Source organism: Aplidium turbinatum, chromosome 1 (genome assembly GCF_918807975.1).
Source record: "Aplidium turbinatum chromosome 1, kaAplTurb1.1, whole genome shotgun sequence".
In the NCBI taxonomy this organism is placed as follows: Eukaryota; Metazoa; Chordata; class Ascidiacea; order Aplousobranchia; family Polyclinidae; genus Aplidium; species Aplidium turbinatum.
In genome coordinates this window covers 8,477,455-8,537,830 of record NC_137472.1, presented here as the reverse complement: position 1 = coordinate 8,537,830, position 60,376 = coordinate 8,477,455, and the positions used below count along the sequence as shown (strand labels likewise).

At 38.0% G+C, this 60,376-nt stretch overlaps 2 protein-coding genes across 2 annotated transcripts; one reads left to right on the top strand and one right to left on the bottom strand.

Annotated features, from left to right (window-relative positions):
• Positions 1 to 243: 243 nt before the first annotated feature.
• On the top strand, positions 244 to 33,148 carry LOC145770469 (beta-1,4-galactosyltransferase 2-like). The gene is made up of 8 exons (XM_082582133.1): positions 244 to 342; positions 1,743 to 1,886; positions 18,048 to 18,170; positions 18,896 to 19,012; positions 24,942 to 25,152; positions 28,727 to 28,877; positions 29,174 to 29,294; positions 32,122 to 33,148. Exons 1-8 carry the CDS (start codon positions 256 to 258, stop codon positions 32,206 to 32,208), a joined length of 1,041 nt encoding a protein of 346 aa, XP_082438259.1. The 5' UTR covers positions 244 to 255; the 3' UTR covers positions 32,209 to 33,148.
• Positions 33,149 to 34,597: 1,449 nt separating this feature from the next.
• LOC145771962 (beta-1,4-galactosyltransferase 1-like) lies at positions 34,598 to 48,535 on the bottom strand. Its single transcript, XM_082583780.1, has 7 exons — positions 48,482 to 48,535; positions 48,092 to 48,214; positions 42,365 to 42,481; positions 40,978 to 41,188; positions 39,099 to 39,249; positions 36,098 to 36,218; positions 34,598 to 34,721 (listed from the first exon to the last, which is right to left on the bottom strand). Exons 1-7 carry the CDS (start codon positions 48,533 to 48,535, stop codon positions 34,656 to 34,658), a joined length of 843 nt encoding a protein of 280 aa, XP_082439906.1. The 3' UTR covers positions 34,598 to 34,655.
• Positions 48,536 to 60,376: the final 11,841 nt, after the last annotated feature.

The following is a 60,376-nucleotide window of genomic DNA, read 5'->3' as shown; positions in this document are numbered from 1 at the left end:
ATATAAACACAATATTACCGGTATTATAAATAAAATTTCGATTTTGAATCTAATTGTTGCTTGCAAAGCAGTAGATTGACCTTCTTCAACAAACTCTTGTTTTTAGGTAAAAAGAGTATTGTAACCACATTGCAGTAAATAAGAAACTTAGGCCTATCACATTTCTCACTGGAAAAAATAATTAAGCATTTGACTTCACAAAATGTAAAAAATTATTGCGATCAGAACTAAACGGAAAAAAATCATCTGCAGAAAATGCTAAATTCTTTAAAGAAACACTATAAATTCCTGATTTTAATGTTTGTTTTGGCTCATTGTGGAATACAATTCTACTTAATTCAGGTAAATATTGCAACAAATATAATGTGGGTAATAAAGTGATACGGATGTCTTTCCGTTTTGACTTCTTAATGTTAAAAGAGTTGCAGATCTAAATTGTATTGGGATCCATGTAAAATCAGTAAGTAAAAACAATCAGGTTTGGTAACTAAAAATTTGTGTAGAGTTTTTTCCGCTGTGAAAGCGATTTCATTTACTGTATACTCATATTCTAATAAAAATCTTCTTCATCAGTATTCTTATTCAAGTAGAAACATCTTCTTCAAATAGCAGCATTTTGTACTAAACAATTTGGTCAAAATTTTGTACTCTATTCAAATGGAAACAAATGATTTTTTTAAATAAGGCGGTACTGATGAAGCCACCTTTACGACAGCAAAAACTCTACAAATATATTTTATTTAGTTGCTAAATCTGACTGCTCTATTCACTGACTGTAATATGACTTTGATTTTTTGTATAAGAAAATGGAGCTAAGAAAAAGATGTAAATATACTAGTACATATACCATTTCTCATAGAGGTATTTTTATTTTGTTTGTTAAACAATTGGATTCAAATTAGTGTTGTTTAAATTACTAAAACAAAATCAAATACAAAAGAAGTTATTTTCACATGAGTCAGCTCAATCATAAATAGGTAAAAATCGATTTCGTCAGACACCTGTCAGAAGATATTTTATTTTCTTGAACTATTTTTTTTTTGCTTGCTCAATGCTCATGTTACATCCCAAACAATTTCAAAATCATTTCATCTACTCATTTTTCTGGCGCTTATAATCTATTGTCCAACTGCTTGTAAAATTTCAAACTATATACTTTTGAAATTATTTTGGATCTCAATAGCCATTTCGGTCCAGGTACAAATCAATCTTGGAATTTTGTTTGGTGTCAAAGGTATTAATGTAACACACAATTCAGCGCGAAACAGTTAGATGAATACTCTTTCCTTCGATTCAATAAACAAATTCAACAGGTACAGTAGTTCTGAATTTCAGAAACGAAAGTGTGTTATAGGCGTTGTATGGGCATTTTAATGCTTGCTTGACATGTTGGGAAATGAGGTAGCCTACTCTGCTGCATATCAGAGCATTGTGAAGGAGCAAACAGCCCAACACATCATCTTTGGTTGCCCAATGTATTTCCTTCGCAACGGCATAGCAGGCCTCCGAAAGCTTGATAAGCTGACGAAAAATTGACCCCATGTCCTTTTGTTCGACCGATCATAAGCTTTCTGCTTCCTACGAACGACGAAGACGAACAGATAGTAACGTATTTCAATAAATTCATTGGAATGGTCAGTCTGATGCAGTATGCTGCAGCAGTAGAGCTTATTCAGACAAATTTACAAAATAACTGCTGAAATAACATTGTAATCAAGGTGATAGTTATTTTGTATTTTCAGACGAAGATGTATTTAAACTTTTTTATTTCCGATGAATCCTTATTCAACCTTATTTACGTTTCACCCGCTCCACCACCATCATCATCATCATTATCATCGCCATTATTAGCATCTTTGTGTCCTGAAATCCCACCTAACCTTGTGGTGAGTTGTCTAACACAGACGAACTTCTTTTTGATTTCTTACAAGTTTTTGTCGCTTAGAGTATCTTTTTTTCTATTTTGAAATTATTTAGTCAATTAGCGACTGATTTTCATTTGTTTAAATTGCTTATAAAAAAGCTAATTGTCAGTATTTCAATAAATTTTCAGGTTGACAGAAAACTAGCCGCAGTAATTATAGTTTGCATAAAAGTAGAACTAAATTAAACGTGTAGGTTTTTCGTTTTTTTTTTTTCGATACAAGTTTGACAACATATTTAACCCTTGAATGCACAACCAGGGTTAGATTGACCCTGCATGCTCGATTTTTGTTTCTATTTGTTTAAAGAATAAATTCATTGGCTGAATTTTTTGACATATTCGGCAATGCTGTTTTACAATGCTTATCAATATTTTTGTTTGTATTGTTTCTGAAAGGACGTTTTGTATCACAACCTAGAGAATGCACAACCAGAGTCAAAATGACCCTAATGCATTTAAAATGATACAATACTTTTTGAGCGTTTTAAAATAAAAGCTTTGCCTCTTACGTGATTTTTCTGCGATCTGTTTCCTTGTGAGACAATAATACTTCTTTGTGGAGCAATTACTAAGATGTTTGATTGTTTCAACACCACTAGACGGCTTTTTACAAAAGATATCAGAAGGTGAAGAGATAGCTAGGGTTACATTATTGATTCTATACTACAGTACGCTTATAGAAGATAAATTAGACCAAGTTTATTTTGGGTATTTTGTTGGTTAGAAAAAGGTTAGGCAGACAAGTAGGATACAATAATCACAACTTGAAACTCTGTGTTAGACAAACGTTAACCCTTTGAAGGTTGGGGGGGGGCTGTCAATTCAACTTTTTTGTATCAACATTTGTATCTCTAAAACTACTGAGGCTGCGACTATGAGACTTCTTGACTTTTCCTAACTTTTATTCACCTCTATTGAGCTGAAATTTTGAGCGAATAAAGGTTATAAATTGAGAGATATAAGGCATTTCTCAGCACATCCTCTGAAATATTTCATATTCTATTGATCAAAATTTTCCCACCAACTGGATGAAAGTAATTAATTTGGCCTCGTTAATCAAATGATTCGTTAATCAAATGATTCAAATTGAGATTATGTAAAAAAAAATTAATCACAACATTGCAATGCATGTTTTTCATTACTCTATCAAAAAATACCAAATAACCCAAACGTCATAAGTCACCTCAACATTTCAACGTATATGAGCAGTTCTAAAACTCACATAGTTTTAATTTTCGGATATGCTCAGCGTGAATAATTTTACAAGGTGAATTCCAAGTTTTGAAACCGTGCCTTAAAAAATAACAGAGATATCACTCCTAAAGCATAAGAAGAATCGACAGCCCCCCCCCAAACTGAGCAAGACTCCAGAAAGCCCAACCTTCTAAGGGTTAAATCAGCCTACTAATCTAGCCTAGTCAAATCCAAAAATTAAATGCACAACCTTTTCCAGTACTGCATATTACCCGAATGGGCAGAGCTAGTGTTTTGTTGCCTGTTTGAGGCGTAACTGGCTGATCAAACACTTCTTATAGTTATTGAAGACTTGAGAAAATACTTAAGTTAGCTTTTTTCAGGTGGCTTGTGGGTCTATGCTTATTGCTAAAATATTACAAAATGGCTAAAACTATCAAGGGTACAGTGATATCATTCGCGATTAAACTGTAGCTACAGTACAGCTTGTGTAAGATGAATTGTGGGAGCCGATAACCATAGCCTATGTACCGGGAAGCATATGCAAAACAACAAAAAGTGCTATGCTGCTCCTCTTAGTGTCATAAAGCAGTTTGCACTGAGCATAGTGTCACACTGGCGACTTGTTTCAAAAGTGGAAGAAATGTAGAATACATAAGCCAACTTATGTCTTTGAAATCTCTTGTTTTGTTGAACTTAAATAAACCAACCAACATGACAAACCCAGTTTTATCATTTTGTATTGTGATACTAGAAAATTGACGAATACAGCTGCCAAGTCTAATTAAAAATGCAATAGGATCAATTTGACTTTGATCGTGATAACTAGGAAAGCGAAACAGTTGTGCGTCCTAAGGTTAACTTTTGACAACGCGAGAATGTGTTAACCGTCGGATTACCTATCACAGCCCAGCTTTATCAGTCAGATCAGTCACTTTGTATTCATCGAGGTTGAAGTGCCTGGTTTGAAAATATGACAAGCTGAATTTTGTTTCTTCTCTTTAAAGTTAAATGGTTCTTGTTATATATCTGCGCAATAAACGATTTAGGGCCGAATGCAGAAAGGTAGCTCAAAACTAGTTTTAAGCAAGCCGGGCTTAAATAGTGGCTTGAGCCGAGTTTTGCGCTGCAGAAACTATTCTTACTTTAAGCTTAGCTTAAAACTCGTTTCATTTCAGGTTTTGAGCCACCAATATAAGTCGCCAAAAATGGCGACTTAACAGCGGCAGATCTTGACTTAAGCATTTTTGCAAACTGGATTTCAAAGGATTCCGGTGAAGTTGTGTGTTCGGTAGAAGTTCCTGGCCATGATGCGAAAATATTTGTAATGCGTAATTCTGCATCAACAATGCACTGGGTATTTATTGAGAAATAGCCTTTCCTGTTCCAGAAAATTTCAGCGTTTTCACCAATTGCATCTATCACACAAGGAAAATAGGCAATACCATAAAACTTCTGTTTGGTATTTAGAATTTCTGCTGGCGATGATGGAAACTTTATGTATGTGTTTTTCCTTGCAACAATGTAGGCTGAAACTTTTTTTACTGTACGCAGGGCCGTAGCCAGACTGCAGAGCAAGGGGGGCCCAAATTTTTTTAGGGGGGGGCGAAAAAATTTAAATGGGCAAAGTCATTATATCTGTAGCTGTTGCTCGAGAATGTTTGGATTTTGCCAGGGGAACAAGGCCCCCATGGCCCCCGGCTGGCTACGGGCCTGACTGTACGGCATACAGTCGTTTGGTGACATTGAATCAAGTCACCATCACTCAGTTTAAAATGACCAGTTGCATAGAATCTTAAGGTAACAAGCAACTGTAGCATTGGTGAGAGGGATTGACTTCGCTCTGTGAAACTATCGGATAGTTGCTGGCACAGTTCTACTACAACAGCTTTGCTAAATCTGTAGCGTGCATGAAGCTGGTCATCATCGTAATAATCAAATGGATTTTGTGCATCCCTAATCATCCTGCGTGATAAGTTAACCGTTGGTTCTTCATCTTCAATGAATCTTTCAAGCAAGTCTAATGTACCGTATCCATAAAGTACCGTATGTTATTACTAAAAAGTAAACCATTTTCTGGTAAAAAATAAACAAACGTTTGTTATCCTCCTCTTGCTAGCAAACAAAATATTGGATGCATGATTAACCAATGCTTATCACTTCGGCAATTTTATGTTTTTGTTGTAAAAACTATTTCCGAAGTATACCTGCAGAGGCTGTAGTACAGCATGCAGGTAAGCTATTTTATGGCTATACATTCAGTAAGATGAGGCTCTGCCTTTCTACAACCATTTTTTATCAACGAAGTTCTGTAGATATAAAAGAAAAAACTCTACAGTACTTGTACAAGTTGCTGTTTGTTCATACTTGCTAGTTGATTTTTTGGCTCTCATAAAGAATCATCTCTCTCTCGCCATTTTGTAGACTTCAATAATACTTTTAATTTTTATTAATAGCCTACCCCTCCCTATTTAGCCCCTTGACAAACCTCCAGATAGTTTTGGTTCACTGCTATTTTTCAGTTACAATGTTGTTAAAAAACAACTGCTACTTGTAGCCTACAAATTGTTGTCTACCACTACATGCTTGCTAGTTGCTGTCAACATGCTTTGTCAAAAATCACCATGGCAAGTCGAGTGACGTCACACTTTGCGTCAAAAACGTGGCTTAAAACCAGTTTTATTATGAAGCGCAGCTCAAAGAGTGGCTTGGCCAAGCGACCTTGCAAATTAGTTTCTGCATCGCGCTCAAGTTTTAAACCGAGCTTGACTAAAACTCCGCTTGCCTGAGAAGAGCTTGGCGTTAAGCTAGGCTTATTTTGAGCTACCTTTCTGCATTCGACCCTTAAAGGTTTGTTTGTTTATCTTTATCTTGCATTGCGGGAAAGCGGATTGTGTTACACTCAGAATAAGTACTATTTTTGGAAGTCTCCTACAAGTCAGCAGTTGTGAACTGCACAAGCGACAACTGAGCAAGTGACAACTGAGCTAGCAACATTTATGCAAGTGGCTGAAGTTGGTAAATGATGTAACAACTGAGCAAGCCATAACGTGGCATGTCATAAGTCAGCGAAATGAGTTTGACAAGCGATGACCAAGCAAGTTTGACGTGAGCAAGTAAATCTCGTTTGCTGACTTGCAGTAGCTGAAATGTAATTGCTGAGTTAAAGCACTTGCTAAGTTGTCGCATGCCGACTGCCGAGTGATCCGAGGACCTATTTTTGAAATAAACTATACTATACTTAGGGTCGAATGCAGAAAGGTAGCTCAAAATAAACCTAACTTAACGCCAAGCTCTTCTCAGGCAAGCGGAGTTTTAGTCAAGCTCGGTTTAAAACTTGAGCGCGCTGCAGAAACTAACTTGCAAGGTCGCTTGGCCAAGCCACCCTTTGAGCTGCGCTTCATAATAAAACTGGTTTTAAGCCACGTTTTTGACGCAAAGTGTGACGTCACTCGACTTGCAAGGTGATTTTTGAAACCTACCTGACAAACAAAGTAATTGTAAGTTTAGAAAGTTGTTCGTGTAATTAGGGTGCTTTATTAATGACATCATAATACCTTTTGTTACATCACAATTGAATTTGAAACGCAGTTTCCAGTAGCAAGTATGAACAAACAGCAACTTGTACAAGTAGCCTACTGTAGAGTTTTTTCTTTTATATCTATAGAACTGCGTTGATAAAAAAATGGTTGTAGAAAGGCAGAGCCTCATCTTACTGAATGTATAGCCATAAAATAGCTTACCTGCATGCTGTAGCCTACTACAGCCTCTGCAGGTATACTTCGGAAATAGTTTTTACAACAAAAACATAAAATTGCCGAAGTGATAATAGGGATATTGGACTTAGGGGATCCGAAGCTTATCCGTTTTTTCATTTATTCCGTCCAACTGAAGGGCATGCCTAAATCGTGGTGTGCTCGTTTTTAGTTTGTTTTAAGCTGTGAGGTTATGAATATGGAAGACAAAGTTGTGACTAGTGTCAGTCTGTCAGATAGGCTAGACCGAGCAGATTTTTAATTTTCAAAATTCTGTTGATTGGATGAAGTGTCAATCTGCTATTGCCTGGAGTGGTCATTTTCTAGGCCTTAGGGTACCAGTACGGTATGTTGGAGGGAAATAGTTAATTTCATTATAAACTGACGGTCCAAGTTTATTCATAATAAAAACATACTTGAGTTTAGTACTAATCAGCTGGAAGCAGCGAATGACCAACGAGATTAGTACGCTAACACTGGGGGAGCAAGTCTTTTAGGCGCAGACAGTTAGGCGCCGGTCAAATAGACGCGCACACTGTGGCGTCTGGATATTTAGGTGCGGAGCACTGTGGCGCCCGTTTATTTAGGTGCTATTCCTAATAAAGTCTGCAGATTGTATCAGCTTGGCAGGTAGGGCAGTGGCGCCGCCAGACCTTCAACATTGGGGGGGCAAAATATTGACAGTGCAAGACAGTAGCATAGTCCAAAATTTTGGCGAAGCCCGATGGCGTGTTCGCCGAAGGCGACACTCAGCGGCGGGGGGTCTGGGGGGCCTCCCCCAGAAAATTTTGAAAAACTACTTTCCGTTTGGTGCATTCTGAGAGCATTTTCAACAAAATTGTGGGTATGAATATTTCTGTAAAATGGTGCTGTCAGGTGGCATAGCAAAGGGATAAGATCATGTTTTCTTCGGCATTTTTCGGAAATAAAGCTAAGTCTCTATGTTTTCTTGTTGCTAATTCCAGACTGAGATATTTGAATGTTTGGTATTGGCAAAACTCGCTCTTTTAATACAGTTTGGTTTAAAATTAGGCAAACTTTGTTTTAGAGACATAGATTGATTGCTTTTTTTTGCGAGATTATTACAGTTTTATTATTTATCAATCTTCTCCTTGGTTGATTCAAAAAACGATCTTATTCCGGTAAGTCACTAACTTTTATGCTCTGAAGTCAACCCAAAGTTTAGAAAATGTAACGTCATAGAGATCATACATCTTGATGAGTGTCAAACAAAAAGCTTTGAGACAATGAAGTTACTTTAGGTTATTTCTGATATATTCAAGTTTTGTATAACGAATAGCTGTTTAGATGTTAATCTAGATCGAACAAGCAATTTCAGCAGTTGCAGATGGCTTGCATCCTTGCACAGTTTGACGAGAAATTACATCATAGGCTAAAACTTTTCTTGTAAACAATGTATTAACATCCGTAAATTCAATTTGAAAGGTTAAACCTCCGAACCCCCCTCCCTTGGCTACGCCACTGGTGCAAGACAGTGGTATATTATTTAATTTCTCTTGTTTTCGACCAGGGCTGGAAAAAATGTTTAGCTTCCTGGGAATCTGTTTTTTAGAGAAAAACCGCGGCTTACAATCACGATAATGAGAACCTTATATTTTACTGATCTACGGAGCTGACGTAAACCTTAAAAGTCATGTCGACATATTCTTGATGCCCCCCTTATCGATAATTGTTCTTTGTAGTACCGCTTTGAAGATGAATTACGACTATGAACAAAAGAATAAATGTTTAAGTTATTTTGGCAGCCGATTGTAGCATCGAATAGACAGCGATAGACACGTGTTTCGCCCATGAGGCTGGGCTCATCAGTATCGCACCGTATTCTTGCCACTTGAGTAATCGACCGCCGCTTTACCAGTCAGTTAAGAGGTCTCAATGGCTGGCGTGGAAGCTACACCGTTCTGGTTAGCGAAGCGTCACTGCAGCTCGCTGTGCTAGTGAGTAATCAGCCTTGTGCTGATAGCCGGGAAGAACGCCTTTCTTCACAAAAGAATAAATGTTAAACTTCATATTTGTATTGAAAATACATGACGTAATGTCTCCAACCTTATCACATTTTTTTCATTACGTAATATTTACCACCACCAAACCACTTTTGACGATCGAATTTGTTAATTTATTAATCGGTAAAATGTTTAGATGATGTTACGTCATTACGCCGATTTGAGATATAATTTCATTCATGACGTCGTATGGATGAAAAACTTTTACAAGTTTTATACTCTGCTGAGATTAAAGAAGAAACAAAAATGATAAATATTGGAGAAATTGAGTCTCCTTTACAACTTAAGAATCGAACAACTCAAAACTGCTGAAACAAAACGTTTTGTTTGAGTGAAAGAATCACGGCAAGCAACCAATGCTAAAATGCGCGCTGAAGAAGTCATGGGAGTGTGAGGTATCAAAAATTTAACAGGTTGTTATTTTTCTACATCAATGTGACGTTAGTTAAAACTTTAAAAAGTCTATATCTTTGCTTCTGTAGAAAATCTTTTTATCTACTGTACAATTTAGTCATCAAGGTTTTCCATACTTTCTTTTAAGAGAGAGATTTAACCTCCTCCCCTCCCCCCCCCCCCCCCCCCCCCTTGCAACTTCAGTTGACTTACTTGAGGTTGGGATCCAAATATTAAAAAAATAATATTAATATGTATTAATAAAAAAATAAAAAAAAAGATGATGCCCAAAACATTGGGGGGGCAGCTGCCCCGCCTTCCCCCCCCCTGCCGGCGCCACTGAGGTAGGGCAATGCTTTTCACAGAAAATGTTATATTGAACAAAAAAATACCGTATGTCATGGCTTCCGTGATTGAAGCTGCTTATGCCGGCATTGCTTTTCCCACAAAATGTTATATTGAACAGAAAAATATATTGTATTTTAATGCGTGTGTTCGGCATTTATTTGTTGTTAGTCCAGGTTTGCGTCGGCGAACGTTTTATCAATAAATTATTCAAGTTTTCGAACATTACTGAGTTCACTTTTAGTTAAGTCAAATAATAACTACATTAAACATCAGTAAAAAATATACCGTAGCCTATATTCAAGCGGGTGGTAGGCTTGAGTGAAGAGTAACTTAGTTTTCTGTCAAAACCCTGACTAGGTTTAATAACGAGCAAAGTCGCACCATTATGCCTGCAACTTGTAACCAGGGTTCACATGCCCTATAGAAGTGTATTCATGTAGTAGAGCGTTGTCTCATACGTACTTGCAACACGACCAATCCATCCGAGTAGAAGTAATTGCGAAAGATAACAGATTAAGTAAAGGTCCATCTGGCTGCAACCTGTGTTCAGGATAAATAGCAAATGTCCTGTGGAGATGAGCTAATATCAAGAGTAGTAGAGCGTTGTCTCGCACCTCATATCCACACGCGCATTAACAAAACAACATATTTTTTTGTTCAATATAACATTTTGTGTGAAAAGCATTGCCCTACCTGCCAAGCTGATAAAATCTGCAGACTTTACTAGGAATAGCACCTAAATGAACGGGCGCCACAGTGCTCCGCACCTAAATATACAGACGCCACAGTGTGCGCGTCTATTTAACCGGTGCCTAACTGTCTGCGCCTAAAAGACGTGGACTCAACACTGGTAGGTAGGCTAACAATACACAATTACACATCATTTCTACTCGTGCCAATGTATGATATAATGCTACCAAGTCTTTTTCATATCTCATTGTGCTTATATCTGAAACTAAGTACTTGTGCTTGAATGTTATAGGTCATTCAAATTGTTTAGCAATATGGGGTTTACCTGTTGCGTTCCTAATTGTAATACTGGTTATCGTTTATCTCAAAGTAATAGACCAAAAGAGTCACTTTTTCGATTACCTCGCAATCAAGATGCAATTCAAGTTTGGATTAAAGCTATTCCTAGAGAACAATATGCAGTCACTTCCTCCAGTAGAGTTTGTGCAAAACATTTTTATGATTCAGACTTTATAACAAGTACTACCGATGTCTGAGAAAGAAGAGTTGCAAAAAGAGAATTGTTGCAACTGAAAAAGCTTCGCCTACAGCCGTCAGCTGTACCAAGAATATTTCCTGGTTTACCTGGTTAATGGTTATCTGACAAAGCAACCGCCACCTAAAAGATCCACTTCTACATCTACAGCGTCTGCAAGACTGAAAAAGGAAAATGATTTAAGAACTAAACGAACAATTTAGACTCGTTTAATGATTTGAAAAAAGTGATGAATGCACTAGATGAAATCTTCTTTGTTGTTGCTGTCTCCGTTGACAATCATGTTTGCAACAGGTATTTATTTCTGCATGAATTTATTTTCTGCATGAATTCTACATCTACAGCGTCTGCAAGACTGAAAAAGGAAAATGATTTAAGAACTAAACGAACAATTTAGACTTGTTTAATGATTTGAAAAAAGTGATGAATGCACTAGATGAAATCTTCTTTGTTGTTGCTGTCTCCGTTGACAATCATGTTTGCAACAGGTATTTATTTCTGCATGAATTGGTTGTGATGAGAGCTGGGTAATGATATTTTTGACATGCTTTAATTTGTCACTAGACCCAGGGTAGTTCCCAGTGCCGTTAAAGGGTAATGGTTTGGGCATGTGCGCCCCTATTTGACCGGCGCCTAACTGTCTGCACCTAAAAAATGTCGACCCTTGTAAGTTGGGTGTACTTTTATGCACTTTGAATGTATATATATACAAATTTATTGGACAAAAGGTGTAATTTTATTGGTGGTAATGCTTTGCTTCACATAGTTTAAATTAACTAACAATGTACATACTCTTTTATTTAGAAAAATGTTCATGGATATGTGCGGGAACAACAAATTGTCAAGTTGCATTGTGCATCCTACAAGGAAAGAAAAGCATTTGTACCTATTATTTGACTTCACACACAATTTTAAAAATATTTTCAATAATTTTCTGAATAGAAAAAGAATGCACTTTCCCCCTGTTAGTGAAGATCATAGACACATCTTTGGTGAAAAATGCACTGCTCATTTTGAGCATATAAAACGCTTGTATGCTCTTGAGGAACACAAGCCTCTGAAGGCTGCATTTGCACTGAGGAAAGCATCGCTAAATCCCAGCAGCATAGCACGTACATCACCTGGCAACATGCTTTAAGTAAGTAAAGTTGTAAAATATGGTATTAATGACACAGACCCATCTGTGAATTGAGTATAGAACTCACTGCCTTGTAATGCACACACTTAAATGGTGCTCAGCTGGTGTAGTTTCTGTCTTGTATGCAGAAAGGTTTTGTCCGGATGATATGAGCATTGCGCACAACAACATTTTAAAATAGCATTTGAAATTGGTCGGTTATGACATCACAAAGACATATATAAAAGAAAGTAATAATTATGCTAGTAATTTAGGTTAGCACTATTACTGGAAACTGTGTACGAAATTAAAGTCATAGAATAAAAAATACTGAATAAGACTATTTTTGCCAGCCGCAAGCCAACGATGGCCTTTGCTATTTTCAGGTGTGTTCCGTGAATCAACTGCGCAGTGCGCATGCCTTGGAGTTGTATGCTGAAAGCAATGCTGGGTTCCTGGAAACATCAAGATTTGTGAAATTCATATCTAAAATTTGGAAAATCATGTTCGTTAAATCACCATTTAAGGGTATGTCATGTCACTATACTGATATCGCAAATTTTACATATATATAAAGCAGACTTCGTACAACCAACAGCAACAGCTTTTCTACAAAGTTTACAGAAGTTAGTGGAAGAAGTTAAAAACAGTGAACCAGCATATGTGGATCAATCTTATTGGTGCATACGACGACCCTAAAGCTGTTCTAAAGTTTATTATGCTTCCTGTCCACAACATTAGCCTACTTGTGAAGATTTTCTGTTTTTTTTTCAATCAAATTAGATCATGAGCAAGTGGTAGAATCACTATCACCAGCAACTATTCCAACACATTAATAGCCAAATTCAGGACTTGTAGACTACATGAGGAAACATTTGCTGCTGATAGCGGTTCGACATGTTACTTTCCAGGCGTCGCACTCTCTTATAAACGGTTACATATTAATGCAATGTTATTGATGACATTTTTTCTTTTTTGTTTGTGAAATGCTCACTTAACTCACTGCATTGTGTGTTTTGAAGGTGTAGCAAAACCGGATGACATGTGCATGCCAAGGAAATTTCCTAAAGAAGGAGAGGATCAACCTCCCATCATGTGCTACCTTGCAGCTGCAGTTGATATATTTGTGAAGTGGCAACAATCTGGAAATGCTGGTCTCACTGAGCAAACATTCTTGGCATACATTCAAACGATGACAGCAGTGCCCGAACTTGCTCAGTATTTGCATGACAGTTTGGGATTGATGTACATTCTTCAGTGCCAACAGAGTTGTGCTTCGCTGTAACGACAATGGCTGTTCAGTATTACGATGTCATACTCAGCAATCCTTCTGCTAAAAAGAAAATGCTCACTCTACCAAACTCACGCTCTGCTTTTATTCGAGCCGTTAAAAATGCAGCAGAGACGTCATTCGGTTTGCAGGCTGATGTGGCTTGTTCAAAAGGCCACTGCAATTTCGAGTTGATTGGAAAAACTTCGTTTAATTGTTTTGCCAAAAATGAACTAAAACGTTTGAACGCTCCCAGGCGCGAGGAACCCGCGAAGATGGCTCGAACAGTACGCAAGCTTACGAGTGGTGGTTCACGCAAGACTGCAAATACTTGAATTTGTGTCATTGCCTGATTGTGGTTACAGTGTAAAGTTATGATATCTGATTGTCCAGTGATATTTATTGGTATTATTTTTGTTTGTGTACATAGCCTAGTAGCCAAGTTTATGAACAATAAGCCATTAGTCGTTTTTTTTTTCTTTTGTGGATTCTACATGCAGCTTAATGAATTGGTTATAACTTACAATATTAATAATTTTGTCATCAACATAAGATTGACAATAATGTACAGATACAACTTTTGTGAAACGACGAATAAAACAGCCAGTGCAAAACAAACATTTTCTTGTGTAGTAACACCGCATTGTGCAATTCATTGTAGGCGACATGGTTAGCCCTTCAGTTGGACGGACGAATTTTGAGTTTCGCATCCCGTTAGTGTCTAGGTATCCCTGTGATAAGCATTGGTTAATCATGCATCCAATATTTTGTTTGCTAGCAAGAGGAGGATAACAAACGTTTGTTAATTTTTTTCCAGAAAACGGTTTACTTTTTAGCAATTACATACGGTACTTTATGGATACATTAGACTTGCTTGAAAGATTCAATGAAGAACCAACGGTTAACTTATCACGCAGGATGATTAGGGATACACAAAATCCATTTGACTATTACGAGGATGACCAGCAGTTTCATGCACGCTACAGATCTAGCAAAGCTGTTGTAGTAGAACTGTGCCAGCAACTATCCGATAGTTTCACAGAGCGAAGTCAATCCCTCTCACCAATGCTACAGTTGCTTGTTACCTTGAGATTCTATGCAACTGGACATTTTGAACGGAGTGATGGTGACTTGATTCAATGTCACCAAACGACTGTATGCCGTACAGTACAAAAAGTTTCAGCATATATAGCTGCAAGGAAAAACACATACATAAAGTTTCCATCATCGCCAGCAGAAATTCTGCATACCAAACAGAAGTGTTATGGTACAGCCAATTTTCCTCGTGTAATAGGTGCAATTGATTGCACACATATAGGGTAGGCCTACCTATAGTTTTACCTGGTGGTGAAAACGCTGAAATTTTCCGGACCAGGAAAGGCTATTTCTCAATAAACACCCAGTGCATTGTTAATGCAGAATTACGCATTACAAATATTGTTGCATCATGGCCAGGAACAACCCATGAGTCACGGATCTTTCATAATAGCCGGATTTGTTCCCAATTTCAACAGGGCAATGTTAATGGAATACTGCTAGGAGATGGTGGTTAGGGGAGGATGAGGTAAGTTGAGCCACTTTTTACTTAAACGCTTCTACTAAGAAAACCGCTTGGTTTACAATAAAAGCGAAAGTGGCAGCATAATGGTTGATGCTTTGGCCTTAATTTAACAAAAAAAATTTTTTCATAACTCATAAGAATATTAAAAAAAAACATGTTTTAACTATTACGTCATTTTGGCTCAACTTACCTACCCCACGTGGTAAGTTGAGCCGGGGTGTGAGGAAAGTTGAGCCACTCGTTTTTGTTCAATAACAAAAGCTGTAGCGATGGTAGCCTACATTATAAAATGCTATGCAATACATATGTTCACAAAATTATTGCCCAGATAATTGTCCCGAATTGTAACATGGACTGTGACGCAATGGTGACGTCATCATTGCGATGCACTGTCATGCTTGAGCGACAATCTCTCATTATTTTTTCTTTATTCACTAACTCGTGTTTTGCTGCTTGGCGAAAACGTGGTTCGGCCTTTTACGATGTGATAAATCTATCGGACGGACGTATTAGAGTGTGCAGTGATTATTCCACATCACAATTGAACCCGTCTCTTTTTGACAATATACAATCTTAACTCAACACATGTGGAACCTGAGTCGAAAGTTAGAAAGAAGACAGGTTGGGTAGCAGTTAATACATAGCTGCTACCAGGAAGAAAGAACAACATGTAAAAGGATAAATTTATTTTGTTGTGACCAGAGCCGGATTTAGCTGATGGGGGCCCGGGGCACTTTTAGATCGGGGGGCCCCCCTGCAAAATTTTTTTTCAAGCCTACGGCGCAAAAAAACCCCTCTGCGTCTACAGTAGCATCAATCCAGCACTGCACAGCATTTTGCAGAAACTTCAAAGGCTGAAAGGAAGAAAAAATAACACAAAATCACATTTTTTCCACGTAGGGGCCCCTTCAAAAGTCGGAGAGCCCGGGGCACCTGTCCCCTCTTCCCCCCTAAATCAGGGCCTGGTTGTGACTGTTCGACTGTGAAATTGCGCACTTCCCAGCCGACAAATCTGCCACTTTTTTGTTGATTAAACGTCAACAGACGTTGAATCAATGTAGTACTAGCAGATCGTGTCAACTGACCTGCAGAACAGAAAATAAAACGATGAATTATTACGCAATCCTGATTAAATAAACCTCCAAATGTGAATTTTCTAAATCAATTTCCGTTGTCTGTCAGATCTAAACTTATTCCATATGCCACTGATCAAGAGAGCATGAAAACCGGAATTTCTGCTGACGGCAGAAAGTTTCTCCAACTGGTCGTGTGAGGAAGCTGTAACGACATCCTCTTTAAGAAAAGCACACTCATCGTCTGCTTTAAAGACAAAGGACAACTTTTCCTCGGACTTTCCAGGCACTTTTCTTAAAAAGTTGGCCTCAATTTCTCCATCTTCATTGAAGCATTCGATTTTACCAATGTAATGTACAGGTCGGGTTTTCCTTTGCATGTTGCTAGTAGGCTGCAAGTTACACTACAAATAAATTTAAACTTCAATAGACCAATGGACAAATTATTTTTTCCAGAGATTTAGACTATTAAAGAGTAAAATACACTTTGTTATCTATTTAATGACTACATACAGTATATCATCACTTAACACTGGCAGCTGAAGTGAGGTAAGTTGAGCCACCGACTCAACTTACCTGTACATCACTGGCTCAACTTACCTCAAGGCCGCCATTAAAAGTTAAACGGGAATTTCTCCAGTCATATATGAGCTAGCAACCTCACTTTAATAGTTTCTGAATAAGCTAACATTAGTGATTACTGTTAGACATATCAATACTGGTGAATGCCATAGACATTTTGTAAAACTCAAAAAATATTTTTTTTCAAAAAGTTCAAAAAACTTCCCAAAATCACTAAAAACAGTTTTTCTGTCTTTTTACAAGACAAAGACCTATAATCTTTACAGAACAGCTCCATATAAGGTAAACGGTCAGGTAGGTGACAGTAGAAAGTTGATGCGATTTTTATTTTTTGAGTTACGGGAGGTGGCTCAACTTACCCACTGGCTCAACTTACCTCACCTTCCCCTACGCTTTCCGAAGTTATTTACTGACTCCGCTGCAAAACCCATTAGGTGCAGCACAAGTGCGCTATAATAGAAGCCATATCAAGACACGAGGAGTTGTGGAAAGAGCTTTCGGTGTTCTTAAACAAAGATTCCGCTGCATGAGAACTCCGCTGCGGACCAAATTAGAAAATACATTGGTTATCATTGTGGCAGTGGCCTGTCTGCACAATGTTGCTATCTCTCACAATGATATCATTACGGGAATGGACTTCCATGAAGACTTTTCAAGTGATTCGCATCAAAATGACAATAATCAACAAGGCAACTTGTTTCGAAGCCAGTTCATCACTGAACACTTTTCTTAAAGGACTTCTGTTGCTCTGCTGCATTACCATCATTTCTGTTAACTCTGTATATTTTATTGTCGAATTTACAAACAAAACCAATGCAATGAATGGTTATAGGTAAATTGTTCGTCAACAGTTGTTCGTAAAACAATTGTTCGTAAACTGTTGATCGTAAAATGATATCCGTAAAACAATTCTTCGTAAAGCATTTCTTCGTGTACATCAAATTTCAACTGCATGCACGAAAAAATGCTTTAGGAAGAATTGTTTAACGAAGAATTAATTTTACAAACAATTATTTTAGCAAGCTTCAAAAAGTGCCCTGCACGATGGACTGATTACACAACTTCATCGCAATCCTTTGAAATCCAGTTTGCAAAAATGCTTAAGTCAAGATCCGCCGCTGTTAAGTCGTCTTTTTTGGCGTCTTAAATTGATGGTTCAAAACCTGGAATGAAACGAGTTTTAAGCTAGGCTTAAAGTAAGAATAGTTTCTGCAGCGCAAAACTCGGCTCAAGCCACTATCTAAGCCCAGCTTGCTTAAAACTACAGTAGTTTTGAGCTACCTTTCTGCATTCGACCCTTAAAGTATTCATGTTTAGGATATCATCTAAATAATGTTATTCTATAAATGATGCATGGTTGATGGTAAAGTACTTCTTCATCAACAATGCTCTTATCTGGCTACGACTCCGGCGTGAGCTGTAAATGATGCTCTTTTTTGGTTCCGGCACTGCAGTCGTTTTAAAATCACAAAGGAGTGTTCGCAATTTCCTGTTTAGTGACTTAATAATTTTTTGAGTTTGGTTATCATTCAAAATAGTAATACTAAACACATGAAGCACCATTGTTTTTTTTTCTATTAGGGACGAAGAGATGCCAAGCCGCTTCCAGAAACAACCCCATCTTACAACACAATTGAAAATAATAATCCTCTAGTGATCGATGGAGGTCGTTATAGGCCACCCGAATGTACAGCTAGGTGGAAGGTAACACTGTAATATGTAACTTGGACAATTTTATGTTTAATTGTAACGTCACGTCAATCGTAACGTAACGTCACGTCAATTATAACGTAACGTAACATCACGTAACGCAACGTCAATTGTAACGTAACGTCACCACAGTTTTTAATAAACTTTGTAATCGTACAGGGTGTAATCGTAATCGCAAACAAGATTACGTGGACTACTGCAAGGTTCACTACACCTAACTCTGCCATTGAAATTGATGGTTTTAACTCTTTTACGACCACGAACGTGTGTATACATTTTGAATTTTTTTGCCATTATGACCAACGAAGTCTTCCAAAAATGTTTCAATCACCATTCACATTTTTGTCTGATTTACCAAAACGTATCATAGCCAACGTATCAGCACGACCTTGGCCGTCATTGCAACAATCCTAAGACGTATATACACTACACACGTCCCGTGGTCGCGAAAAATTTAAAAGGCTCTGCTATAAAAATTTTATGCAGTTTCAAACTATTACGGTATATCTCTATGTACTATACACCATTTACATGTAGCCTACTTCACTTTTTTTCTACATTTTAGAAATATTTTGTGTTTTACATCAATTTTTTTAGTATTACATTATTATTATTAGTATTAGTCGTACACGTTTGTAGTATTAATAGCATTTATTGTTTTTTTTTGTATTAAATATTCTTTTTCTATCAAGATTAGTTACTGTAGTTCTTTATTCCAGGTGGCAATAATAATTCCGTTTCGCAACCGAGACACCCATTTGCATTATTTTCTTCACTATATGCATCCAATATTGCAACGACAGCAACTTGATTACAGGATTTATGTGATTAATCAAGTAAGTGGGAACAGTCAGTGTAAACAATCTCTATTTGTTGCAATTATCTAATGTTGAAATGACACAATATTGTTTCATTGGTTTATGTCACAGTTCTTGCTTACTTCAACACGTAAAGATGACGTAGTTTGATGACATAACAAACACCAAGCAGTCAATGAAATAATCGAGTAGTTCTATTTTTGAGACAGTTAAGCAATATTGTTGAAAGACTGACGAATGGTTTAGCACTTATGGGTAAACAATTATTGACATTCAAAGTTAGATAACAGATTAATTTTTAGAAGATTCCTAAACATATATGCTTTACAACTTTATAACTACCTCCTTCACGATTTCCACCACTACTAATCACATAGCACCGAACTAAACAAAGCATGTTGATTGTTGAATCATAATTGGCAAAGGAAGATGACTTCCGATCCAATGGGCAATTGTGGCTTAGACAATCGGACGATGAAGCACATCTTCACCAACTGCTCTCTTAACCCTTCTTGTGATGACCTAACACACGTTACAAACAATGCTCTTATCTGGATCTGACACTGGTATGAGCTATAAATGAATGAATAAAACCGCTATAACTTACAATTACAAACGAAAGAAATGAACCACTTTGTGGTTGATATTAAATTTATTGCAACTACTAACTTTAGTTCAAATATAAAAAGAAAATAATGTTTTAAAAAATTTCTACTCACTTGAAATACTACAGGTACAACAAGGGAATGAAAGTAGGTGTAGTGCACATAACAAAATTGAAGCTTTTCCATACAAAGATAATAAGCAAAGAACTGCAAACTGCATCAACAACAAACTGCATGAAATTTTTCTTTACTAAGGCATGTTACATTTACTTCTTTCCATCACTTGAAGAGTATTCTCAAAGATGTTTTCTGTGTATCCTTTGATGATGAGATGAACAATCATTTGAAACATGATTTGGTGTTGGTGAGAGCCGGTGGATTTATTTTTAATCTGCAGGTCACTGTAGAACATGAGATTTATTAAACAAACAGAAGGCAAGATTTAACTCAGGTGATTACAGTCATGTAACTTATGCATGTGATATTGTGAGTGTTCTTCTGATAGAAAGTGAATGATGTGTACATTACTTCCTTGGCAGCGTTAATTAGCGGTTTGCAGGGTAGGGAAGCAGTCATTTGGATTACGTGGGTTCGATTCCCACCCACGCCATCACCCATTACTCTTTTTTTTTCTTTTGTAATGGCCAAGCAAAGTTCAAAGCAAGAATCAACTCTTCGGCTAAGTGATAAAAGAGTCGCAATAACTGGAGTCAATTGGTTTACAGAAAAAAACTGTATGTTAAAGTGTGTACCTGTTAAAACACTTCATTTTCCAAATAATTTAATACCCCTTTACCGCTTCCCGAAATTATGCTAAGGATGCAGAAATGAATTTTTCACCTGTAAGCTATTAGAAAGACATTAGATAAAAGTTTTTTTCTATCGAATTAAAGAGTTCAACCATTAGGATCATAGCTTAACTAATCAAAAATGGTTTGCTTTTGTAGAAAATAAACAAGACATGTTTAGAGCTCGTGAGGCAGAGCATCCCATCATCTGATAGCAAAATGTTTGTCATTATCGGATTGAAAACTTTTTATTTTTGAACATTTCCACTGACCATTTACGGACCTAGAAATTGGAATGCCAATCTCACAGCGTTTGATAGCAACACAATAAAATGGCTGCAGAGCTTAGATCGAATAACTCAACTGGATGAAATGCAAATAGAGAAAAATTACCTCATACGTAAGAAGAGAATGTGAAGAAATTGTCTCAGAAAAGTTTTAAGATTGAAAGGTGAATGGGATTAGGAAACGGGGACGTCTAAAACGTACATGAAAAAAACAACAGGTAAATTTTTAAGCAAACACGGTCGGCTGAAAGAGAAAGATGCGATGAAAAGAGATTGATAACAATCGATGAAAGTAAAGAACCTGCACCATCAAGGAATGTAAAAGAATAGAAAAGAAACAATCATGATAGGTTATAAATGGAACAAGAAAAACTTAAATTCTCACTGTTATTTATGTCTGTTCTCAATGAATAATCAAGCTGGCTACAGACTATGAACATCCAAACAACACACAGCACTCTCAACAACATCCGGTATCCAAACAACATCCAAAAATCAACATTTTTTAACTAATTTATCATGTACAGGATTGGTAGATCTAATTTGCTTCAAAAATATTTTTTATCTTCCTTCTTTATTGATGTTCTTAAATACAATACAATTAAATGTAGTGGGAAGACCGGAGGATATAGGGTCAATAATAGCTCGTTTATTTTGAATTCATGCACAATTTGACAGATCTTGAGATCTATGCATGAGATCACTGGTTGTTTAAAATTTAAGATAGCCGCCCGATAGCTCAGTTGGTTAGCGCATGACTTCTGGAACGAAGAAGCTTCAAGATCAAGCAGCGCTGGTTCGACTCTCGTGGTGTTCGCTTGAGCAACGCATTCTTAGGACTGCTCTCCATTTAGCGGCATCTAATGGGTGGAATAATTCCCCAGCAACAAAACTTCAACAATCGGAAACTTCACTCTGTCAATCTCGGCAACCGGGGCGCAAATTTTTTTCCAACGAACTTTCTGTCTCATTTGCATATTTATGTAAGTGTAGCCATCAGTGGCGTAGCAACGCAATATGCCGCCCTTGGATTTTTGCACGAAATTTCACCCCCCCCCTCCCCACCCATAAAGTTTAGTTTTATTGAATCAATACGTCCAGCTTTCATTGAAGCAAAATCAGAAATCAAATCGTCAAAAGATAATGTTTCGCCTAAATCACTTTCAATGGACAGTGGGCTATTGCTTGCGCAGACAACCTGCTTTCTCCTATAGTCGATCTCAGGTAGGATTTAATCAACTTAAGTTTTGAAAAACTTCTTTCACAGCTTGCGATAAAAACGGCAACAGTGAGGTAAAGCTTACGACTCATGAATAAATAAGGTGTTGATTCACATAAACGATGTTTGCTTCCGATGATCTCACTGCGTGAACTCCTGCAAGGTTAAGTGAGTGGTTTCCACAAGGGATAAACAAAGACCCATGACTAATATTTTTTATTCTGCATTTTACTCCAGCGCGGACTCCTGCCATGGTGGAAACATTGTCGTATGCTTGGCCTCTACACATCATTATGTCTAAGCCATTTTGCTGAAGCTCATTGAGACATGAGAATAGATTTAGTAATTTCGTCTGCATTTTTTCCGTGCAGTGGAAAAAAAATCAGAAAGGATTCCTTTATTTGTACCTCGTTATTGCTGTCGATTTTGATGTATCCAACAATAAAAGCCATTTGATCGATATGAGTGACGTCAGGAGTACTGTCAAGTAAAATTGAGAAATACTTTGCTGTCTATCTCCTCCAGCATGAGATCTTTTACCTTTTCACCAAAAAGCTCAATTAATTCATTTTGGATAGCTGGTGAAAGGTAGGCTACGTTGTTATGCTCTTTTTGGAGAGTTTGTTACTAAAAATGTGCTCGTAAATGACTGCACTGTAACTTGCAAGGAGTTTAAAAATTTCAAGAAAGTTTCCCTGCTTCCTTGAATTAGAATCTTCCCCATGACCACGCAAAGGAAGATTTTGTTTACTGAGAAACTTTATGACTGCGATTACGCTCTGCAAGATTTCTCTCCATCTATTTTTTTCCTTATTCATAAGAATTTGGATTTCTTTGTCAGTTGTTTGATGAACGTGAAGCCTCACTGCGAGCTCATTCCATTTATCAATGCACTGCTTATGAAGTTTTGAATTTTCATGACTAGAAATGCATGGATTAAGACGCCAAAAATTTACAAAGGTTTGAAAACAAATGGAGAATTCTTTTTCTCGACTGAATAATCTGCAACAGAAACAATAATAATTCGAAGTGACTATCCGAATATAACAGCCATGATCTGAGAACTTTATCACCATTCTTTAGCGTCTTATAAATCCACTTTTTGTTCAGAAAGCTTAAGGATTCCTTCTCTGCTCCTTCTTTAATTACTCTAATCGCCGGCTTGAATGGCCCTTCTTTATTCTGAAACCTTTCGCGCCCTGATTTGATCATCTCAACTCTCATGTTATGAGTTAATATTTCTGGCCAAGTAGCGACATCGTTATGAGAAGAATAGATATCATCTGTCTTATCTTGATTTAAAAATGTTTCATTTATAGGTTGTTTTCTTTCAATGATTACTTCGTTATTGTTTTGCTTGAGGTACACTTCTTCCGTCTCAACTTGAGGTGGCGATTTACTATGGCTGCTAACCTCTTCTGTTTCTTTAGCAGAGGAAATTTTTACGAACTTCAAAATGGCTTCTTCATTCTTTTTTAATTCCTCTTCTCTATCTTTCTTTTTCTTTCTAAAAAAAAGCTAAGTGATCTATCTCAAACTTGAAACTTTAAACTTTTCACAAACCTAACCCATCTTCACACATGAAGATAGAGGAATCCCATCACAGACAGATGGTAAATCCAAATTTAACTACCAAAGCTAAATTGACTTAACAATGCTAAAGCTTACAAGTTACAACCGACATTCTATTATGACTTCTACAGAATCAGTATCACTATACCGTCACAAATACCACATAGTCAGTCACAATCCAAAAAAGTTGTAAATTAGTTTAGAGGCATTACTTGTGTAATTTTTTTGCTTCACTTTGCTCAGTGTTAACTTAGGTCAGGCCCGCAACCAGCAAATATTTTCGGGGGGGACATTTAATTTTTATCAAAGAACAAACATTAAAATGATGCATTGTGACATTTTTATGTTAATGTCCACGCCCATTGATAAGGGACAAGAGTGTGTGGCACTACCATGTTACGGTTCAGTGGTCATAACTTATGTCAATCACGTTTTTGTTTAGTACAGCATTAAAGGAAACTAGTCCTTGTAACCTTTTCTCATTTAGCTATGACTACTCAAGGAAGAAAATTACGATAATACAGTAATGTGTTCAGTCGATTACAAATAAAATACAACATCTGTAGGCTACGAACTGCATTGGCACGACTGGAGTCATAAATTAATCAATAACATATATTTACATCAACATAAACAAACAGATACATATGAATAAACTCAACAAGGTAATTACAAATTACAATCCTGAAACATTTTGTCTGCTCAACAAGCTTTTATGTTTGTAGGCCCAAAAAAGTTGACTTCGCAAATGCAAAATGACATTTTAATTTAGAGCATAATCTCTAACTTTCTACTTGATTTGGCAAGTTCGTTTAACACCAATTCCGCGCTTGGAATTTGAGTAACAGATAATGAGGATGCCCGCCTAATTTATCGAACAAAATCGTTAGCATGGCTTCCAACCAGCGTAGCCTACTTTCGGTTTCGATAGTCTACATTCTACAGTATGGCTGTACGTGTACGATTCATAGTACATTTCATACTGCATAGAACGCTTAAAAATTTTTCAAAAAATTTTGGGGGGGGAAATTCGCCCAATGCCCCCCCCCTGGTTGCGGGCCTGACTTAGGTCGTTTAAGTTTGAGTCACTTTGAAAATAAACTAATGTGAATGTCTTTTGTCTTCTATAAAACCATGGACTTCTAAATTGTAGAATCTGGACTGGAAACGCAGTGACCAACAGCAGGCCAAACAGTTGGTACAACAGTTGGCCATCAGTGGGCCAACAGGGTTGGTTAGGTTAGGGTTAGTTCAACCTCTAGTCTACAAGTATGCCAAACTGCCAGGATTAAGCTCTGCAAGAAGCTTTCCAAGTCTGAGGATAAAGATTCAATCAATCAAGATGCACTACAAAAGTTTTGATGGTTGTTGAAATACACACGTTCTCTTGCCAAATGTAGATTGTCTTGTAGGCTAAGCCATCATTTACTCAGAGCAGTGAAGATTGCTCGTCTTACATCTTTTTCTGTTGTTCAGGTTGGAAAGGGCACATTCAATCGAGCGAAACTTCTCAATGTCGGTTTTATGGAATCCATTAAAGATTACGATTTCCAATGCTTTGTGTTCCACGATGTTGACCTGATATTGGAAAACGACAATGTCTTGTACAGTTGTCCTGATCAACCACGACATCTAGCGGTGGCTATGAGCAAATTTCGATACCAAATGCCGTATGATTGGTTTTTTGGTATGAACATAAGTTATACGGTTGAGATAGATTACTGTAATGATTAGAAAATTTATACTAAGAGCGTAGACAAATAAAAACTAGCAACCACACGGCATTTAACATAATACAATTAAGTAAAAATAAACTAATAATTAAGAACGTTTTCGGCCATACCCAAGTTAGCCCTTGTCAAGTAACAAAATAACTCATGCTATACATACATTGAAAATACATAACTAATCTACATACATTAATTCGAAAAAGATAAATGCACAAAAATAAACAGGTAAGGTATTTTCACAATATTGTATTACGTTAAATACCGTGTGGTTGTTAAGTTTTATTTTTGTATGGTTCAAGAAAATCACCTCTTTACCAAAAATGTATTATCTTAAGGCTGAACAAAAGGCGTAAGTAAATTTAGTAACCAAGCTTGCAATATTTTGTCCTCCCAGCTAAGTAGTGAAGGCATTGCCAGGACTCATCAAATGTCAATAAGTGTTCGACTTTCCAGAACATGGCCCTGTGTCTTGGCAAGAGATTGAATAGCGTGCTTGAATGTGGATGGTTTGGTTTTAAATTTTTATACTCGGACTGACAAAGTCTTTGACGTTTCTTTAGTTTACTTGTAGAGGATTTGAATCACTGACGCAGGGTCGGTTACCGAGATTTGCAGAGTGAAGTTTCCGATAGTTGTTGAAGTGCTGTTGTCTGTGAGCTGTTTCATCTACAGTAGGCTACTATAGGTGTGCTGAATGGAGAGCAGACCTGAAATGTGTTGCTGCTAGAACGCATGGGCGCCGATCCCTATAGGACAGCGGGGACATGTCCCCACCATCTTTTTACATGTCCCCGCCATCTTTTTACATTATTTTTATAACGTAAGCTATAGAAAATATTAACCGAATGTCACAATTTTATTGGTCAGACGTTTAAAATCTATTGAAAGGAGGGGACAACATTTTTGTTTTATGCGTTTTATAAATCTACTGCTGTTGCGCACAGAAGATAACAAAGACTTAAAGCAGTGGATGAAAACAAGAAAAACAAAGTAGGCCTACACGGGCTGGGAAATTCAAAACGAATGTCTACAACTCATGACAAACAATAGTCTTTGGCTCAGGCTGCATCAAAACTGAAACCAATTTGTGCAACAAGATGGCTCACTCGGGCAGCTGCTGTAACAGCAGTGCTTGATAACTATAAGGCAGTATTGGAAGCAGCCGTGGGTCAATTTGATTCAAATGTAGCAACAACTGTTCATTGGCTTTTGAAATCTTTTTCCCGTGGGTCGAGTGTGCTTGAGCTATTAGCGGCATTGTCTGTCATTCAGTGTCTGGAACGTTTTAACAAAGCCTTGCAAGGTTGCACGATGACTGTGTCTGGCATGCTTGAAGGTGCTGAACTTTGTAGTGCTGAACTCCACCATCTACGCAGTGAAGCAGAATTTCATCATGTCTTTGTAAATGCTGAGAGGCTAATAAAGGATTGCAACCTTGAGTTATTGAAACTGTCACGTCCCAGAAAGATCCCAAACCGTCTTCAGCATGGCCATGGTCAACCTCTTCAGCTTCAAACACCAGAGACGAAATATTGGTCAGAGTATTTTGTAGTCATTGACAGCGCGCAGCAAAATTTTACTGACTATTTCAAGTCGACCAATCTTGAGCACTACAAAATTCTACTACAAAAATCATTCTTTAGTGGAAAGCTACAATCACATGTGGTAGACGAGACGATTACCCTGAGTTCTCTTACAATCACATGTGGTAGACAAGACGATTACCCTGAGTTCTCTTACAATCACATGTGGTAGACGAGACGATTACCCTGAGTTCTCTGACACAGAGTCCCTTGCACAAGAATTATGCTTCTCTCGAAAGTAGTGCAATGGAATAAGTCGGTGCAAAATTTTTGAATGATATTCAAGAAGATGTCATCCACTGTTCGGCAATTGTTTCCGCAAGTGGAACTTTTTTAACCAGCCAGCTCGTGTTCAGCTGAATGGTCATTTTCCACTTTTCGATAAAAAAACTTTATTGCGATCTACCATGACACAAAAACGGCTAAATCATGCAATGGTCTGCTATGTGCAAAACAAAGTTTTGAATTCAATCAACCTCTCCAAGGACTTCGTTTTTAATTCGCTCGTTGCCAAGTTGCAGTGTTTGGACGTCTGCTGTCCAATGCTGACACTGACAATTAAAATATTTATACATCGCATTAGACTTGTACCTACTGCATTTGTTTGTTTGTCAGAACAGACCCCTGATTTTTCCAGCTCGCTTTCGCTCGTCGCGCCTTCCTACCTTTCCTTGTAAATGTCCCACCAATTTTTAAGAGCGATCGGCGCCCATGCTAGAACCACCAAGGTGTCGAAACCGACACTTTGTAAACTTCGGTATGTGAATTTTTGTTCTTCAAACGCCATGAAAGTTTCATTAGATTATTTTAATTGCACTGGCTTAACTTTTAGTCTGTTATGATAAACATGGTTAATAATTTTTTTTAATCAGAGTTATACCTCTAACAGCATTACTGGTAGCCTACTCAGATTCCGTTTTCGATAACATCATAAAATAAAAACAACAGATGAATTGTCCTGTAAATAGAGGAATTCTGGGCACTTTTTTGGTGCAAGGCGTTTTACAAGCAGATAACTTTACACAGGGACTTCACAAATATGTGAATTGTGAAATTTGGACTTCTTGGAAAATAGATAGACCCTTGTTAAGTAGCTTACGTCATAGAGGGGTAAGCTAAAAGTGTTCTATTGCCAATAAAAGTTTTATACGAGAGGCATGCATTCAATATATTCTCATAGAAAAGCAAAGTCTATGCTGCAGGAGGACTCTGACAATAATGAGTTACATGAACAAAGTGATGATACGTGGCAGCTCACTGTGCATGAGACCGTCTCCAAGTATGAGGAGACGTGTATGACCAATGATCATTGACCAACCAAGAAAAAAAGCGTCGCAGAAGACAAAGCCGTCCGAATTCTCTTAACCACCGGTTTTACATGTTATCGTTGCGGTCTTGCTGCAACGATAACATGTCAATTAAATTATCTGGTTCATTCTTCCTTTACTCTGCAGCCTACTTTCAGTAGAACGAATCCTGTTATATTTACACAATGCACTTCGGATAGGCTTTTAATCCACACCAATAGCTCAGGCCTTCAAACGGCTATCGTTACAAACGAAGAAATTAGATCAAGCGCGCTAGTTCAATGCTCGACGAGTGCGCTTGAGCCACGTATTTTTAAGGATACCACTCAGCATCACCAAATGATTAAAATAACGTTAACGCCGTTTGAAGATGCAGTAACAATTTGGCCTAGAACCTTTATTCTTTCAAAGCTCAGTTACCGGGTCTTCTTCAAACAATTATTCAAAACTGCCAAAATTAAGCTCTCAAAAAGCCTTATATTCCGCAGATAAAGGTTTCAACAATCAATCCTTCACTATAGCATGTAATTACTATTTGTTTTCAAAGTAAATTACAATACAAGTTTTTTTTTTCTGTTTTTCTTGCAGTGTGCTCTAGTTTCATTTTAACAGCTACAAGGCAATCTTCTGTTTGCTGACAGGTGGCGCATCAGTGCTAACGAAAGAGCAGTTTGAAAAAATAAATGGTTTTTCAAACAAGTTTTGGGGATGGGGAGCAGAAGACGACGAATTGTATTATAGAATCCGTTCATCCGGAATGAGCGTCATCAGATACCCAATTAAAATATCCAGGTACAACGAACAGATGTTTGCTTATCAGCCTCCAGACAGTTGTGTGGTCAAAAAAATCAATGCTCAGTTTTTGACAGTTATATTGGAACATTGTTTTTGGCAATCGAATTGATTTTTACTGAATATTTTAGAACTCGACTGACTGATATATGAATTGTTAGAATAAGTAGCCTACTATCAATTTCATCGTATGATACTTTACATTTCTTAAATACGATAGATGGAACACTTGCTTCTCGTTTTCAAGCCGTTGAAATTGTAATTCTGATAGACTGATTGATTGTTTTGTTGCTTAGGTATATGATGTTTGCACACAAACGAGATGCCGGGAATGAAGAAAATAACGCAAGATTTCCTTTTCTGAAAGGTGTTCACATTAAAATGAAGTCAGACGGACTTAATAGCCTAAAATACAAGGTAATTTTATACAGTTGTCTGTCAAACAATATCTAGCTTACAAGTTCTCTGTGCGGAAAGGAAAAAGCTGTGGCGTATTCACATTCTAGACATATGGCAGGTGGCTACCAAATAGTTAAAACTAGGGAAAAGATGTTTTCATATAAAATAAATAGAAATAAAGCAAAGTTATCAAAAAGTTATACGAAAATTTTTAAAAGTTATATTTCAGCTTTTTAAACTTCTAAGTCCATTTAATTAATCAGTTTCAATGCTTACAAACGTCTTTTAAATGTCCCCATGTGCGGATACGTAAGCACATTGAAGGAATATTTTATATAAGTAGTTTAAAGCTAGTTATTCTTTTTATTTCTGTCGTGTGAGCCTCCGGGGCCGATGGCCTATTCTTTTACCGCCTTACATTCACATTGTTCCCGGACTACACTGGAAACCTAATAGAGCAGCCAGTCATTGGTTTCATCGTCCAAAACACCCAGACTTATCACTCCGTTAAGTGGCTTGAAGATGGTACATTCATTGATGATGTGGTCTGCAGTCTGTTCCTCATCGTCACATTCACAAGAAAAATAAGTTGCCATTCCCATTGGTGCATGGTTGAGCAGAAAATTTCAACGCTGGTGAAGGATATGTCATACAGTAACAGCAATAACAATTCTTCGTTTGATCTTTTAGAGTCGAGGGTTAATCCTTTTTCCACCCAGATTTCCGAATTTATCAAATTTATCAAATTGCTTTTAAACTGCACTGGAATTTTATTAGAGAGCGCAGCCAGTGTTTAGTTTCATCAGCCACGGCAAGTCAATCATCCACCCCGCTAGATGTGTATGGTGCAGTTGTTGATGATGTGCTCTGTGGCGTGTTTCAACACCACATTCACACGAAGAGAAAAATATCTCTTACTATTAATCCATAATTAAGTGGAAAAGCTCAACACCAGCAGGCTACGAAGACGGTTGAGTTAGAGCAACGTTTATCTCAGTAGGAACAAGCGGATGTAACAGGTGTAAGTGTAGCGTTATAAGAAGATTGAGATCCTTGCTTTTCCTACTACTTCAGCTGAATCTTTAATCTCCAAGCCTCATAAATTGCATGTAATTATGCAATGCATTAATACTTACAGACTATATATACTTTATAATACAGGATATAAATAATTTTTCTACATTTTACATATTTTATTACTGATAAAGCTTTGGTAAAGAGTTTGCATTTTTGAACCAGAGACAAGCAAAACAAAGTAACCTTAGCGGGTTTAACATAATGTATTACATATTATGTATGTAATACATATTTACGTATGTATGTATGGTGTAATAAAATATCTATTACGTAAGTAATACATATTTTATATACGTATTGCTTCATGTTACAAGAGACAGGCAAATAAGAGCGAGAATTAAAAATCACAAACAATTGGAATAATCAAATATAATAATTCAAATAAAAACAATTATTGCTAGGACCACTTCGTGTTTTCTCAACATTATCTGATTTATCTAGCTATCTTGTAGCGAACTTTCCACCACGATAGCTCAGTTAGTTGCAGCGCCTGACCTCACGAACGTACAAACTCCAAGATCAAGCGGCGCTGGTTCGACTCTCGGATTGTGCGCTTTAGCAACGGGCTTTAAGGACTGCTCTTCATTCAGCGGGTACTAATGGATGGAATAATTCACAGACAACAACACTTCAACAATTGGAAAACTTCACTCTGTCAATTTCGGTGAAGGGGTAGTAATTTTTTTTCCCACAATCTTTCTGTCTCATTTGCATATTTCTGTAAGTGTAATCATCACTGGTTACCGCGGGCGGCAATTGTTTTTACCAATTCATTTTTTTGCGCGGTTTTCAAAGTCAGCAACCAATTTTCGCCTTTCAGGTCCAAATCTAAACATTGAGCTTGAAAAAAAAAATTAAGCCTGGAGACACACCTAGTCAAGTCAAGTTTAAAAAAGTTGAAAAATAAAATTGGTTGTGGTCACTAGTCTTAAAGTAAGATTTTCCGAATTGATTAAGAATTAACCCTAACCCATTAGCTTTAACCTTACTTTTTTTTAAAAGCTTCTGTACATCGCAAAATTAATTTAAAGATAAAGAAAAATTGACGTTGATGGCGTCGAACCGTTGTTCAAACGAACATTAGGCACAAGATGAAACCACTGAACTAAACATAAAAACGAAAAAAAATCTGCATTCACACGATATTAATAGGCTACAAACTCTATGCGAAGTAATCGACTGATAAATTTAAGGCACGTGGTAATCAATAATGGCTACGCTTACCGAAATATGTAGGCTAAATGAGACAGAAAGTTTGTGGGAAAAATTTTTTCGCGACCGGGCCTGCGTCAGTGATTTAAAGCCACTTCAAGTATGCGACACAACCAGGATTAGCTCTCAAGGAAGATTTTTTGTCAAAAAACAAAGATTCTCTCAATCCCTTCTAACTGTACTCTAGTTAGCCTAGTTGTGTCAGCTCTAATCCTTTTTTTTTTCTCTTTTTGTCTATCTGTATATTTCTTTCATCTGGTGTTGTTCTTCTGTGCTAGGCTTCTATTATTTGATTACTGGCTTGCCTACTTATCTGTTTAGCCAGTCACGCTCCAAAGGTTGAAATTTATTATATTTGTTACAAAATTTCAGATTTCCGATTAGAGCTAAGGATGAAGCTAAAACGTTCGTCATTTCAAATTATTCGTAAATATGTGTAATATATTATTTCAATGCTTAAGCTTGTTGTTTTGCCTTGCTAACCTAGTGATGCTTTGTTAATTCAGTTCCCTACTTATTTATCTTGTCTAATGGAACAAGTTGCTTTTGTTTTTAGGTGATTTCCCAAGAGAAACACCCGCTTTATACAAATATAACTGTGGACATATTTCCTCCGAAACACACTTCATACAGAAGACATTGATTCAATTGGACAGAGATCGATAAGAAATCGAAATCAAAAACACGTGACCCCTATACCCCCTCTGTAATATTTGGCGATGGCTGAGATACATCAAGTGACTCCAAAAACATTCTTTGACAAGGAAATTATTACAGCACTCAGTGGTCTAAACTCTAAGACATATGAAAGGTGACTTAGCCTACAGCCTAATGAAATCAAGTAAATTGAAACATTACGAAGACCAATGATAAGAAACCAGTATACAATTTCAAGAGCTCGCATTTGTGTCCAAGAAAAAACACTTGATAACATACCAGAATTGAGATAGCCGTCTCGGTGATTGTACATTGTGTTTGTTCGCAGCTTCTCATCGTATACATCGTTGCTTTTACCCTTGAGGTATTACATTGTTTGCTGTACTGTCAACTGTGTGTGTGTGATAATGTTCTGTATCCTATCACAAAAGAATGAAAACAAAAGTAGCGTATTAAGCATGTTAAAATATATTTGTTAGGTTTGTGATTTATTAAAACAGTATAGGAATAACATGTTTATGTGCAAAAGACACTTTACATTGTCGTTCTTTTGTTTTCGTTTTAGTTGAGTCAATTTTTGGATAAGTTTTATAAAATGCTTTGATAATTTTATTGGAAAACTCGTAATTACCAGCATTTTTGAAAAAAAAAAAAATGTTGTGGTGAAACTCGTAAAATGCTTGTTTTATTGCATCTTAGCACAACCTTAGACACTTAGACAGTAACTTATTGTATACTGAATGTCGTTTTCTTTAGCCTTGCAAAGTTTAAACCCCGTTTTCATAACTCTTTTTTATTGCGTAGCCTACGTACTTTTATAATCCGCTTTTCAACTACAGTGGTACCGTGCGTAACTTTACATCAACGCAGAAGCATGAGCACTGGGCCTTCATATTAGAGCATAAATATATACAGAGTAGCCGCTACCATAGCCTGGTAGGGAGTGTGACATCCTGTTTTACCATAATTGAATTAGAAGTGTTTTTGAATAATTTTGTTACAGTACAGTAGTTCGTTTTAATACGTATTGTAAAGTATTCTTCTTCGTTTGAGCTTTTTCGATATATCCTTCTACCACTTCGGGTATACGACGTTCTGGACAGCGCTAGAAAGCTATTAGACAGCAGCCAATCTCCTGCTTCATCATCCAAGCAGACCTTCCCCTCCATTAGGTAGCTTGAAGGTGGTACAACTGTTGATGATGTGGTATGCGGTCTGTTCCTCGTTGTCACATTCACAAGAAGAGGAAGAGATCATTCCTCATTGGTGCATGATTGGGCGGAAAAAACGCAACGCTCGTGCAAAGGCGGTTCAGGCGCACATGAGCCACTTGGTCACTTGCAGAAGGCGCTGTTAATAGCAGTGGCAATGTTGAGGCAGTGAGTACTGAGGTCCTAAAAAGATGCACAGTACTTTATTGAAGAGTAATCAAGGGCGAAGGTTGTTGTACGCAAAGTATCAGTCCTCGCTCTCCAATTGGAGCCTGTCAGGTGCATGAGTAGCGCAGCACGCGATGACAGTTTCTTGCGCTGTGACATCAAGCGCTAGGGTACATGAGACGGAGAGCAAGATATCGAATATAAACTCAAAATAATTTGGTTCGGAGTAGAAGGATGACAGAGATTTTCCATTGTTCTGGACGTGTAGCTCAAGTTCAGCTTCTGGAGATAGAAAGCTGCTGCCACAGTTTTGGTTTTGCTGAGTTTCCGTCGTCATTTCCGAAGATAAGCTGAGGGTTTGCATGTCCTGGCTCATAGCGTCTTCTAGATTTTCCCACAACTTTGTGTTGTAAAGAATCGATAAGTCCTCCGCGTGTGCGTGTTTTATGGATACCATGCTTAGCAGCTTGTGGGTGTAAAACTCGAAAAGAAGTGGAGCCAGACCTAATCCCTATGAGACATTATTTATCAAGTGTCTCAATCTGTTTGCCATTGTTTTCCGGTGGTGAGAATGCAACTTTTGTTCCTGATAAGCTTCGTGATTATAAGGACTTCGTGTCGGTTTGGAAGCAGGTAAAGCAGCTTATCTGCAAAGATTCAGTGCTATAATACCTTGTCATGGGCAGCTGCAAAATCTCAAAAACACGGCCTTTTTTTGCCTTAAAGCAATCATCGATGTATTATGTTAACAGGTTGACCTGACCCAGGGTGAAATTTACGATTAAGTCTCTATAGTAAATCTCATAATATTTATGATCAGGTTTACAGAATGTGCAAAGCGTGTAAGTTCGTGAAATCACGGCTTTGAAAAAAGGTTATTTAGTGTAACATTTTAAAGTCAATCACGTCCCATTACATGTATCTCCGTTTGAGATGTAACAAAATTAACTGATGCAGAACAACTATCAGAAATCTCTTGGACAGAAAATTGACAAACACTGTCCGACCCCTTTACTACGGTATTGACGAAATGAAACCGATCTCATCTGGGTTATCATGGAGGACCCAAAATATTCACAGTGATGTTTGTGTATAGAATGTTCTCTTCTTTTTCCACAACCTACGACAAAAATGCATTTTCACTTTTTCAAAAACTAACAAAATGACAAAAATGTACTTATCCTAGACGTCAAGGCAATACTGTCATAACTCTCAACTCTGTAAACAGACAAAAAACTCACAAAAATTTTAATTTTAAAACAAAACGAAACATACTGTGAACTTGAGTTATGACGAAACAAAAGTTGTAACACCTGTATGCCTGGTAAGACTTAGTTGTCGTGGCATTGAATAAAGTCATAAACTTGTTGTTTATGACGTGTCGTTGATGGAACTATTGGAGCACCAGTGGATGCAAGTCATCGGATTCAGCTATTTGAGCCGTTTTAAAGTTTGTCCAAAAATAATAGATGAGTTGAACTTCAAAAAGATATAACAATGCTCTGTGCATGGCTTTTATTGTCTTTCTGGTCTCAAAACGTTTTTGAAGAGACATTTTTAAACGACATGAAATTTTTTACAAAGAATTTAGTTTAAAATTCAACGAAACAAATTCATTAATTGATTATTATTCATTATTCTAAAATTTGTCTATTAATTATGAAGTAATTATTTATTAACTTAATTTATTAAATTATTATTTTAAACTTTGTGTAAATATTAAAAGCTTCAACAGGAATAGCAACTAGCAATGCTTTCTTGTTTTGCTTTATGGATTGCTTATGTTGTTTTTCAGGCTTAAAGAAGGTTTGAAGAGACTTTCTTAGAGCAATACGAAATTCTTTGCAAAGAATTTAATTGGAATTTCAATGAAACAAATTCAAAAGCTTTGCTTCAGAAGAGAAAAAAATATTTCAAAATTAAAACTATTTAGTGTTTACCACTTTCAAGCCTGAATAATTTGAAAGTCACTTGAAGTTCACAAAAATAAACGATTTCAAAAAGCTTTGGTTTCAGACTCCCACAGAATCGGTATTATTTGCAACTGGGTCTTGCATCATAATTAACACTGCAACAAATTTTATAACTATACTATATGACAAATCTAATATCACACGATTGGATATGTTATATTATACAATATTTGTATGTTAGAACGATGATAGCTCTTGTAGTGGTTGATTTTCAACACTTCCTACATAAATCAGTATTTTGATATGGCTCACTAACACACAATTAATAGGACTACTATGCATAGCCTTGAATAGATTAAACTACAATCAGTCAACAGACTGCTATGCCATCACTCAGCAGGTGCATGTACTAATACTATACTTAAATCAATTAGCGCAACCACTGATCAATCTCTCTCGTAGGCTAATCAAACTTTAACTATGAACTGAAGATTAATTATTAACGAAACTGTGCAACGTACAAGAAACTAAGTTAAATCAATTTTAAATTTAACATTGTGCTCATACAATCTTGCAAACACACCTTGTATTTAAGGCTATTCAATCCATCCCTTCGTATCGTTTGAGCTGTTTTTGTGATGAGTTTCATTCTTTCAGGATTTGGTTCGTTTCCTATTTCCTTTCCATGCAGTATCATATGGTACCTGTAAACAACAAAAATCTCAACATGTATTTTCTATAAAACTACATTTTTCATTTATAAACCAAAGATTTTCATGAAGCCTGTGGCTGTTCTGAGAAACCACAATATTGGGAAATAGTGAAGTCGCAACTTTTAATTTTAATTATAACGTTCGATGACGAATTATAAATGAAGACATCGAAGTTGTGGGTTTACACGAACAAGATACACAAACAAACCATTTTCGAAATGGAAAATTTTAATTGTTATTTATAGATGAGTATTGGAGAAGACAAATAAACAAGCAGAAAGAAAAAAGTCTAACAAAGATTAGAAAAAATATATGGCCTTATTTTTTAATACATTTCGATCTTCTTTCTCCTGCAATATCTTATCATTTCTATTGCACTTTAATTGCAATGAAGAGTTACGTTTATAGAAACATAGCGATAACTTCACCGCTGCTTCATTTTAACTAAATGCTCAATGGTTGGATTCGATTTGCAGAAAATTTTGCGAACCGAATGAAAGCAAATCAGTTGTTGTATTAGAACACCTTGTGCTAGAGACGTGTGCTAGAGAAGTTTCCAAGGTCTCAACATCGACCCTCGCTTATCACGCCCCCCTTGCTCGCCACACTTATTCCGAGCAAGCCTGTCAAGCGATGGAACTTCAGAAAGGCCGATTGGGAATACTACTGCTTCTTCACAAACGAAGCTACGCAGTACCTCCCATCCCCACACACCATCAAAGTGGATGAAGCCTACCAGGACTTCTGTGATGCAATGATATCTGCGGCAAAAGACTCCATCCCGCGAGGTCGACGGAAAAGCTACATACCTTGCTGGGATGTGGAGTGCAAGAGGCTCTACCGCGACTTCCTCCTTTCCCCCCAGGGCACTGCCACCTCCAACTTACAAATAGCCCTGCTGGCAAGATTGGATTCAAAGAGGAAGGAGCGCTGGACAGAAGCCATCGACTCAATCGACTTCACGCACTCCAGCCGCATAGAATGGAGTACACTCAACAACGTCAATGGCAGATCACGTGCCCCTCGTTGCCAATGCCCCATTTCAGCAAATGCCATCGCCTCACAACTTGTGAAAAATGGAGTGCACAGAACGAGAATCAGACAAGTCCGTCCTCAAGGGAATGACGAACCTCTGGAAGATCCCAACACCTGTCGAGGGCAACATCTCTGGTGAGTTTACCCCAGTGTTTGTCAATCTCACGGCTGCCTACGACACTGTATGGCACAACGGCCTTACCTGCAAACTACTCCGTCTCCTTCTTGACAGGCAGATGATTATGGAACTTTTGCAAAACCGCAGCTTTAACTTTTCCACCGGTAACGGCCGACGAAGTAGACTACGTCAACTCAAGAACGGCGTCCCACAGGGTTCTGTCCTGGCTCCCTCCTCTTTAACACTTACATCTATGACCTGCCTGACACCATCTCCAGGAAGTATGCTTACGCAGACGACTTGGCTCTCCTACATCCAGCCGGAGATTGGCAGTCAATGGAGAAGAACCTAAGCCAGGACATGTCAACTATATTAACATATCTCCGGAAATGAAAGCTACAGCTTAGCAAGGCAAAGACAGTGTCGGCGGCCTTCCATTTAAACAACAAGGAAGCAAAATGTGAGATCAACATTACCACCGATGACGAACGCCTGCCCTACTACGCCGAACCTACCTACCTTGGCGTAACCCTGGACAGGTCACTCAGGTACCGACGACACCTGGCGTCACTGCGCAAAAAACTATCTACGCGCGTTGCACTTTTAAGGCAGCCTGCGGGTTCCGGCTGGGGAGCTGACGCGAAAACCCTTCGCACAGCTACCTTGGCCCTTGTCCTTTCTACAGCCGAGTACTGCGCACCAGTGTGGTGCCGTAGCTCTCACACCCGCCACATTGACACCGCCATCAACAACGCACTACGCACTGTGACTGGATGCTTGCGTCCTAGTTCAACGGACTGCCTTCTCATCCTAGCAGGCATCCAACCTGCAAGCATCCAAGCCGTGATTTTCCTTGCTCGTCGCACGCTGGACCCCGACCACCTCCTCCACAATACATTACAGCGCCCACCTGGAGAACAGCAGCGACTGAAATCAAGACGCCCATTTGTGCCCGCCGCACGACAGTTTCTGAACAACGTTGAAGATCTTGGAATAAGTGCGGCACACTGGCCGAACTACACATGGAACACGGAGTGGCAAAACAACACCTCCCGACTCCGTAATTTTCTACCCGACGTTGATCTCCACCCTCCGGGAACGTCCCTCGCAAGACTTGCGTAGGTCCGGCTTAACCGCCTACGAACCGGCGTCGGTCGCTTTCGTTCATACATGTGCAGATGGGGCCTGGCTCCTTCACCGGGATGCGAGTGTGGTGCCACAGACCAGACAGTAGACCATGTCGTCCATGACTGCCCAATCCATCAACCACCACATGGAACGCTTAGACTAAAGGCCCTGGATGACGAGACTGTCGAGTGGCTGATGACCTCATGCCCAAACGTATAGTCCGGAAGAAAGCTCATACGACGATGAAGAACACCTTGTTGCTACAGGCAGCATAAAATAGATTGATATTTATTTCTTGAAGTTATGCAATCAACTTGTGAAAATTTAAGATCATTTCTACAATTGTCTGGTTGTTTTTGATATAAAAAAAATCTAATAACTTGATTGAAAACATTGCAAACTATAACAATGATGAAGAGTAAAACGTTTTCCAATTACCATACTTTATACTTTACTTTTTTACGTTCATACTTTATCAAATACGGCTGCAATGTTAAAAATTTGTGGGATAGAGTAGCTGTTTAATTAAAATCTGAAAGTAGATTCTGTGAACAACAGTTTGCGAAACCTCAATCCATGTAACAACTTACCTGGAAATGGTTTTTGGGTATCTACATATATCCATATGACTGATCCTGACCCTGTTGTACATGTCATCATCCTCCCCTCCCCATCCCCAAAAGGAATTGGAATAACCATTCACAGCCTCAAATTGTTTCTTCGTAAATTCTGTTACACCGCCTGAAACGATAATCTCATATTGTCGACACTTAAAAAAACATTCTTTCTTTGTTGTGACGACAGTAGCAGATCCAAAAGGCTATTGGTCGGATGCCTCTGAAAATGGAAAAAAAAAACATACAATGTTTGTTTGCAAAACGTGAGTTTACATTTGTTATTTTTATTTGATTAACAAGGCGTTCCAACCATTTGCTCTTAACCATATAGGGGGGAAGGCGGGGCAAGTTAAACAGGTTTTTTTTTAAATCTAATTTTTTTTATTTCACTAACTTTTTCGAAGACTCAAGTATTGCATTTCAAAAACATGCTAATAAGCCAAGTTTTAAGACAAAAACTGGTTGGTTTTATTTATTATTTTGCACTGTATTGAAGTTTAAGTAACGATTGCACAACTTGCCCCGGATTATTTTTTCAGGGCAAGTTGTGCAGCACCATGGGGCAAGCTGTGTAGCACCATGGGGTAAGTTGTGCAGCACTAGGGGCAAGTTGAGCAACATATTACGGTCAGCAATAGCACAGACAATTGTAACAAATTAGCTATTTTATATTCATTCACTATATTCAGACTTTGAAACTGTGTAAAAATGTCTAATAGGCTACAACATTTGTAAATTAACAAAGGCGGTTTACAGGAACAGTTGCACAACTTGCCCCGTCATCAATTGCACAACTTGCCCCATTCACACTTTTTTAAAGAACAAAATATTTCAAGAAAACTAACAAATGAACAAACAAATTTTACCTGCGAAAATACAACTACATCATACGTCTACTGACCCCTACTGCTAAAGTTTGACTAGTTCTACTGTGCATCCGAAAAATCAAAATTTTGTTTGCATCCGAATTTAGATCCTAAGACCTAAACAACTTATATCGTTGATCAAGCCTAACTTGCCCAAAAAACTGATAACTGCGATTCACGTGCTTCAAAGGCATTATACGTAGGCTAAAGTATAATAATGTCGTTAAAGATTCATTACGCTATTTATTTCCTTTCAAACGGGTCTTGCACAACTTGCCCCGTTGCACAACTTGCCCCGACTTCCCCTTACTGTTCCTCAGATTTTGCAAATTGCTCTCGCTTTTGTTTGTTTAAGAACATCAACCTAGCAAGTGGAATAAAGAAAGCGAGTTTACAAACAGCAGCTGAGATCAGACTAATTTGTTTCAAAATGTTGTGGAGGCAAGGCTCCCACAATCCCAGGAAAGTTGCACTGTACTTTACCGAACGATAACAATGGTCGATACACGTTTTAAATGTTTAAGATAAGAACTATATACAGTACAACTACGCACTGATAATCACTTTGTTACACCTCGTAGCAAACAACTTATACATTACAACCCGCACTGTTATTTATCTGTTTATCAGAGTCAGATCAATTACAATTGTAATTAAAAGTAATTAATCGCACATTTTCGTGTTGTTGAAACTTTTTGTTGTTGTTCAGGTCTATTGTAATTGTAGTTTTTAAAAAATATTTGGTCCAAATTCGATTAAATTTGGTAAGTTGCACGTAGGCGTATGATAAAGGATCAATCCCATGGTTTCAGTACTTTTTCATTACCAAGAAATCACCTCGTATTTTTAGATAATGGTGCGTTTTGTTAGAATTGACTTGATTTGAGACCCAAGAAATTCACTAAGCTACTTCTAGGCCCAAATAATCCTCCCATAGGCCATGATAATCGGCCATAGTCGATAATATCATAACACAAAACTCTTACCGAAAATTGTATCATATGGAAGCTTGTAGTTAAACTTATTCACAGCCACAGACAAATGACGTGGCATTTCCGGACAGCTGTATATCGCGAAATCGTTCTCCAATATAAGATCAACGTCATGGAATACAAAGCAATCGAAGTCAAGATCTTTAGTTGATTCTGCGTATCCAATGTTCATAAGCTTTGCTCTGTTGAACTTCCCATTGCCAAACTGTTGATAACATTCGATTATTTACTATGGTTGCACACTATGCAACAAATTTTTGAAAAATTACACGCCCCATCGTCCTGAACCTACAAAGACAGGCATGGGTGCGCCTCAACCGTCTCCGTACGGGTGTCGGGATTTTCCTCACCGATGGGGAATGGCTTCTTCCTCCTCCTGTGAATGTGGTGCCGAGGAACACACCGCAGACCACATTATCAATGACTGCACCATCTTCAAGCCACCTAACGGAGTGGAAGGTCTGCGCGTCATGGATGATGAAACCAAAAACTTGCTGCCCTCTAGTAGCCTTCCAGTGTAATCCGGGAACACTGTGAATGTTGGGTGGTAAAAGGATAGACTCTGAGCCCCAGAAGCTCACACTGCGACGACGACAATGCAATAAACTTTATGAGGTCTTCAGCGAAAAACATGGTGAAAGAGTCACCACGATATTCAGACAATGCAAAGACGGTATCAGAGCTACTGGAGCAATTCAATCATGGGCCATTACATGTGGTTTTGGATAGGAAAGATATTTTGGGTCATTAACGAAAACCTCGTTACAGTGACCTACATTTTTGAACTTCTCAAATCTTTAAAAAGGATATGTTTTGTTATTCTTAAAGCTTGTAATAAACCAATTGCTCTTTAATTGGTAATTTTACGTTCAATAAACCTAACAAAAGATCACTAAGACTTAAAATCTATTACCTGAGCAGCATGAGAAGTATGAACATATCAAACAATACAGATTGCCAAAAACAGTTAATAGCCTCTATCAAAAAGCATCAATGATACAAAAAACTAACATGTATTTTTAACTCAGCGTCCTAAAAAACATCAACGAGCATAAAAAAAAATGACTTAAACAAAAATATTATAATTATTAAACATTTGATTATTAACTATCAATGTGCTACTCAATATGATCCTTGCTGCATAATCCTTAGAACATCTATTTTCAGTAATACAAAGATATTTTAACGTTTTTACACTAGGGTATAATATAATAATTACATAGTTAATGAATTTAAACAAAAATTTGTTGACAATATTGCTAACTTGTTGGTTAATAAGAATTTCTTGAAATCTGCTTTATACCAAGCCAGATTGTTTTTACTGGAGAAAAACAAAAAAAAATATTCAAGACTACAGTATATTACGTAACAACAAATTCACCTGGTTTATGACGTAGATCCTGTATTCCAACTGCTGACGTTGCAAAATTGGATGCATGTAATGTAGAAAATATCTTAAATGCTCGTCGCGATTACGAAAAGGAATCACGATTGCAACCTGAAACAAAGCACGCAGGATTTTTACTCAAACTTAATTGAATTGTTTCAGAAAGGTTGTATTGTGTTTCTGGTTTAAGCAGAAAAGAATTATACAAAAAGATTGTTCTCAGAACGTTAGCTCATAAATTACAAGGCACGTGTTCTTATCCAGAATGATGATCAAAACCTACTCTTTGTTTACAACAAAATTACTGTGATAGAAACAGAGTGAAACTGTTCACCAGGCATTTGATAAATAAAATGACATGTGTTTTTCTTGTGACCATAGGGTACTATTAGGTTACCTCCTGATGTTAAGAATGATACCAAGCCTTTATTACCGACGTTTTGTCAGTCAGCACGACTGACTTTATCAAGGGGGTTGAAACAGGCAAACACAACTTATTCAATAACAAATGGCACAACACATAAACTTACTGGCGAAATGAGTAAAGTAGAAAGAATTGGTTTAAAAAACGCACCAAGATTTCCGCTCAGTTTAATTAATAACGCAGTGATGCCAAAAATTACTTTGATGTTGCAATTACGTACTAATTTTCCGATTTCAACCTTTCCGTCTTTTTCTTATATTGTTTTAACGTTCCTTGACGTTCGTCGTCGTCGTCGTCGTTTGAGCTTCTGGGGCCGAGGGTCTATCCTTTTACCACCCCAGATTCACAATGTTCCCGGACTACACTGGAAGGCTGCTAAATAGCAGCCAGTCTTTAGTTTCATCATCCATGACGCGCAGATCTTCCACTCCGTTAGGTGGCTTGAAGATGGTACAGTCATTGATGATGTGGTCTGCGGTCTGTTCCTCGGCACCACATTCACAGGAGGAGGAAGAAGCCATTCCCCATTGGTGCATGGTTGAGCGGAAAATCCCGACGCCCGTACGGAGACGGTTGAGGCGCACCCATGCCCGTCTCTGTAGTGTCAGGCCGATGGGGCGCGTGTCGGCGTCGGGGATGAATGAATGGAGTCTGGTGGTGCTTGACCTCCATTCAGAATTCCATTTATGGTCCGCCCAAGTAGCCGCAGAGATGTCTTGTTCATCAGCTTCGTTGATCAGAAGCCGAGCGGCTGGCACGAATGGGTGTCTTGATTTCAGTCGGCGGGGGTGCCCGTTTGGGAAGGCAGAAATCTTGTGGTGGAGAAGATGATTAGGCTCCAGTGACGTTGAGTCATAAAGATATAAACAAATGTAATGGCTACCTACGAAGCCTGTTTTTGGTTATCACTTGCGTTGCCTGGGATGGACGACAAGTGGCTCCTCGTGCCCCATCATGTGAGTAACATCTGCACCCAAGGAGATTCCAAACGAAACTTGTCAACCAAGAGCCTCCCCCCGGACGGCACAGCTGCAAGGGGCAATGGCAAGTTCAGACGCTCCACCATTCTGCAGCTCAACAAAGAAGGCTACACAACAAGCAAGATCAAAGTTATGGAGCAGCTTGCCTATACCAACCGGGCACTCGTCATCCTCCTCCAAGAGACCCACTGCACCTCTGCAGATAAGCTAGCTATTTCCAACTGCGCGCTAGCCGGGTCTACCGCAGGAAGCGCATTGCCACATTTGTGCATGAGAGCCTGAAGTGGACCTTTGTCGACCAATCTCCAATTGATGCTGAGATTGAGTGGGTGTGCATTTGTATCTCAGACTACAACATCGTCAACATCTACAAGACCACACCTTCGCGAATGTTGCCACCATCCCTTCCAACGTTTCTCTTCCCCAGATTCTACGCTGGCGATTTCAACTGCCAGCACATAGACTGGGATTACAGTAACACAAGCAGCGACGGAAAATTGCTGGTTGACTGGGCCTTTACAAACCATATTGCCTTCCTATTCAATCCAAAGGAACCAGCCAGTTTCCACCCTGGCCGCTGGGGAACATGGAAAATCTCTGACTTGGCCTTCGCGAATGTCTACAGCTTTCTTCCAGACAGACGTGTGCTTGAGAAGTTCCCGTGGTCTCAACACCGGCCGTTCCTCATCATTGCCCCAAAACTTGTGGCTACTGTCCCGAGTTCACCAGTTAAGCGACGGAACTTCAAAAACGCCGATTGGAATCAATACAACCTCCTGACCAATGAGTCTGCTGCAAAGTTACCATCGACTGAAACATGCAACGCAGACGAGGCATACCAGGACTTCTGCAATGCCATAATAAATGCGGAAAAGGCCACAATACCACGTGGCCATCAAACCACCAATAGACTACACCATGCTGGGACTCTGTGAAGTTCTCTATCGCTTCTACCTAGACGCCACAAGTAGTGCTGCTTATAACACCGCCGCCAACAGACTACTTGAGCGGCTGGACACAAAGAAGTTTGAGAAATGGAACGAAGCTACCCAAACCATCGACTTCTCACACTCAAACCGCAAAGCATGGAGCATCATCAACAACCTCACTGGGCGCTCAGCAAACTCCCCTCGTCAGTACTCCGTTTCTGCTAATGCCATCGCTTCCCAGCTAGTGCAGAACGGGGTCTACAAGACAAAGTACCGCAAGGCATCCCGCCTTGTCGCCAAGGAAGTATCTGCCCTGTGGCGAGTGGAAACATCCTAAGAAGAAACAATCTCTGGAAACTTCACTCCAGAGGAATTCACCACCGCCCTCTGCATAGTGAAACCACACAAGTCTCCAGGGCCCGATAAGATCTGCCCTGAGCTTGTGCTCATGCTGGCCATGCCCTAAAGTCCTGGTTACGTAGATTCCTCTCTTCCTGCCTGCACCACCTCACAATCCCAAAAATCTGGAAAAGAGCTTTAGTAGTTGCGATCCCTAAGCCTCACAACCCACCAGAGGACCCAAGGAGCTATCGTCCAATATCCCTCTTCTGTGTTCCTTTCAAGATCCTCGAAGACTGATCTATGCCCGCGTCAACCCAATCATCGACCCGCTCCTTCCAAAAGAGCAAGCTGGGTTTCAGCGCTGAAAATCCACCGTAGATCAGGTCACACTCTTAACCCAAGACGTTGAGGCTTGCTTTGAGGCAAAAAAGAAGGCCGGCGTTGTCTTTCTAGATCTTACAGCTGCCTATGGCACCGTATGGCATCGCGGCCGTACTTGCAAGCTGCTTCGCCTGCTTCCTGACCGACATATGGTTCATATTATTATGGAACTTGTCAGGAATCGAAGCTTCACCCTCACCACCGGTAGCTCACGGCGAAGCAGACTGAGACGACTGAAAAACGGCGTCCCACAGGGATCGGTCCTGGCTCCACTTCTTTTCAACATCTACGCCCACGACCTGCCAACTACGGTCTCCGCAAAATACGCTTATGCGGACGACCTGGCGATTCTCCACTCCACAAAGTTGTGGGAAAATTTAGAAAACACCTTGAGCCAGGACATGAAAACTCTCTAAGCTTATCTCCAGAACTGGCGACTGAAACTCAGCGAAACCAAAACTGTGGCGGCAGCTTTCCACCTCCATAATCGGGAAGCTGATCGTAAGCTACACGTCAAGAACAACGAAAAATCTCTGTCCTTCTGCCCCGAACCAAGGTATCTTAGGGTGACACTGGACAGATCGCTCACTTACCGCCACCATTTGGTGTCACTGCGCAAGAAACTCACATTCTGTGCTGCGCTACTGAAGCGCCTGGCAGGCTCTAGCTGGTGGGCGAGGGCTGACACTTTGCGTATAGCAGCCTTAGCCCTTGTCTACTATTCAACAGAGTAACGTACACTAGTGTGGTGCCGCGAATGCTCACTGCCACAACATCGACACTGCCATAAACAACGCTCTGCGCACAGTGACCGGATGCCAGCATCCCACACCATTGGACAATCTCCCCATTCTCGCTGGCATCCAACCCGCTGAGCTTCGTTGCGAAAAAGCCACTCTGTCCCTCGGTCGACGGGCACTGGAGCCTAACCACCTTCTCCACCACAAGATCTCTGCTCTCCCAAACGAGCACCCTCGTCGACAGAAATCAAGACACCCATTTGTGCCAGCCGCTTAACTTCTGATCAACGAAGCTGATAATCAAGACATCTCTGCGGCTACTTGGGCGGACCATAAATGGAATTCTGAATGGAAGTCAACCGCCACCAGACTCTATTCATTCATCCCCGACGCCGACACACGCCCCATTGGCCTGACACTACAGAGACAGGCATGGGTGCGCCTCAACCGTCTCCGCACGGGTGTCGGGCTTTTCCGCTCAACCATCCACCAATAGGGAATGGCCTCTTCATCCTTCTGTGAATGTGGTGTCGAGGAACAGATCGCAGACCACAACATCAATGACTGTTCCATCTTCAAGCCACCTAACGGAGTGGAAGGTCTGCATGTCATGAATGATGAAACCAAAGACTGGCTGCTATTTAGTAGCCTTCCATTGTAGTCCGGGAGCATCGTGAATCTTGGGTGGTAAAAGGATAGACCCTCGGCCCCAGAAGCTCACACAACGACGACGACTTGCGTTGCCAATCAAATTGGTTGGCAAGTTAATTGAGTTTTTTAATATTTGTTTCTTGCAACTTTTTTCATTTCGCCAATATGATTTTGTCCTGTACCGTTTGGCTGCTAAACAGGTTGTGTTGAGGCCTACCTGTGTCAGCATCCTTGATAGTCAGTCGTGCTGACTGATGAAACGTCGGAAATAAAACTGGTGGAACTATCTTGTGGAAGTGTTGTGAAACATCTTGTGGAAGTGTAGTGCAGTCACTTGAAGAACGCAAGTTATTTGATAAAGAAATGCTTGGAGAAAAGTCTCTGTCTGTATTTACAAAACTTTGAGTTCAAAACAACGTTTTCTTGTCAGCTTTTGCTGCTCACATCAAAACCGGTTTTCGATAGGAGGAAAAAACAAGCAAAGCAAAAAATGAAGTCTAATCAGAATCAGTACTCGTCTGACAACATAAACTACTTTTTCACGTTTGGTAGGAAACACAGAAGTTTCTTGTTTAAACCCTTAGTCTGTCCCGTTAGCTCGGTGGTTAATCAAGATCAAACGGCGCTGGTTCGGCTCTTAGGGTGTGCGCTTGAGCAACGAATCTTTGGAATGCTCTCCATTCAGCGACACTTAGTGAATGGAAAACACTAATTTCTGTGAAACAACCATCGGAAACGTCACTCTGTCAACCTGGTACAAGTTTGCAAAACCAATATCGCATCCTTTGGCACCGCATAGCCTCTGCAAGAATGCGAAACTGTGAGACATAACCTATAAAAGGCTTTGTCAGTCCGAAGATAAAGTTTAAAAGCCAACCAGACAGAATGTATATTGTAACCTATAGTAGCCTATATGAATCCCACAAAGCATGGTAAGCTCCAGCACAGTAACAGCGCTATGGTATCGCAATGACAGCATAAGAAATTCTAATTCTGTGAAATTGTTTCGATTTAAAATTACAAGTTGGCTTCGTCAAAATATTTTAAATCAACAGACTTTAATTTTAAACACGTCGTTGCATAAAAACTAACCAACCTCTGTGTAAAAATGGTTTAAGTAAATCAAAACGTTACAAATTAAGTCAAAATGTCCCAGCTATATAGGCCTACTGTAATATATCAGAAATACTTGGTCTAATTATTTATCCAAGGCCGTCTATGCCTGGTTCAGGCCAGGCAATTGAAGAAAAACATATACTGCAATATGTTATCACCTTCCATCTGGCTATACAGTTGGGTGGCTTAAAGTGGCCACCATGAGACACAAGTGGGTTTTCTTTTTCAGTTGTTTCATAAAATGGAGGGCTTTCTGATTGTATAGTGACATCTTTTCGTCCCTAAAAACAGTAAATAGTTTTAATTAAAATAACATGAGGCTGTTCACCAGGCATTTAGTTAAATAACATGATATGCGTTCTTCTGGTGCAAACTAAGCTGAACTATCACAAGATGCATAAGTTGATAATCTGCTTGTATTCCAACTTTTCGTTAATCAGATACGACTGACTTTTTCAGGGGGTAAGGTCGGGTAGCCTAGACCTAGCCTCCTGAAGAAATCAGTTGTATCTGATTAACGAAACGTTGGAATGAAAGTAGATTATCACCTTATACATTTCGTGATATTTCAGCTTAGTTTGCACCAGAAGAACGCATATCATGTTATTTGGTTTTAATTAAGTTAGTTAGTCTATAGTTTCAAACTAAAACATTAATGTTGCTAATTTCCATAGTAGGCAGTGCTGTATTCGAGGGTATACGGCGGTATACGCAGTATACTCTCTGCTTTTTCGAGCAACTATTAGTATACCCTCTGATTTTCCAAAGAGAGTGCCTATGCTATCCTACTAATTCTTGAAAATTACTAACTAACGACTTAACCCTTTGAGGATCATTGATAGTGAGCTGTGTGATGTTTATTAATTGCAATGTATCACCTGTGGCTCAATTTACCACTAAAAAATATGTAAGATCCTGGCTGCTAAACCACCGATCAGCTAAGTATATATAGCCGAGTGGTGAGAGCCCTGGAAGGGCACTCGAAAGGGCGCCGGTTCGATACCGCTTACGAGCATGCGGCTGTGTCTTTGGCAGGACACTTTAAGGCATGCTTGAAGGTGGACGCAAAGATTGACTTCCTTGCCTTCTCGTCCACTTAATCTAAATCTTCAACCACCGGGTATAAGCCTGGATACGACAACAAACTAAGGATACTAGATCCCGAATTTGTAAAGAGGTTAAAGATGTAGATTCCTCTAGGCAGGCTGTTTGGAATGCATTTATAGAAAAATAAACAATTTTGTACCTCTCAAAATAAACAATTTTGTTCAATTTTGATGTTGATAATTCATGTTATGGTAGAAATAGAATGAAGATTAGTACTTTGCAAGTTGTGTATTATTTATCATTTTGGCAAATCTGACAGTATACCCTGTGTTTTTTTACGAATACAGCACTGATAGTAGACTACGTCAAGCAAGTCCGAGTAAGTGAATCACCATCGGAAAATAGTAAGGCGCAATCACAAAGGCCGTTATGAGGACAATTTGGGCCTGGTACTGACAAGATCCTTGTGCTTTAAATAACTTAAAGTCACCCTTTAGAAAGACGCATTATGTCCAAAGAATACGAGGTGATTTCTCAAAGTTTCTGGTCCCTTTGGAAAGATTTCAGGCCACTGATATGATCCCGTGGCAGGGATTAAAATTTTGTTCTTCTCCCTTTCCAACGGTACTGGAAATCAGTAAGCGAATATTTCAGCCATCAGATATCGGGGGAGGGAGCAAGATGGTTTTTACACGGCACTGCATATTTGTAGGTGCAGCGTTCAACTAAAAGGCAGTGAGACAAGTTCTTTTCATTATTATTTGCATCAAACTAAAATATCCTTATTGACTACTGAATAGGCAAAACAATAACAATAATCAACATAACGCAAGGCTTGTGGAGAACTATCAATGAGTAAGCTGTGAACGGCACCACTGAAGTCACCACGATTTGACAAGAGCATCAAAATCGTAGAGATCATTCATATAACATGAACAGATGACTGACAGTAACTTAATGGGGTTGAATAGCATTATTCAAAGCAAATACAATACACTAATAAAATAACAACATACTAAACTCAAACGTTTTCTGTGAGAACTCTTTGTCCTCTTTAGGAAGTACTTAATACATTTAAACAAAAAGCAAACAAAACAACTTACAGTAAATAATGGTAGTGATAAGTGACTGAAATAAATAACTGCAACATGCACTGAGCTAAGTACAACGTAACAACTAAACAACAGATACCAAAGGTGCTAACATGTTGTTGATGCGTAATGAGTGTAATCACAAGACAAGATGGCGAGCGGCAATTAAAGACAATCAACTTGAAGCAAACGTAATCTACTGTAATAAATCCAATAGGAAAGATGCTCCTCCAGCGAATCACTGCTGGTTGAGCTTAGTTGCGCTGTTTTATTTGAAGTGCCTTGTGAATTTGGGTTTCAAATTCTGATTGGCAGTTTTGAAACTGAAATTCATCCACTATTTTGTCTTGTGATTACACTCATACGTATTAACAAAATGTTAACACTTTTGGTATCTGTTCTTCAATTGTTACGTTGTACTTGGCTCAGTGCATGTTGCAGTTATTTATTTCAGTCACTTATCACTACCATTAGGCTATTTACTGTTATTTGTTTTTTTGTTTTTTGTTTAAATGTATTGGGTATTTCCTGAAGAGGATAAAGAGTTCTTGCCGAAAACGTTTGAGTCACTGACAATCATCTGTTTATGGTGTTGTAAAATTACTTTTCTCCCAAAACTATAGGCTAGCCTACTATTCATGTAACAATTATTTGAAGATCTAAAGTTAAGTAAGCTTGAAACCTTTATTCAGGGATATCTAAAGAAGGGGATATGAAGGCTCGCAGCGATTGCCTTATTGTAGTGACACTACCAGGGCGGTAGTTTGTAGTGCTTTAAACATGTGGTTCTTTTTAAAATCATAGAAGGTTTTGTAATGCAGCTGGTACAATGAGCTACAGAAGACAGTTAGCAAATGTTACGTAGAGCATATTTAAGGAATACTTGTTTACAAAGACAGTTGAAAAGTTACCAGTAAGCTGTTTTTTTTAACAAAGCCTTTGCTGTAGGCTAGATGTAAAGCAAGTACTGTATACGGGTAGTTGAATTAACAAGCAACCATGAGCATGCTATGAATATCCAGGCCCGATGCTATTAGCGCAATGCAAGTTATCATAACAAAATTTATTAAACTACTATCGGTGCCAAATGTCATTTTACGATAAACACAGGTTATTTACGATAAACGAAAGCCCTTCTATTGTCAGACGTAATAAAAGCCTTCGTATCCCCTTCTTTAGATATCCCTGCCTTTATTACTCACTTTGAGGCTGGGCGGGTTTCCGGGACATAAAGGCAATGGAATGTCATTGTTTTTAAATGTTTTCAATACGGTTTCAAGGGCTTTCGTGGTTGGAGCCTCAAGTTGTATCTCGTCTGTCCTTGTTTCTTCTTCAGGTTCAGCAGTTAATGTGTTCCTTAAATTGCTTGAAAATCCACGTAACGAAACATTACGCAAAGTATTATTCAAAATGTTTGTACCACAAGTGTTTGCGATGCAACATTTATTGGTTTTAGTCAAATTTCTTAAATTAATTTCTTTGCTAATATTTTTGAAGCGTATTTGGGAAGGTTCTTGAGTGACTGCGTCAGTCAAAAAATAGCTTTTTCCATTTTCTTTACTCAAAGATATCTGAAAAATACATTTACAGTACTTTATTTTTCAAGGAGCTTGAACTAGAAAAGGAAAAAGTTTTATTTAAAGTTTGCTAAGATTTTTGTTGCAAACTATAGCCAGGTATTCTTTCATTTGTAATTGCTGCTAACCAATCCATTTAAAATTACACAAAGCAATGTGACAACACATAGGCTATAAGCAACAACAGAAGGCTGAAATTAGTCAACTGCTCTCACATCATAGGTGTTTGTCTAGAAAGAGCTACAAATTCTCAAGCGCTGTCCACCCAACGTCTTTCGAATGTCGTCAACGATTTCGTACCGATACTTGTTCCGTAAAGCCACAATCAACCTCGTTCAATCGGGCTACACGTTTATTTAGACCAGGGGTCACCAACTGGCGGCCCTCGGGCCCGCCACGCTGTTATGTACGGCCCGCGGAAGGTATCAGCGTATTAGTAGCCTATAACCAAAATACTTTTCTTGAGGAGATAAACAGCATGAAGACAAAAAATAATTTCCGATAAGAATATTTTCGTTTTGCATACGATTCCACAGACCGACCAATCCGATTGTAGTTCTAGGTAGGGGTCGTTTAAAGTTATTCCAATGCGATGTCCAGCCACACTGTCCCAGTGGTTGATTAAAACGTCTGTTTTCGGATTTCGAAATTGTCTGTGAGTAAGCTAGGGTTGCTTATTTTAAGTTTATAAATATTATGTAAACACTACTGTGCGTTTCAGCGTTATTGGGTTTCATGAGCAGTGTTCCTTTATGCAAGTTTTTGTTGGCAAAATAGGTCGGTGTGCCAACTCAATTTATAATAAGTTGGAAAAATATTATATATAAACTTAAAGACTTTTTCTGGTATTATGAAAATATTTAGCTTTTTACTGCAAAATGTTGCTAATCAACAATTCTTGCCATGCTGATAAGCACCGCAAGTAACAAGTAATAGTCAAGGAAAGACGGTTTTATAGACTCTCACAAAAAGGATGAAAACCAACTCATTGCTTTTTTAGAGGTAACACTGTTCATGAGTTACGATAGAAACGTTTTTTCGGTGATTTCCACAAGCGTTTGTTTCATGGTGCCTGGTTTCTTTCTCCCTGTTATTGGACCCTACTTTCGCTGATACCGTATGTTTGCAGGTTACTATTGTTGCCTGTATTGCGATGTGGCAAACATTTCCATGTTTACTGAAATTGTTAATGGCAAGACATCTTTTGTGAAGCGAAGTAACAACACCACTCTTGCTTGGTAATGAATAGTCTGATGAAACCGCTCGCCTCGCTAGAAGTGCGCAAAACAAGTGGCCACGTTTATTAGGCATTGTTAAAGAAGTCAAAAGTGTTGTTAAAGAAGCTTGGCCTGACAGTAGCGTTGTTTGACTAATTTTGTTGCTGTGATATTCTAAAATAAATAGTAACAACATGTAACGCTGGATACTGGGTACGAAATGCTTTTTTTTTCTAGCATAAGAGTCAACCTACCTAAAATTTTACTAGTGCAGCCCGCCACAGCTCTCCTAAGTTCCAAAGTGGCCCGCATGCAAAAAAGGTTGGTGACCCCTGATTTAGACCGTTTCTCGAAGATCCAGAATCTAATAACCTTACCCGCTTTATTGAATCACCACCCTGGTTAAACGGGCCAATCTAGGCCTATACCAAAAGCAAGTCTCAACTTGTTTTTGCTTTTGTCCAAGTACTGTAGGCTATTTGCAAGGAGACGATGAAGAGTTGAGTTTATTGCAGGCGAAAGTAAGCTTTCTGTAAAGGTCTTTGTAGGTCTAATGTAGGGGTGTCCAAACTTTTTCCCAAGTGGGCCAGATTTGATTATGCGGAAGTACCCGAGTATCAACAATCTTTGATAGTGTTTTTTTGCGCAAAGAAAAGTGAATTGTTTAGTAACGTTGTGTCATATGTCATATAACACATTGTACACTGTAGCGGACGTCGAATTGTCTGGAGCATCGGCCCACCTAGCTGTAACTCCTACAGCAACATCCCGAGTACAAGCATGGTAGTGGGGATGATCTGAGAATAATACCTTGGTTTTCTACATGTATGAGTTTATTGCAAAGAAAAAAACAAACTTCAAACGTTGCAGCCAAATACTGCCTAACTTGATCACAAACAGAATGAAATGAACTGAATCGAAATCATGATTCAGAACATAAAACTAAACTACAACCATAACTGAACTGACACCGTGACTTTCAAGAAAAGAATCTGTGGTGAACTGAGTGAAAATAACGCACCACCCAATGACTGACAAAACCATACTGATTTTTGTTTCACTCTAGACGGTTGATTTAAGGGAAACTCAGTGTGATTAGAATGCTCCAAGCAATGCAGCATGCGGAAGATGCACAACGCTGAAAAGAAATAAAACTAAGTAAATACATATAGTACATATATAGTACATATAGTAAATACATACATATAGTAAGTAAATACTAAGTAAAATATGTAAATACATAATTTGTGGAGATATAAATATTGACTTGTTAAAGGCTGCAAAATCTCCTGCAGTATTAAATTATAAAGAAGCCCTTGAAGCTGCAGGCTGCCAGTCATTGATAACAAGTGCAACTAGATTTTGTGGAGAATCTAATCCAAGCCTACTAGATCACATCTACACAAACATAACTTGTAACCAAAATGCCTATGGCATTTGCTTACATGACATCTCTGATCATTTACCTATTTTCTTATGTGTTAAAAATAAAAATGTAGTGTGTAATTCACCCACTAAAAAAATTCGAAGCTTAAAAAACTTTTGTCTTGACAGCTTCTTATGCGATTTAGAGTCTAATTTGAATGAAATAAATACTGATTGTGATGATGCAGACAACTTGATGCACTCTTTTATTATGCGATTTCAAGTAACACTAGATAAACATGCACCACTTAGAAACATGTCGAGAACTGAAATTAAGCTCTCTAACAAACCATGGATAACAAAAGGCATTCATAAATCTATTAAAACAAAAAACAGACTATTTAGATATTGGATAAATTACTATTTAGTAAATAACAGACTATTTAGATATTTTAATAAAATTTATTAAATAATTACTTCACAAATATTGGAACTTCAATGGCAGCTAAAATTCCAAATTCAAATGTAAATTTTGAATCATTCATGTTAAACAGAAAATGTTCTTCTTTTGGCTTTCCTGGTATAAATGAGATAGAAGTATCTGATGCTATAAGGAGCCTCAAAGCAAATAAAGCTTCAGGCATTTTTGAAATACCTTCTAAATTTATCAAAATGGCTAATGTAATTATATGCCCTTTTTTAACAAAAGTACTGAATAAATGTGTCTTGCAAGAAATCTTTCCTGATGTACTCAAAAAGAGTCTGATAATACCTGTACCAAAAGTTAGTTCACCTTTACACTTTACAGATTTGCGACCAATTTCTTTATTGCCAACTTTTGCCAAAATTTTCGAAAAAATTCTATATAAACGGATGATGAATTTTATTGACAAATATAATATTTTAACCCCAGCTCAACATGGTTTTCGTGAAAATGATTAAACAAGCTTAGCATTGACAAAAATTTATGATGATTTACTTTCTAACTTGAATGATCATAAATACACATGCTCGGTTTTTGTTGATTTAAGTAAAGCTTTCGATACAGTTGATCATGGCATACTTTTAAAAAAAACTTCACCATTATGGCTTTCGTGGCAAGTTTTTAAACGTTTTAACATCTTATCTAACAAATAGAATGCAAAGTACAAAAATTAACGGTAAGAATTCTAATTTCAATGTTGTTAAATGTGGTGTCCCACAGGGGTCAATCCTTGGTCCTTTGCTTTTTCTTCTTTATGTGAATGATCTTCCAAATGCATCTTCTTTTTCAACCACACTTTTTGCTGATGACTCAAACTTTCATATGTCAGATAAATGCCTGTCATCTCTCCAAAAAAATGTCAATAGAGAAATAGAAAAAATTGATGTGTGAATGAAATCCAATAAACTTTCATTAAATTATACTAAAACTACTTATATGATCCTCTGCAACAAAAGAAGTGCAGCAGAAAATTTTAGTCTGTCCATCAGTGGCCGATCCATCGAAAGGAAGAAATGTATAAACTATCTAGGTGTAACTTTGGATGAGCGATTGACATGGGATAGTCATATTATTAATCTTAGAAAGCAGCTTGCAAAGGTCTGCGACATAGCATTTAAGCTGAGATACATTGCCCCTTTAACAGTATTACGGGCTTTATATTATGCTTTGTTTCAATCCAAGATCCAATACTCGATTATAAATTGGGGAAGAGCAAACTCTACATTGTTTGCTCAACTACAAGTGTTACAAAACAAGTTCATTCGATCCTGCTTATTTTTGCCGAGGTCAACAAATACAACTGTTCTTTATCACCAATTCAATGTGCTCAGAATTGACGATATTATTAAATTAGAAACTGCAAAATTTATGTACAAATATGTGCACAAAATGCTGCCCCGGGCCTTTGCTAGCTGCTTTATTTTTGTAAATGAAATTCACCATCATAAAACCCGTCAGAACCAAAAAAATGATTTATATTTGCCTTTTACAACGTCAAACTCTGGTAAGAAGATGCTATGTTTTAATGGAGTGAAACTATGGAATCAAGTACCAAAAGAAATAAAAGAAAAGTCTTAGGCCTACAATGTTTTTAAATTTAAATATAAATGTTTATAAAAGAATTTGTACAATGATCACTCCTGAAACGTATCATCCGCTTATTTCTCTACACAATGTTTTTTTTATGTTGCACTGTGTTATTCCATTGTTAATGTATTGTTAATTCCATTGTTAATTTTTACAAATTAAAGTGCTGGTATTGTGCTATATATTATATACCGTATGTGTTAATGTTCTTAATTTTGGGTCTTTTGTTTAAATGTTTGGGTGGCAGCTGACTTTGGTGACCTTTTGGTCTTTCGCTGCCATCTTTGTTGTGCGAATTATTTGTGTTTATTGTGTTTTTGCTTTTTGTGTCTTTCTTTTTCGCCAACAAAACAAAAAAATAAACTAAACTGAAACTGAACTAAGTATATATGTATCAAACTGCCGATTGAAAGAGAACGCACAATTACTGCTAGCGTTTCAAATCCCTAATAAACGCACAAATTCCCAAGGAAACGCCCAAATTCCAGCCAGCGTGTAAAATCCCTAACAAACACAGGTTTTACAACGGTAATATGACCCAAGAAATCATAAGAAAAGCCGCAGGCGCTACATACACCAACAGGCGTGACCATACAAAAGCGTTTTGCGTGCGCACTTTTGACACCCCAGGTTTCATGCATAAAAAACAAAGTCACTGTAAAGTAGGATACTGATTTTCTATTGACCAGGAAACAGTAAGTCTGTCTACAGTTCTAACATATACCTTCTCAAACTTAGCAAATAGCATTTTCGATATAGACACAGCAGTCTAAATGTGTATAGCCTATGCTGTAGCGTAGCCACCTGGAGATGCGGCCTGATTTGTCACATTTTGCAAATTTTGATTACATCTACTGCTAGTGTATGACTGACATTTTTTGAGTTGTTTTTACTTTTTGCTGTCTCCTAATGATATTAAAGGTTTTTGTTGCCTTGGGGAAGCAGTAGCAAATGAAAAAAAGTAAGTTGAAAAACGCTGAATCAGACTGTTAGTGAAAAATTAACAGTCTGACTAAAATCTTCGAAGTCAAATTTTCTTTGTTTTTCAACATGTGAGGATGTTAAAACCTATTGTGTCATCTGGGGAAAACAGTAAAGAAGGCGTAAAAATATAATTTTTAGAAAAATTTATTTAAACATTCGCCCAAAGTTAGAAAAACCGGGAAATTTCTGCTGCAAAATGTGACAAATCAGGCCTTATCGTTAGGTAGCCATGGCTGTGGCCTACAGTATATTTCAGCGATGTCCACAAAATTGTGCACACTTAGGCGAATTTTGTTTCTTCCTTTAGAATATTTTACTCCCATATAGTTGTAAATAACGTTTTTGATCGGGAAGTAAATAAATAAGAAAATAACGAAGTAAATAACTAAATAAATAAGTAAAGAAGTAAATAAATAAGTAAATAACGTTTTTGATTGGCTGCAATGTTTTTGATCGGGAAGTTTGTTTTTTTCTTTGCAATAAACTCATAAGTTACTTGTAGAAACCAAGGTATTATGATAGAGCCTTCTGAGATACTTTACCTTTACCTTTGCAATTCGGCTAAAAGGCTACATTAATGATGTTGCAACATTTAGTCTTAATATTTCTAACATTCTAGTCTAACATTTACATTATGAAGCAGTAGACTACATTTAGACTACAGTAATAGTAGATCTATATTCAAACATTTCTTTTAAATACGTTTATGATAGTTCTGGATTCCGCAGGTGGTGTCTACGAATAATTACGAAAAACTTTTTTTTGCACAGGAAGTTTGATCGATCATGCAACTAAATTAACATAACAATTTCTATATTATGATAACTTTACTTCCAATTTTTTTGATCAAATATAAAATCAGTATAATCAAGGCTTGATTTTACTCAATCTTACCTGAAATTTGTATACCAAAAATGTCGCCGCCATGAAAATTGTGAAAAGCAGTGTAATTGCGTATTTTCTTTTGTGAGTTAACGTTTCAACCATATTGAAGACTTTTACTTTTAATCAAAATTTTTGATCGACTTGTACCTTCATTACAGTATACCAAACACAGTTTTAATTATCTTGGTAAACCGCATATTTTCTATTACATAAACAAAAAATACTATTAACACTACAAAAAGGGGTCAATGCCAAGCAAAATAGCCAAGCAGCGCAAATGACATTAAATATAGTTATTACTGTCTAAAACCACCACAGCCTGTTTCATCCTAAATGTAGGATCGTCTGAAGGTCCTTATACAAGTAAAATATCTAGATTATATTTATATTTGAATATTCTATTTGACTAAGGACCTTCTGATGACCCCCTTTTAGGGCGAAACAGTCTGCAGAAGTTTTAGAAAGTAATTTTCTGTTAATTATGTACTTTCTCTAAAAGGTAACTTGACAGATTCAGAGATGAAGCAGGCTAATCGAAAATGGGAATTGAAGTCGATTTTATGCACACAATTAGGCTACATAAATAATCATAAGCATTGTCGAGTAGGCCTACATTGCCAACAATATAGATGCAAGCTAATTGTACTCAAATAGCTTACTGCATTAGAAGCAAGTAGCTACGAATTTTATGCATTAGCTACATTATGACTTAGCCCTTCGGAAGTGAGTGTCTGCTTCAAAATACACACACAAACCACAGTTTGTAGCTTGTCTATCTTCTTCCTCAACATATTGATCATGTTTGATCAGCTGTGATCTCCCATATGAACTGCCTCCATTTTGTTCTGTCTTTTGTTTTTATTAGTGCTTCTGGCATGCTTTTTATTCCTGTAATTTTCTTGATATTGTCAAAATAATTCATTTTTTGTCGTCCTTTTGTTTGTTTGCCTTGCATCATCCCAGTCAACATTGAATTTTCCAACGAGTTGCTTCTTGCTATGTGTCCGAAATATCTCAATTTTTTGAGGTTAATGTTGTTTATCAGACTCCATTTATCGCTTATTTGTTGGGAATCAAATTCATTTGTTTTTCTTTCCATCCAGCTGATGCGTAATTGCCTTCTGTGACACCACATTTCAAAACATTTTAACTTTTTAATGTCACGTTTTTTGCATGTCCAAATTTCACATCCATATGTAGCAATTGGGAAAACGAGAGTTCAGTCTATAGGCTACATGTAGAAAATCAGAACTAACGTAGGCTACGTCTTAATTTCATACACACAATGGCAGTTGTGTGTATGAGAGAGAGTAATACAACTGCTTGAGGCTACATGAAGACTTTTACTACTACCAGGAATAACCAATCAAGGCTTTGTCAGTCCGAGGATAAACAATCAAAAACCAAACCTTTCACACTGCGGTTTGGCCTGTAATTGCAATAATCGTCAGGGACAAAAGGTTGCCGAGAACGCTTCACCAACACTACGTGTTTTAGTTAAAAAAAATTAGTAGCCTACATTTGTTGGCTTGGTACGCAATGCAATGAAGGGAGGCTTACTATGATACAGTTATTACTCAAAGTAACTAACCGCCCCTTATACCCCGAGCAGCACGGTTGTTGAGAGTCCATTCATATCAGTTTGTTTAATGTTTTATTTTTGACTATTTAAAATAAAAAAATGTTTTAAATATTGCTACAAAAGCTCGATACTATAGCTTAAATTACGCAAGGCCTTATTTACAGTTTTCAAAACTCCAGTTACATCTCTGAGGTTGTGTAATTGTGTATAGTCTGATACAGGGTTGGTGGCTTAACTTTCATCTACATTCATAACATTTGCCTGTCTGTGTCCCAATTATCGTAATAAATTGAATCTTTCTTGCATCAACCTTGCATCTTTGAACAAAGCTACTTTTAATATTTGATGTAATATTACAATGAAATCATAGTCATTGTTCTTTCAGTACCATCTTTAAAATATTTTCACAAGAAACTGCATTAATAAAATATGGAAAAGCAGTCGAAAAACCTAAACTGGTTTTGATCTTAACACAGAAACCTCATAAGGTTACCAGCAGGCTTTCACAATTGTATCGATCATGGCCACCTGGAGAGTGGAGATGCGGCCTGATTAGTCACATTTTGCAAATTTTGATTACATCTACTGCTAGTGTATGACTGACATTTTCTGAGTTGTTTATAC

Coding starts and splice junctions, on each gene's coding strand:
- LOC145770469 (XM_082582133.1), top strand. CDS start 256: ATGCTAAATTCTTTAAAGAAACACTATAAATTCCTGATTTTAATGTTT. Junction 18,171..18,895: donor AATGTACAGCTAGGTGGAAG/GTAACACTGTAA, acceptor TCTTTATTCCAG/GTGGCAATAATAATTCCGTT. Junction 25,153..28,726: donor GCCGTATGATTGGTTTTTTG/GTATGAACATAA, acceptor GTTTGCTGACAG/GTGGCGCATCAGTGCTAACG.
- LOC145771962 (XM_082583780.1), bottom strand. CDS start 48,535: ATGATATGCGTTCTTCTGGTGCAAACTAAGCTGAAATATCACGAAATG. Junction 48,215..48,481: donor AATATCACGAAATGTATAAG/GTGATAATCTAC, acceptor TACTGTTTTTAG/GGACGAAAAGATGTCACTAT. Junction 36,219..39,098: donor TACCCAAAAACCATTTCCAG/GTAAGTTGTTAC, acceptor TGTTGTTTACAG/GTACCATATGATACTGCATG.